This window comes from Somniosus microcephalus, chromosome 9 (genome assembly GCF_052327205.1).
Source record: "Somniosus microcephalus isolate GS21.2 chromosome 9, FLI_Smic_1.0, whole genome shotgun sequence".
In the NCBI taxonomy this organism is placed as follows: Eukaryota; Metazoa; Chordata; class Chondrichthyes; order Squaliformes; family Somniosidae; genus Somniosus; species Somniosus microcephalus.
This window is the reverse complement of record NC_140995.1, coordinates 215,131,371-215,203,459: the sequence shown is the minus strand read 5'-3', so window position 1 is coordinate 215,203,459 and position 72,089 is coordinate 215,131,371.

The window sequence follows — 72,089 nt, the reverse complement described above, 5'->3', positions numbered from 1 at the left end:
AAACTAACAGTACAGATCCCTACTCAGGGTTTATATACAGGTGTGGTCACTGCCGGTACTACAGTATACAGGAGCTGTAAAAAGTAGTTCTCCCCTTAAAGGTACATACACTACAGAAGCTATCCCTGGTGTCCTGGCCAATATTTATCCTTCAATCAACATAACAAAAACAGATTATCTGGTCATTATCACATTGCTGTTTGTGGGAGCTTGCTCGGCGCAAATTGGCTGCCGTGTTTCAACAGTGACTAAACTTCAAAAAGTACTTAATTGGTTGTAAAGCGCTTTGGGCCGTCTAGTGGGCATAAAAGGCGCTGTATAAATTCAAGTCTTTCTTTCTATATGGGCTTGGATAGAGTAGGCACGATGGGCTGAGTGAACTTTTGATGTCTTGGGCTTCTGTGCTTTTATATAAGGCGCTATATCAATGCAAGTCTTTTTCAGTCAAATGAGACATTGAGATTCTACCCGACCTGCCTTTGCTTCTCTACTTTGTGTCTCCTTAGGCTGTAGGATCTTCAGCTTGACAACCTCTGTATCTCTTGTCATTTTCTCTTTAGCGAGCATTAAGTGGGCTTGGGTCCTGTTGTAATCAAGCCTCAATTTCAGCCACTTGAAGATGTCTAATGTACACTGCTTCCCCAAATCTTGGTTTAATATCAACAAAAGGTCAGTAGAGCATTTATGAGGAGGCCAACTTTTGTCTTGAAAATACCTAAATTTGTTATGCTATTGTGTAGAACTCTATATCAACAATGGCGCAACCAGTATCTCTTATGTAATGTGGTGTTGTTAGAATTTTGCTGTTTAATCAAGTCGAGCAGATAAAGGAAGGAACTAAGAGCTGAATCGTATGAAGAAACGTATTAACAGTCACTGGAAGAATGTCTGATTTCAATAGGAAATGTCTGCTTTCTCTGATTTAATGTAATTAGAGCACTGAAAGACAGAGTACTGCGCTGCCCATTCATGTCTGTTAACTTCCAGCTCTCCGTTTCCTTCGCAGCTCTCTCACTACATGCTTGCTGTCATTACTGTTGCGAAATAACATTCAGTGCATTTTTTAAAATGAAAGCAAAGCCTGTTATTAGCTATGTACTTGGCATGTGTGTGGTTAGAAAGAATGCTTTCAGAAGTTTCCAGAATACATTCAAGGTTGTTTTCCAGGCTGCAATGATCAGAAATTATTGTCTAAATTAAAAGCATTTGTGTAAAATGAAGGCACAGCTGAAGGTTGAGATTAAGCTCTATCCTGTTGAAGACTACCAACCTGAGGCCTGAAAGAGGACTTCACTCAGACTATTCTGAAATGGATTGTGGGTTGGGTAAAGGAAAGCTCTAATTGGTTAAGCACCTGGGGGGAGAAATTCAGTATCGCCCTGTTTGGGGCGCCGTTGTCGGCCGTGCGCAAAATTTAGTGCCTGGCGCTAATTATCGCCTCCGACGGCAAACTTGGCTTTTATCGCCCCTGAAGGTGATTGGAGCGCTAAATCAGGTGCAACACACCTCTCTTGAAAGAAACTTGAAAGTACTGAAGTACAAAGGGATCTGGGGGTCCTGGTGCACGAAACTCAAAAGGTTAGTATGCAGGTGCAGCAAGTGATTAAGAAGGCCAATGGAATGTTGGCCTTCATTGCTAGGGGGATAGAATATAAAAATAGGGAGGTATTGCTTCAGTTGTACAAGGTATTGGTGAGACCGCATCTGGAATACTGCATACAGTTTTGGTGTCCATACTTAAGAAAGGACATACTTGCTCTCGAGTCAGTACAAAGAAGGTTCACTCGATTAATCCCGGGGATGAGGGGATGGACATATGAGGAGAGGTTGAGTAGATTGGGACTCTACTCATTGGAGTTCAGAAGAATGAGAGGCGATCTTATTGAAACATATAAGATTATGAAGGGGTTGGATCGGGTGGATGCGGGGAAGATGTTCCCGATGATGGGTGAAACTAGAACTAGGGGGCATAGTCTTAGAATAAGGGGCTGCTCTTTCAAAACTGAGATGAGGAGGAACTACTTCACTCAGAGGGTGGTAGGTCCATGGAATATGCTGCCCCAAAAAGCTGTTGAAGCTACATCATTACATAAATTTAAAACAGAAATAGACAGTTTCCTAGTAGAAAAGGGAATTAAGGGTTACGGGGAGCGGGCAGGAATTTGGACATGAGTCTAGGTTCGGATCGGTCATGGCCCTGTGGGTAGCGGAGCGGGCCCAGGGGCCGTGTAGCCTGATCCTGCTCCTGTTTTCGTGTGTCTAATGCTGTTAGATTCAGGAGATAGTCCTGTCATAGTGGATTGGCGGTTAGGATCAGATCAGCCATGATCTTATTGAATGGCGGAGCAGGCTCGAGGGGCCAATTGGCCTACTCCTGCTCCTATTTCTTATGTTCTTATGTTCTTAAGGCACTAAGGCCGAGGAGAGAGGTGCTACCTCCGAGGAGCGAGGCGCTACCTCAGAGCGCTGGTGAAGCAAGGAAGGGCAAATCAAAATAAACCTGCAAAGTGCTGCTCAGTACTCAAAACTCCTTCACACAGCGTTAAATCTCTCCAGAAGTCTCTCTCTCTCTCTCTCAGAATGCGTGGTGCAAAAATGTCACCGACAAAAAAAGGCAGGAAGCTCCCCTAGTCCCTTTCTGACAGCATAACGCTCCCCTCAACCTGTCGTTAACGGCAGGCAGTAAGGCAGGGGGCGCCACTCAATATCCGGTCCGGGGCGCTAACGGGGCGTTGCACACTCGACTGACGTCACAATTTGCCGGGGCAGGAGATCGTGGCGGTAGTGTTTAGCACCGCCGCAAAATGTCTAGTTAATTTTGCGAGCGGCGCAAACATCAGCACGCCCGGGCGCTAGTTGCTTTGTGCCCCATTAGCGCCCTCTTAAGGCACTAACGGGAGGCGCAAACAACTGAATTTTTCCCCCCTGATATACTGCAGGACAAGAGGACAAGGATAACAACTGGTGAAAGGCGAGTTCAGGACTGAGGTCAGGAAGCACTTCTTCATACAAAGTGATCAATTCCTGGGATGGTAACCAGGTAAGATAGCAAAGGCAGTTGGATGCTGTGATGAGGGAACAATTGGTTTCTCTAGAAGGATGTGCTTCCCTCATCTGCACTCAGAGTTTGTGATGTTGTGTAAAATAATGGAATCAATTATCAGGAGTAAACTTGAGGTGTGTCTATATAATAATAACCTAGCTAACAGTAACCAACATGGATTCAAGAGGGGAAGATAATGGCTGACCAACCTATTTGACTTATTTGAGGAGGTATCATCCCAAATGGACTCCGGAAAGCCCTATGCCATAGTGTATCTAGACCTGTAAAAGGCAAGTGGGAAGGAAGTGGCCTGCAGCTTGTGGCAGCTGAGCCTTGAGATCTCCTGTGCTGTTGCATGGGAAGGCTTGCCCTGCTGCACATCTGCAAGCTTCAGAAGGAGGCTGGTAGGAGGCCACACTTGTGCTGCCATCCTAAGAGACTGCACCATTATCTGTGCCTGTCCCGGCCATTCTACTAGTACCATTAAATTGGATCAGCATAGCCAATGATCTGTGGCTAGGTCGACTGAATGGTCTCACTGAGATCAGCATAGCCCCGTGTGATGTTTTTCTGCAACCCATCACTAATCCCTTGGAGGCTGGATGAGGCAGCCTTATTCAATTTGGCACCCCCCCCCCCCCCAACCGACCCTGGACACCTTTGGCAGCAGTATGAGCATCCATGGAGGAGTCATAGACTGCTCTTATGACCTCTGTCATGGGGGAGGGCTGTGCTTCAGATGTCCTTGCAGCAGCAACATGCTCCAGGTGTACTGCAGAGTTCCAAAGCCATCCATCCACCAATGTCCTGCACATGCTGCTAGCTCTTCCACCATCTGCAACACTCATATTTGGCATGGCTCCCAATGTCTGCACTGATGTTTAATGTCTGCGAGTATCATTCTTTTAAAAGCCACACCCTGGAGTTTTTCAGCCAAGGGGCTGCATAACCTGACCCTCATCTGCCACCAGCAGTTCTTCCTGCTCAGTCACACTCTGTTTGCGACCCATTCTTCTTCCCTGTTGCTCACTCTCTAACTGCCCCAGGGTGGATGTCTCTGAACTGGTACACAGGAGGAATGAGTGAGTGACAGCACATACTCAAAGGTGCTGGTACGACTGTAAGCAACCCGTAGAACAGGAAAAGCTGGAGAGAGATTACAAAAGTTCCTGGTGAGCAGATGTAACTTACAGTAGGAGTAACATAAGTGGTTCACAATATGGTTTGCTGATGGCTAGGCCAGAGTATGATAGAATTAGAAGGAAGAACAGATGTTCATCAGGATCTCACAGCTGTCATGTGTATTCTTAATTCCCTGTCTCCAATAGCCTTTATGGCCTCTCTCCCTCCCTCCCCAGGTTCTGCTGTGTCTGTTCCTCGTAGGGCTGAAAGGTCAGAAGTTTGGTGGGCTGCAGCTCTCTCTCTTTGGTGTCATGGGCTATCTTTTCCTGAATAAAGAATGCAAGAAGTGAGGATTAAATCTTCTGCCTATGACATACTGTAAATCCCAGCTATCAGAATTCGGCCATAATGGGTGCGATGGCAGTTGCATGCAACAAGCAACTGCATTCCATTAGAGGCTTTGGCTGCATGAATGCATATAAGGTGACTGAGGAAGCACACAGGCAACGGCTGGGGTGTCACGGGCATGGCGCACCCTTGCGGGCTTTGATGGTAAGCTGTTGAAGACAGTGGCTTTGATGGTAAGCTGTTGAAGACAGTGTAGTGAAGGGGAAGTTATTGTAAGCAACAGGCACGCTTAGTACTGTGCAATATTGGAAGGTGTAATTGGCTTTGCTTACCTTGGTTGATCTGGAAAGCTCCTTAACCTTCTTCTGGCACTGCCTGGCTGAGCAGGGCCTTGCCACTCGGCAGCTTTCCTTCAGGCTCTGATGCATGTGTGCCAAAGAGCATCACTCTTCTCTGGCTTACTTCCTTCAGCAGCATTTCTACTGCCTCATCAAAGAGCCTTGGGGGGGGGGGGGGCACCTCTCTGCCCTCCTGCAGATTGGCAACCATTCTGCAATCTCAAATCTTCTTCCCCTGACCAGAAAGGACAATCATGATGCCTGTCCCTTTAAGCAGTCTTAGCTTTTAAGTCCTGCAGCAATGAGCTATTACCAGCCCCAATCAGATGCATTTTTGACACCTGTTTCTTGCCCAAAATATTTTACACCACATTATCCAACTGTGCCATAAATGATTCCAAGGTTTTCATTCCCATATCCCCTACCGAGATTGCACATCACATTTTCCAATGTTACCGTATAGCAACACTGGGCACAAGTAAGGTCAGCCCATTACTGATGTCCAGCGTTGCATCATGGGTAATCCCAGTCTCCTGGAGTTGTTAAAAGTCAAGGAGGAATTTTTGAGAATTTTGCTCCTGAAATTGGCCACCGGTATTTTTTTGCCTCCCCTGGGAGTTAATATAACTCATGTTTGGGGAGGGTATTGTGCACTGCCCAATGGATAAAATGGCCACTGATTGGCCTGATGGCCTTTTCTCACATTTTCTTTTCATATATAAAAATGTGCAAGTAAGCAAAATGCAGATTATTTGAACAGAGAAAGCCAACATTTTTAGACAGCCCTTCTGAACATTTGAACAATACCTAATCCTACGCTTATCCATTTATCTTATTGACTAATGTGAAGTTAGGGCTGTGTTTTGGGTGTGTAAAGTAGGCTTCTTTGATCTCAATTTTTCTTGTTAACGTTCCAAGTCACTCTCGTATGCCATGACACAATAATCATTATTTCCTCTGCCAATTTGTTTCTGCAGATGTCAACACGTCAGAATAAAGCAAACTTTCAAAACTTGAATAGATTTTAAATGCTTGATTAAGAGCAAACAGGCGACTAAGGGGAGTCCGCATTGCTGAATGAAGACAGAATTCCTAGCTACAGCTGACCAATTCCTCCTCTCAGCACTCCTGCCCACCTTCCAGGATTGTCCTGGAGTCTCCAGGAATTAAAGATTCATCTCCAGGATACTGGAGAAAAGTCATAGAGGAATTAAAAAATAATTGTGTTTTTATCATTCTCTTTGAACAATTTTGTTTATTGGTTATAATAATATTGGAGACAGGAAAAAAGTTTCTTTGATTAACAGTCAGAAGCCATCCAATCGGGTAACGAAGATTCACTTACCAATGGGCGCGGTTAAGTGTTGCGTCATGAGGTTGGACATGTTGGGTGATTGGGCAGGTGCATGGCAGATGCAGTATAATGTGGATAAATGCGAGGTTATCCACTTTGGTGGCAAAAACAGGAAGCAGATTATTATCTGAATGGCAATAGATTGGGAGGAGGGGAAGTGCAACGAGACCTGTGTCCTTGTGCACCAGTCGCTGAAGGTAAGCATGCAGGTGCAGCAGGCGGTTATGAAGGCAAATGGTATGTTGGCCTTTGTAGCGAGAGGATTCGAGTACAGGAACAAGGATGTCTTGCTGCAGTTTTACAGGGCCTTGGTGAGACCACACCTTGAGTATTGCATGCAGTTTTGGTCGCCTTATCTGAGGAAGGATGTTCTTGCCATGGAGGGAGTGCAGCGAAGATTCACCAGACTGATACCTGGGATGGCAGGAATGACGTATGAGGGGAGATTGGGTCGATTGGGCTTATACTCGCTGGAGTTTAGAAGAATGAGAGGGGATCTCATTGAAACTTATAAAATTCTAACAGGACTAGACAGACTAGATGCAGGAAGGATGTTCCCAATGGTGGGGGAGTCCAGAACCAGGGGTCACAGTCTAAGGATAAGGGGTAAGCCATTTAGGACAGAGATGAGGAGGAATTTCTTCACCCAGAAAATGGTGAACCTGTGGAATTCTCTACCACAGAAGGCAGTTGAGGCCAATTCATTAAATATATTCAAGAAGGAGTTAGATATATTTCCTAAGGCTAAAGGGATCAAGGGATATGGGGAGAAGGCAGGGACAGGGTACAAGAAACTCTCTGGTATCCGGCACCGACGGGACCGGGATAGTGCCGGTTGATTAAAAATTCCAGATGATGGAGAGGGTTATCTACCAAGGCTATTTTTAACAAACAAAGAGTCTGTGAGGGAGCCGATGTCCTCGGGGTAATATTTTCTAGGGCGGTTCGGGAGGATTTAAACTAATTTGGCAGGGGGATGGGAACCTCGGTAGTGGAAAAGAGGGAAGTCATATGAAGTCAGAAATAGATGGTAGAAAGGTGAGAAGCAATAAGCAAAGGAGAGAAACACAAAGGGCCAAACTAATTCATAATGAGAGTGTGAAAAAAGCAAGCCTGAAGGCTTTGTATCTTAATGCTAGAAGCATTAGGAACAAGGTGGATGAATTAGTTGTGGAAATAGAGGTAAACAAGTATGATTTGATTGGGATTACAGAAACGTGGCTGCAGGGTGGGCAAGGCTGGGAACTTAACATCCAGGGATATACAATATTTAGGAAGGATCGGCAAAAAGGTAGGGGAGGTGGGGTAGCATTGCTGGTAAAGGAGGGGATTAATGCAATGGAAAGGAAGGATATTAACTCGGATGAAACGGAATCTGTATGGGTAGAAATGAGAAATAGCAAGGGGAGGAAAACATTAGTGGGTGTGATATATAGGCCTCCAAATAGTAATATGGAGGTGAGGGAAGGCATAAAAAGGGAAATTAGAGAAGCGTGCGATAAGAGCACAGCTGTCATCATGGGTGACTTTAATTTACATATTGATTGGACTACCCAAACTAGTAAAAATTCTGAGGAGGAGGAATTCCTGGAATGTTTTCGGGACGGTTATCTGGACCAATATGTCGAGGAGCCGACTCGAGATCAGGCCATTTTAGACTGGGTATTGTGCAATGAGAAGGGACTTATCAGCAATCTTCTTGTATGAGGCCCCTTGGGTCAGAGCGATCATAATATGATCGAGCTCTCAGTCGAGATGGAGAGTGAGGAAATTGAATCAGAGACTAAGGTCCAGAACTTAAATAAAGGGAATTACGAGGGTATGAGACGGGAATTGGGTAAGATTGATTGGGTGGTGTTTCTGGGGGGATTGACAGTGGATAGACAATGGCAAGCATTCAAAGATAGAATGGAAGAATTCCAGAACATGTTTATACCGGTTTGGCACAAAAATAAACCTAAAAAGGTGACTCAACCGTGGATAACGAGGGAAATTAGGGACAGCATAAAATCAAAAAAAGGGCATATCAACTGGCAAAAAAAAGCACCAGACCGGAAGATTGGGGGCAGTACAAGATACAGCAAAAGAGGACAAAGGGATTAATCAGGAAGGGGAAAATAGAATACGAAAGTAAACTTGCAGCATACATAAAGACAGACTGCAAAAGCTTTTATCGGTATATCAGGAGGAAAAGACTGGTAAAATCCCAAGTCGGTCCCTTGCAGTCCGATTCGGGAGAATATATAATGGAGAATAAGGAAATGGCAGACCAATTAAACTCATACTTTGGTTCTGTATTCACAAAGGAGGACACAAATAACCTCCCAGGAATATCGGCAAACATAGGGACTAATGAGAGGGAGGAGCTGACAGAAATTAGTATCTCTAGGGATATGGTGCTGGGTAAGTTGAGGGGACTGAAGGCCGACAAATCCCCAGGGCCTGATAAACTACATCCTAGGGTACTTAAGGAGGTGGCCCTGGAGATAGCAGATGCTCTAAGGATCATCTTCCGGAACTCCATTGACTCGGGAACAGTACCCGTGGATTGGAGGGTAGCTAATGTTACCCCAATATTTAAAAAGGGGGGTAGAGAGAAAGCAGGGAATTATAGACCAGTAAGCCTTACATCGGTTGTGGGCAGAATGCTAGAGTCCATTATTAAGGATAAAATAGCAGAGCACTTAACAAATGGGGAAAGGATCGGACAGAGTCAACATGGATTTACAAAGGGTAAATCGTGTTTGACTAATCTGCTGGAATTTTTTGAGGAAGTAACTGGTAAAATAGATGGGGGAGAGCCAGTGGATGTGGTGTACCTTGACTTCCAGAAAGCCTTCGATAAGGTTCCACACAAAAGATTATCATGCAAAATTAAGGCTCATGGGATTGGGGGCAAAGTATTAACGTGGATAGAGAACTGGCTGGCGGATAGAAAACAGAGAGTTGGAATAAACGGCTCGTTTTCGGAGTGGCAGGCAGTGACCAGCGGGGTGCCGCAAGGATCTGTCCTGGGACCCCAGCTGTTCACAATATATATAAATGATCTGGATCAGGGAATTGGATGCAATATTTCCAAATTCGCTGACGACACTAAACTAGGAGGAGGGGTGGGCTCTGATGAGGATGTCAGGAGGCTACAGTGCGATTTGGACAGGTTGGGGGAATGGGCGAATACGTGGCAGATGCACTATAATGTGGATAAATGCGAGGTTATCCACTTTGGGGGTAAAAACAGGAGGGTAGATTATTATCTAAATGGCAATAGATTGGGAGATGGGGAAGTGCAGAGGGACCTGGGTGTTCTTGTGCACCAGTCACTGAAGGAGAGCATGCAGGTGCAACAGGCGATTAAGAAGGCAAATGGTATGTTGGCCTTCATATCAAGGGGGTTCGAGTATAGGAATAGGGATACCTTACTACAGCTGTACAAGGTGCTGGTGAGACCGCATCTGGAGTATTGTGTACAGTTTTGGTCGCCCCATCTGCGGAAGGATGTTCTTGCCATGGAAAGAGTGCAACGGCGATTCACCAGGCTGATACCTGGAATGGCGGGAATGACCTACGAAGAGAGATTAAATAGTTTGGGCTTGTACTCACTGGAGTTTAGAAGATTGAGAGGGGATCTCATCGAAACATATAAAATTATGGCAGGCCTGGACAGGCTGAATTCAGAGAGAATGTTTCCAATGGCCGGGGAGCACAGAACCAGGGGCCACAGTCTAAAAATAGCGGGCAAATCATTTAAAACAGAGATGAGGAAGAATTTCTTCACTCAAAGAGTAGTGAGCCTGTGGAATTCCCTGCCACAGAGGGCTGCGAAGGCTAATTCAATAAATATTTTCAAGAGAGAATTGGATATATTTCTGAAGGCTAAGGGGATTAAGGGTTACGGAGAAAAGGCGGGGACGGGGTACTGAACTGGTAAGATCAGCTATGATCTCAGACGAAGATCAGCCATGATCTCATTGAATGGCGGAGCAGGCTCGAAGGGCCGAATGGCCTACTCCTGTTTCTATCTCTATGTTTCTATGTTTCTATGTGACTCCTGTTATTGAGGTGTTCAGACTTCTGACAGTGCCAAGAAGCCGAGTAGTGGCAGTTTGGAGAACTACCCACACTGACTAACTCGGCCACCGCGGGAGACTCGGACTCGGCAACATTTCCAGTTATTGAGGTGTTGTTTTCGGAGTATGAATTTTGCCGGTTAATAGAGAATTCAGGATATTTAGGTGCCGTGTAAACAAGAGTTTCCTGTACTGAGATTGGATGATCAGCCATGATCTCATTGAATGGCGGAGCAGGCTCGAGGGGCCGAATGGCCTACTCCTGCTCCTATCTTCTATGTTTCTATGTTGGGTGACCAATGGCGGGAGCGTGGGTGGAGGCAAGAGGTCATGTGATGAAACCTCCAGGGATCCGTCCAACCAGAGTTGGCAACTCTATGCCCACCTTTTCTGGAGGTCATGCCAGTTTCCCCATCCCATGGTCACAAGCCTGACCTGAACTGAAAACCCACCTGTATTTCTGGGTCCCATATACTCTGGCATGAGTATCTTTTAGTCCAAAACCAGGAGACCTTCCAGCTCCATTTTGCTGGCACTATATAAAGAAAAGACTTGTCTTTTAACTGGCTTTGCTGCCTGCTCCTTCTCAGAAACTCTGATCTGAGGGGGCTCGAGACAGGCAGTAAGGTTCAATAACTGAGGTCACCCCTATCTTTGGGCCTCTGCCAACCAGAGACCCATGAAAATGAGGCAGCGACGTGATGATGTCACACCTGCCTCATTACCATTTTATAACAATGATTTTGCCTGTTACAGGTTCCCCCTCAGGGAAACACCCAGAAGTACATGCATGGTGTAAAGAGGGGGGGGGGGCGGGAGAAGATGATGTCACGGGGCATTAAGGCTTCAATATTAAGGCAGAGGCAGGTTCTGAGTGGCGGTGGTTGGCCCCCCTGCTAAGTTTTCTTCCTGGGTTTCATGCACACAATTCCCCCCCACCCCGAATTGCGTGCACGAAGCCCGGGAAGAAAAGTTAGCAGATCGGAATCTCCAATTTCAAGTTGATTGCCCAGTTAAATTTTCCTTCCAGGTTTCGAGTCTCCAAGCTGAACAACAAGCGTGATTCGCTCCTGCATGATGTAATCTCAAGTCGAGTATCTAAAGGGCCAATGCAAAAATGGAACTTGGAGGAACTAGGAGGTTTTGGAAGGAGACAGTGAGAGGTATTTAACATGGATTCCGGACGAGCAAGGCCAGTACCCAGATTCAATGATACTTCCCCCTTGAATTACTGCTGGGTGCAGTCAGGAGTAGGAGGGAGATCATTTTCCCCAGCAATGGGAGGAAGAAACCTGCTGCTCTTACCAAGAAGGCATGGTTGGAGGTGGTTGAGGAGGTGAGCAGCAGGAGCATTGTGCCCTGGTCTTGGATGTAGTGCAGGAAGCGATTTAATGACCTAACCAGATCAGGAAAAGTGAGTACATTTGCTGATTCACTTACACCCTGTAGTGTACAACACCCGCCCCCCCCCACTCTGTTTGCCAAACGTACCCCATCACATCATTCCTCACACCCACTAAAGTTTCAACAGATCCCATCCTTCACTTTCAACAGCACCCATCCTTCACCTCCCCATTTATCCATCCATCGCTGCCACTCACCCCAATCCTTATGCAATGTGATGTATCTGTCTGATAGTCACCCTCACTGAATGGACTGCATCCATCGGGTGAACCTTCACTCGCTCACAGGTCTGTTCTTTTGCCCCTTGTAGGAGAAGAGAGTGCAAAACTCTGGGAGAGGGAGAAGACTGGAGTTGGACAGCCACAAATAGTCCAACTCACTGATGCAGAGGAGGATGCTGTGGAGATAAGTGGCACATTGCGTCCCTGTCAATCGGAAATGCAGAGACTAGGAACTCGCAAATGCCCGATGACAGAATTAAAAATATCTCTGACACACATGCTGCCTTTATTTCATCAATGACTGAACTATGAGGAGCCTGAGAATGGTGATTGTCACTTTGCCCAGACTAATTCATATCTGTTTCTTTTCTCTTCCAGGGCCTTCATACGTAGAGCAACAGTCTGTGGATACGCATGTTGACGATTCCTCAGGGGACCTCATTCCTTCTGAGGGTGCACCATCACAGGACCTACAGCCACGCACTGGCGCAAATACTCGCACTTCAGTGGGTCCAGTTAGACAGTTAGTTGGGTTTTCATCTGGTGTTTCACATCTCACAAGTGAGCACGAGCAGGCACTGGTTGCAGGGACAGCTTTGGAGAGTTTGCGTCGGGAGTGGGGGGGGAGGAATTGTGTGCACACTTTGCTTAGCTGGGCAGATGCTAAACCCCCTGGGTCATCATTGAGAAGGAGAATGTTGGAGGTACAGCAAGGTACTGGCAGAGGTGCCATGCACACTCTCCACAATAGTGGAGAGGATGGAGGAGTCCAGCTCCAACAGTAGTGGATTGGTGTCACAGGGAATTACGAGAAGATCTGCCATGGAAAGAGTGGCAGATCTGCAAGCACGGCTCTCAAATGAGTCTATGCAGGCCATGACCACGGCCATGTGGGAGGTATCTGCCGCTTTAAACAGGGTGATAGGTACCTTGTCCGTAGCCTTACAATGCATCACTGATCTGACCAGGCTTTTCTCAAGCAGAGTGGTTGTAGTGATGTGGCACTGACCAGGAGAGGGATGATGGCGAAAGGGGTCATGGAAGTGGGAATTCCATTCAAAGTGCTCCAACTTCTCAACTGTTGGCCCCTCCCCTCAGCCAGTAGCCACCAGGCTGCCTCGTCTCCCAGTGGCCGAGTCTGCCCCTGCACAAGTGCAGGTGGAGCAGTCTTTGGCAAGGTCCTCACAGGCTCCAAAATCCAGAGGTCGATAGCCAAAAGCATCTCAGCAGTCAGGTGCATCCCTTGTGGCTTCAGCAGAGGTACCACGTAGAAACAGTAGGAAGTGTAAGAAAAAGCTATTGAATTCACCAAGCGTATGCACATGGGTGTTTGATAAAATGTTACGTTGTTAAGTTTCCTTTTTTATAAAGGCACCTAAAATGTAATGATTTGCACCACTTCCACGTCTTGCCAATGATTGCGTTCGACTGCTGTTAATTTACCACCGTTCAATCTGATTGGTTAATGACATAGTTGCTTGCCCTGCTCACTCAGGTCCCATATCCCATTTCCCTTGCTGCGCCGTTATCAGCTCGCACATTCAACAATTTGCCACGCAGAAGATTTGAAAACCTAAACGTGCAAGGGCAAGTCTAACTAAGGGCAGCTGCCGTTAGATGCTGCTCCAGTAAAATCTGTCCCAATGCCTTCAGAAGAGAGAAGCAGGGGGGATAATGGAAGAGAAATTAAAGACATATAAATAAGCCAGCCACAGCTCAACAGTATATAAGGAGACGTTCCCTTCAGACAAACACCAGCAACACAGTACTGTACCGAGCAAAGAGGCATAAGTCATGTGTTCGATATTTAGTAAACTACTGCTTAAAACAGGAAGTCATTCACTCACACCTGGTGCTTGCTTTCAAGGGAAACTACTTGACAGCTCGCTACTTGAAGCAAAATTTTGAATGGCAGTGTACTAACCAAGATTTTGGTAATGGCATTCAAGTTCGTCGCTGTTAGTACAGGCATCTCGTGCTAACACTGGCTGACAGGCTATAAATCTTGTTTCTTTTCCCCCCTTTGATGATATTTCATGATACTATCAGTACTTTGCCCGCAGGAAATCCAGCACCTTGCCCACCCCAACTGTCTGGCAGCTGAAAGGTAGAATTTACTGCTTTTGCATGTTGTTATGACATTTTGCAATGGGAACTCGATATGAAGTCTTGATGCCAAAAGAAATTAAATCTGAAGTTCCCCTTTAATATTTTTTTATTGAGTGCTTTACGACTGTGCATCAAGTTAAACCAACACATTTCCTTTCATGGCCTTCCATGAACAATCCACAGATTGTAATATTCTATTCATGGTTAGGTTCAATCGGGGGAGGGTTGGGAGGAGACAATTGCGAACTTATAGTGACCAATTAATTAGATAAGGAGCACATAAAGCACACCTTGGCACAGAAGACTTCCTTCGAAGGCTATAAATATAGGTGCTTCACTGAACTTAGTTGTAATTGGCCCAGAACTTGGTGTCGGGGGCTTGCCGCGCGTGCAAGCCCCCGATCTGCACTCACCCTGCGCGCTGACATCTGAAGCCCGGGCCTGCTTGCAGTTCCTGTGACAGGCCCGGTTCAGATGTCAGCGCGCAGTGCTTACCTGATCCAGCGGCGTAGTTAGTGCGATGTGCCGGCTGGGATCAGGTGAGCACTGTACAACCAATCAGGTGTGGGGAAGGTTCATTCATGAGTTTGAGAGTAAGAACTGTCAAACTCATGAAAACTACGGGGGCCCAAAACACTATTTAAACTTTAAATAAAAATTTAAAAAACATCCCAATCATTAAATTAAGTATAAATAAGTTTAAAAAAATAATTTAAACAATAATTTTTTTTTTTGAAAAAAATAAATTTTTAATAAAAAGGGTCTAAAACTAAACTTACCTTATTGTAGGTTCTTTAAAATAATAAACCTGTGGAAAAAAAATTCTAAATTACACTAAAACACCACTTACCTGTAAAAATAAATACTTACGTGTGCTTTTTACAAGCGTAAAGACCGGAGGCCTTTACACATGCGCAAATCCCCCAAAACAGAGGAAATCCAAGACGCACGCACTGCCCGCGCTAGCCTCTTCAACTCTTGGGTTAGAGGAGAGGAAATGCCGGTTTTCAGCGCATGCGCTGTGCATGCTGAAAACCAGCATTTCCTCCGGCCAGACGCGTGAGTACCCCTTCCGTACTCACGCGTTTGGGGAGGAATTACTGCCCCATTATTTGAAATGCAGCCTCTCGGGGTTGCACCAAAAAAAGGGGGGGAAAGATGGCTGTTTAAATCACGAAGGCGATTTTTTTTAAAGAGCTGCTGGTTTGCATAGTCATCTGTTTCATTAACTCTTGCGGGGCTCAAGTACCAGCCTCCACATCTCCATATGGTTTCCTTCAAGATGGAGATAAGACGGTCGCTATCCATTTCTCTATCCTGTCTAGTTAGTCTCATTCTCCTAATTCAGACTGTGACATTATGGGGAGTTTCTGTGTTTTATTTTAATTAATTCTGAAATAGCCAGAGGTAAAATGGAAGCTGTCTATCTTTACCTAATTTCAAAATAGAGGCTTGGAGATGATTTTTTTTGTATGGCACTAGAACAGGCTGAATAACTTGGAAATCAGGCAGGATAGAAAGTTTTTTTTTTCTAAATTCTAATTAAATATAAATGGTCAAAAGCATTAGCAAAGATGTGAGACCTGGATGTGTGAATAGGAACAGGGGTAGGTCACTCATTCCCTCGAGTCTGTTCTGCCATTCAAATAGTTCATAGCTTATCCATATCACTTATTGCCTATTTCCAACTCCGTAACATCGCCCGATTCCGTCCTTGCCTCAGCTCATCTGTTGCTGAAATCCTCATCCATGCCTTTGCTACCTCTAGACTTGACTATTCCAACGCACTCCCGGCCGGCCTCCCATCTTCCATCCTACATAAACTTGAGCTCATCCAAAACTCTGTTGCCCAAATCCTAACTCGCGCCAAGTCCTGTTCACCCACCGCCCGTGTGCTCGCTGACCTACATTGGCTCCCAGTCCAGCAACATCTGAATGTTAAAATTCTCATTCTTGTTTTCAAATCCCTCTATGGCCTCGTCCCTCCCTACCTCTGTAACCTCTTCCAGCCCTACATCCCTCCAAGATATCTGCGCTCCTCCAAGTCTGGCCACTTGAGCATCCCTGATGTTAATAGCTCCACCATTGGAGGCCGTGCCTTCAGCTGCCAATGCCCTTAGCTCTGGAATTCCCTTCCTAAACCTCTCTGCGTCCCTACCACGCTTTCCTCCTCTCAGACGCTCCTTAAAACCTGCCTCTTTGACCAAGTTTTCAGTTGCCCTAATATTATGTGGCTCGGTGTAAAATTTGTTGTCTTACAACACTCCTGTGCAGTGCCTTGGGATGTTTTACTACGTTAAAGGCGCTATATAAATACAAGTTATTGTTGTTGGTGTTGTTGTTTGCTCCATAGCCCCTGATATCTCTATCTAATAAAAATCTATCAATCTCAGTCTCAAAAGTTTCAATTGCTTAGCACCCTCGGCCTTTTGGGGAGAGAATCCAGATTTGAAGTACTGTTTGTGTGAAAAAGTGCTTCCTGATTTCATTCTTAAATTGCCTAACTCTAATGTTAAGATTATGCCCTCATGTTCTGGATTTCCCCCACCAGAGGAAATAGTTTCTCTGTATCTACCCTTTCGAATTCCTTTATCATTTTGAAGTTCTGGATTAGAGCACCCCTCAACATTCTAAACTCAAGGGAATACAAGCAAAGTTTACGCAACCTGTCCTCATAATTTAATCCTTTAAACTGTGGTATCATTCTGGCGAATCGGGCGAATATCATCTAACACTGTGTCATTAATCAGGGGTAATTGGCAGGTCATCGACCTGAAGCGTTAACTCTGTTTCTCTCTCCACAGATGCTGCCTGACCTGCTGAGTATTTCCAGCATTTTCTGTTTTTATTTCAGATTTCCAGCATCCACAGTATTTTGCTTTTATAATTGGCAGGACAGATTACAGAGGTATTTGGGCTGTTTAAGTCTGCGGCATACTCCCATAGTCTTTAGCCAAACTCTATGGATGAACTGAGATCCACAGTGTCCATGTACAACATTATATCTGAGCCAGAAGGTTGTTGGTTCAAATTCCACTCCATTTAATTTTTGTTATGCAACCCTGCTGCCTGGATGACAGGAACATAGTGCTCAGCATTGCTAGGGTGCAAATGACAGAAAATACATTGACTGATGTATTGCTGTCATTAGCACACCATTACAGCAGTATGTCCCCCATCACGGCTAAGTGGAGGAGGACAGCTGGGAGTCAATGGAGCGGCTCCTGAAGAATTTCTTGTTGCATTCCTATGACTATCTCCAACAAGCTAGAGTCTAACCACCGCTCCTTGACATTCAATGGCATTACCATCGCCGAATCCCCCACCATCAGTATCCTGGGGGTAACCATTGACCAGAAACTTAACTGGACCAGCCACATAAATACTGTGGCAACAAGAGCAGGTCAGAGGCTGGGTATTCTGTGGCGAGTGTCTCACCTCCTGACTCCCCAAAGCCTTTCCACCATCTATAATGCATAAATCAGGAGTGTGATGGCATACTCCCCACTAGCCTGGATGAGTGCAGCTCCAACAACACCCAAGAAGCTCGACACCATCCAGGACAAAGCAGCCCGCTTGATTGGTACCCCATCCACCACCTTAAACATTCACTCCCTTCACCACGGGCGTACTGTGGCTGCAGTGTGTACCATCTACAAGATGCTCTGCAGCAGCTCACCAAGGCTTCTTCGGCAGCACCTCCCAACCCCGCGATCTCTACCACCTAGAAGGACAAGGGCAGCAGGCGCATGGGAACACCACCACCTCCAAGTTCCCCTCCAAGTCACACATCATCCCGACTTGGAAATATATCGCCGATCCTTCATTGTCGCTGGGTCAAAATCCTGCAACTCTCTACCTAACAGCACTGTGGGAGTACCTTCACCACACGAACTGCAGCGGTTCAAGAAGACGGCTCACCACCACCTTCTCAAGGGCAATTAGGGATGGGCAATAAATGCTGGCCTTGCCAGCGATGCCCACAACGAATAAAAATAAAATTCCGCTGGAGTTACGTTGACTCCACTGCCAGTGCAAGATGGCTCAATCTGCAGTGAAACCAGCACGAGTCCATTGTAATCAATTTTATATTTAAATTAATGGCACATTTACACACCAGCAAGTGAACTTTGAGTAAGTTGCTCCCAAGTTTGCTTCATGTTTGGCGGACCCATTCATACCGATACCTCCAAAAACTGATCTGAGTTTCTTGTTTGTGTTCGGTAGGCTGCTTGGATATTGTTAACTGAACACTAGATGGCCCCCCTGGTGGGAGTAAGCACATTGTAGCAATTACACGCCAAGGTATCTCTTGTGTTGCTTTTGTTATTCTTTGACGGAATATTCGAGAGGGTCTGGAAATAAAAGCAGTTAGTTATTACCACATCAATTGGAGTGTTTATTTGGATGTAACAGTTTGGTGGTGACTTTGTAACATCATGACATTTGCGTGCTCACATCATGGTGTCAAAACGCACGTTGACCAAACATTACCCCCAGCAGAAACAACTAAATGAGGAACGATTTCGGGCATTAGTAAAAAGACAATCCTCCCCAGCCCTGCTTTACTTTGCCCTTTGGGAGTTGACATGCAGAAGACCCTGTTTAAACAACAATCTGAGAGCTAAAACCACCAGCTGCTAGCGGTTCCGCAGTTGGGTCTGCAGATCAATTCAACCTGCCATGTGACCATCTTTAATGTTGCTGTTATGTGAAAGGTGGTGTGTGAATGATGCACCCTAAAATTTAGAGACGTCAGGCAGTTCACTTTAATGTGGATTAAACACTTAAACCAGAACAGTACCTGGAGTCGGCACAATTTATTAACTCAGCAATCATCACTTTGAGTTTATTCCCACCCTATGTTCCGAGGCAAATCTTTCTGAATCAAATCTCATCATCCAATCTTAGTGATTTTCTGTGGACACGCCCCTGTCTGCCAGTAACTCAAACCTTCATTTGCCCTGTGGGATGTTATGCTTTCTCTAAGATTAACAATAACAAAATGTACAGTACTGGCGATAATTAGCAAGATCAGAAGTGTAAACAAAGTTTGAAACTATTCTAGCCCAGGGCTGCACTGGTTATCCATAGACATGTAATTTCCACATATCCCCAACCCAGTGGCTCCCTGTCCCTCTGCGCACTGACTTCAAAAATCCTCACTCTCATCTATAAATCCCTATTTGGCCTCACTCCACTCTACCTCTGCAGCCTACTTCTGCCCTATGTCCCCAATGTCCCCTCCTCTATTCCACCTCTGCTCTGCTGCCGGGCCCATTATCCTCTGCTGCACCATTGGTTCGAGACCCCACAGCCGTATAACCTCACACTTGAACTCCATTCCTGATCTTTTCCCCCTTGCTACATCTGCTACTGCCTTGAATAGCCTCTTTAAAACTCTTCGACTATGCTTATGCCAACTCTCCTAATTTCAGCCTACTCCCACCCAGATTCGACCCCACCCCTGAAATGCCTGGGGACATTTCAATATGTTAAAGCTGCCGTATCAATCCAAGGTGTTGTTGTAACAGGTCTACAATGTTTCTGGTATACTAAGGATCTGCCAGACTCTGAAGATAGGGGAAATTGCGTCACACTCAACATGAAAAAAACTTGTAGTCAGAGGAAGACGTCAACATTAATTTCAAAGTTCCAAGAAGTACCTTATCCTGACAGTATTCATACTGTACTACTAGTACAGCTCTTAATATTCCATCTGGACTGTTAAGACTGCCATTTGTATGAAACAATTTCACTTTAACAGACCATGGACCATGTACAGCAGGCACCTCAAAGCACTGGAGAGGTACCACCAATGCTGCCTCCGCAAGATCCTGCAAATCTATTGGCAGGATAGGTGCACCAACGTCAGTGTTCTCGCTCAGGCCAACATCCCCAGCATCGAAACTTTAACCACGCTTGATCAGCTCCGATGGACGGGCCACATCGTCCTCATACCCAATACGAGACTCCTAAAACAAGCGCTCTACTCGGAGCTCCGGCACGGCAAGAGAGCCCCAGATGGGTGGAGGAAATGCTTCAAGGACACCCTCAAAGCCTCCTTGAAAAAGTGCAACATCCCCACCGACACCTGGGAATCTCTGGCCCAAGGCCGCACAAAGTGGAGGAGAAGAAGCATCCGGGAAGGCGCTGAACACCTCGAGTCTCTTCGCCGGGAGCAAGCGGAAGCCAAGCGCAAACAGCAGAAGGAGCGCCCGTCAACCCAACCACCCCACCCACCCGCCCCTTCAACCACCGTCTGTCCCACCTGTGACAGAGACTGTAGGTCCCGCATTGGACTCATCAGTCACCTGAGAACTCATTTTTAGTGTGGAAGCAAGTCATCCTCAGTTCCGAGGGACTGCCTAAGAAGAAATGTTTCTGTTTTCTTTTCTTGAGTGATATCATAGAATCACAAACTATACAGCACAGGACGCCATTTGGCCCATGAAAATGTTGAACATAATGTGGAACAAAACGAACATCAGTGAAGCAGCTGTATACACCTTACTCTATATTGAAGGAGGGAGGCTATTCATTTAAAGAGAGTACTTGCATTTCTATAGCACCTTTCACGTCCTCAGGATATCCCAAAGCGCTTCACAGCCAATGAACTACTTTTTAAGTGTAGACATTGTTGTAATATATGCAAATGCAGCAGCTAATTTGCACACAATAAGATCCTGCAAACAGCACTGAGATAAATGACCAGAAAATCGGTTTTAGTGATGTTTGGTAAACGATAGGTATTGGCCAGGACATAACCCTGTTCTTCTTCTTTTCTGACCACCTGCACAGACAGACAGGGCCTCGGTTTAACGACTCATCCAAAAGACAGCACCTCCTCTGACAGTGCAGCACTCCTTCAGTACTGTACTGAAAAGTCAGCCTAGATAATGTACTCAAGTCTCTGGAGTGGGCCTTGAACCCACAACCTTGTGGTGGAGCCTCAGATGCAGCCAATGCACATTGGAAAATCCCAGGTCACACAACCCTGCGTATAATGTATCTAAATAAATATACTCTCAAGTAAAGAAAATAACAAAATAAGGGTGAGGTTTATTGCATGCAGCCTGTTTCAGGGCCTGGAGCTAGTTGCTGCTGGAAAATTCCAGTCAGTCTCCAATATGTACAACCCTGCTGATCAGGGTGGGGGTGGGGAGGAAATCACATGACCACACCTCCTCTGGCTTAACCCTTGTAGGGCTATTGCAGGCACCACTGCCTAAATAAGACTTCTTAACTAGCATTTACCCTTATGCTGAAGATAGCTCTCAGGGAAGCTGGAGGCCTTCACTTGGTGCTGGTTCCTGTTGCGTTTGCAAAGATAATCCAGAGGCCGTAAGCAGAGTTCAGTTCACGTTGCTTTTTAATGGATGCTCCACACACACACTCCCAGGCAAAAGCAATCGAATACCTATACACAATACAACGATAACAGCACTATCAAACTCCATGTGCTCAGGCCAAGGCAATCGAGTACCTATCACCAATGTCAGACATAACATTTCCTTCCCCCTCACAGAATTTCAAACATGAAAGGTAGTGACAAAGTCCTGTAGGTGGCCAGGGCGAGAACGTGTACGAACAGGCCGAGGTGTGGACTGGTGAAGAGCAGGCCGAAGTGGGGACTGGTGAGGAGCCAGGCTGAGGCACAATATCTGCTTGAGGGTTGGCTGGCTGAGCCACATGTGCATCCCGCCACTCTGGGGGTAAGGCTTGGGGATTAGGTCCGTATAATCCCACATCAGGGGGTGCTGGCACCTTCCGAAGGCAGCTGGCATGCCACCGAGAGCTGTCAGTTAGGCAGAAAGTGGCTGGTCCAAGTTGGCGGCTGATTTGGAGAGGGGAGGACCAGAATGACGCCATCTTATTGTTGCGGTGAGGCCTGCGGACTCTGACCCAATTGGAGACTGAGATGTTGGACGCCTTGGCCCTCTTCGACTGGTCGAAGCGGAGTTTCATCTTCTCCTGCTGTCTAGTGACTGTGGCTTGAGCCGGTGGAGCAGGGCTCTGAGCTAGCAAGGGGCGGAGCCTGCCAAGGGGCAGCATGAGCTCACGGCCTAGCATGAGGGATGCGGGTGAGTCCCCTGTAGTGGAATGCTGGGAGGCTCTGTATTGCAGCAGTGTGTGGAGGAGGGTGTTGTGTATGTACCTTTAAGAGAATAACTGGTCTCAGACTGCAGTACCGGCAGTGACCACCCCTGTATAAAAGGCGCTAGTGAGCCTCTGTGTTTTTAGTTTCACTATGGACTTCCACCAGTAAAGACTTATTTTGTTCACTCCTGCTGTCCGTGTCTCAATTATTCACGGACGTAACACTGGCGACGAGTAAGAAACGAACTTACCTGCAACTCAGCAGCACCTCAGACGACGTTATTGAAGGTCGAAGCCAGAAGAAAGAAAAAAAAAATTTTTAAATAAATAATAAATAAAATCCAAAGAAACTCGAGAAACGGGCGTCGACCGTGGGCAACCGCCCTCCAAATCGTCGGATTGAAAACTTGCAGGAGAGACTGTCCAGAGCCAGGCTTGGTTCCTCGGTCTGTGGTTTCCCAGCTAATCGGGCTGGTGGCAGGTAGTGCACTGATCCTTCCTGGGCTGCGGCGGGCTAGAGCTCGATCGGGTGGCTTTTCAACAGGGCCGGGCAGCGAGTCGGGAAGCAAAGAGAGAGAGAGAGGGTGGAGCACACAGGGCGCGGCCGGTGCTTTGAAGCCGGGCAGCGTTCGGACCTAAGAAGAGGGAGGGACGTGTCCCAGAGGGTCCGCTCCATGACGGGAAAATAATAAAAGAAAAAAAATCAATATTAAACGCGCAAGAAACCGTGGAAAGCAGCGCTAACAACAGCGGGGAAGAAGGCAAAGCGCGGGAGGCGCCATTTTGTTAAATCGGGGAAGAAGGCAAAGCGCGGGAGGCGCCATTTTAGATTTGCAAGATGCCGAAGACTGGCTGTATCACTGCTTTTGATAATACAATAGAGGACTGGACCACGTATGTGGAAAGAGTCGAGGTATATTTCGAGGCAAACGAAATAGCGGAGGGGAAAAAGGCATCGATATTGCTAAACTTAATGGGCGCTAGAACGTACGGCCTATTGCGGGACCTGATTACTCCAGCCAAACCGAAGGCGAAGAGTTTTAACGAAATTATTGCTGTCCTACAGGAACACTTAAACCCTGCACCGCTGTTGATAGCAGAAAGATTTAAATTCCACAGGAGAACTCAGCACAAAGATGAGAGCAATGCTGAGTATTTTACGGAACTACGCAAGCTATCAAAGCACTGCCAGTTCGGAGCAGGACTGGCAGATACCCTACGGGACAAATTTGTCTGTGGACTCCTGAGTGAAGGAACACAGAAGAAGTTACTCTCAGAGAAAGAGCTGACGCTAGATAAGGCTTTCAGCGTGGCAGTATTGTATGAAGCAGCAGCCAGGGGAGCTGCAGAAATTCAACAAAAACCACAGGAATACGGCACCCACGAAATGACACGGGGATTTGCAAAATGTTATCGTTGCGGCAGAACTAACCATGACCAGAAGGACTGCTGGTCCAAAGACAAAATATGCAGGCAATGCGGGAAGATGGGACACATTGCACAAGTTTGCACGTCTGGGAAGAAGACCAGCGACAACAAAAAGGCTACTAAGGAACCGTACAAGAAACTACAAAAGATGACGGACAGTAGTTCCGAAGACCAGATGAGCGATAGTGAATCCGGGAACAGGAGACTAAGCTGTCTCAAACTTCACAATGTAATCGCAAAAGAGGATCACCGAACCATTTGGGTCACCCTCACGATAGCAGGGTCCCAAGTTAAAATGGAATTGGATACAGGATCAGCGCTAACCATCATGAATCGACAAGACTACGAGCGGCTATTTTCACACATACCCTTGAGAGAGACATCCATCGCCTTGACAACGTATACGGGGCAAAAAGTATACCCCAGAGGAAAAATAAGGGTGCCTGTCGAATACAATGGCAAGAAAATACGGAAATTTTATCTCTACATACTGCCAAATGGTGGACCACCGTTATTGGGACGGGAATGGATCAGGAAGATAAACTTAGATTGGCATTCCATTCATGCAATGACGGTGGACGGTAAAAAAAAGATGAAGATGTCACTCACGATTGTCAACAATCTTAGCTAACGCCAAAGAGGTATTTCAACAAGAACTGGGCACGCTTAAAGGCGTAGCCGCCTCGATAAAAATAGAAGAGAATGCAGTTCCCAAGTTTTTCAAAGCAAGACCGGTACCATATGCAATTCGCCCAGCCGTCGAGGCAGAGCTGGAGAATCTGGAGAAGGCGGGCGTGTTGTCTAAGGTCGACTGGAGCGAGTGGGCGACACCCATCGTTCCTGTCATGAAGAAAACGTTAAGCAATAAGTCCGGGGAGCCAAGGAAGATTCGCATCTGTGGGGATTTCAAGGTGACGGTGAACCCAGTCCTTCACACAGTACAATATCCTCTTCCAAGGATAGAAGACATCTTCGCCTCACTGTCTGGAGGGAAGCGTTTTACAAAAATTGGCCTAGCACAAGCATATTTGCAGATGGAGGTTGAAGAGTCCTCTTGGAAGTATCTCACGATAAACACTCACAAAGGTCTTTACCAGTATCATCGATCGGTATTCGGAGTAGCATCGGCTCCGGCGATATGGCAAAGAGCGATGGAACAAGTCCTGCAAGGGATTCCGGGGACTCAGTGTTACTTGGACGACATCCTTGTAACAGGTGAAGATGACAGTGAACACCTTAACAACCTAGAACAGGTGCTCACTAGACTACGGGAACATGGGCTGCGAGCCAACCGCCCCAAGTGCGAATTTTTTAAGAAACAGATATCGTATTGTGGCCACGTGATTGATGAAGAGGGGTTACATAAGTCCCCTGACAAAATTGAAGTGGTTGTTAAGGCCCCAGCGCCTGAAAATGTGTCGCAACTGAGGTCATTCCTCGGGTTGGTGAATTACTATCATAAGTTTTTGCCGAATTTGTCGACAATTCTGCACCCACTGAACGCCCTGCTACGAACGGGGGTAGCATGGAAATGGAGCGATGATTGTAAGCGTGCTTTTCAGAAGAGTAAGGACTTAATCACTTCAAGGGAAATTTTGGCTCACTACAACCCAGCACTGCCAATCAGGCTGGCGTGTGATGCGTCTACCTACGGCATTGGGGCGGTACTGTCACATAAATTCCTTGATGGTTTAGAGAGGCCGATAGCTTTTGCGTCACGCTCGTTAACTTCTGCCGAGCGTAACTACGCCCAGATTGACAGAGAGGCCCTCAGCCTAGTGTGGGGGGTGAAGAAGTTCAATCACTACCTGCACGGTCAAAAATGTACTCTACTAACCGATCATCAACCTCTTGTCTCCATTTTCAACCCTCAGAAGGGCGTACCGATAATGACAGCACAACGGCTGCAGAGATGGTCCCTTTTCCTAGGGGCACACCAATATGACATCGAGTACAAAGGAACTAAACAGCATGGAAATGCTGATGGATTGTCACGTCTACCGTTGCCGACGGTGGAAGAAGAAGACCTTGCAGTGGATCCAATGGAGTTATTCCACTCGACCATAGTCGAATGTCTCCCTGTGATGAATGCAAACATAGAAAAGGAAACACGGAATGACCCGACACTATCACGGGTCTATGATTTAACAGTGAAGGGATGGCCAGCACATGGCGAACCACTGCTGCCAGCATTCTCGCCAAGAAGAGAACAGCTGTCAGTGTGCAGAGGAACCTTGATGTGTGGATCCAGAGTAGTAATTCCACCTAAGTTGACGGATAGAGTGCTCAATGAGCTTCATGAGGGTCATCTGGGTGGGGTAAAAATGAAGAACTTAGCCAGGGCGTTTGTGTGGTGGCCGGGAATCGATAGAGAAATCGAAGAGATGACCAAGAGCTGCGCAGGATGCCAGAAGGTCCAAAATGCCCCACCACAAGCTCCTCTGCATCCATGGGAGTAGCCCTCATCTCCATGGCAAAGGGTGCACATTGATTTTGCTGGTCCCTTCATGGACTCGATGTTTTTAATTGCGGTGGATGCACATTCAAAGTGGCCAGAGGTAATAAAAATGTCCTTAACCACCACGGAAAAAACTATCACAATTTTACGAACATATTCGCCAGGAATGGGCTGCCTGAACAGATTTGCTCTGACAATGGACCACAGTTTGTGTCTGAAGAGTTCTGGAGGTTCTTAAAGAACAATGGTGTTAAGCATTACACATCTGCCCCATATCATCCAGCCACTAATGGATTGGCCGAGAGGTTTGTCCAAACATTCAAGAAGGCTATCAAGGCAATGTGTAATGAAGATATACCCCAACAACACAAGGTGGACAACTTCTTGTTTGCCTACCGGAATGCGACACATGCGGTTACCAACCAAACTCCAGCCATGATGTTCTTCAATCGAAGACTACGATGTCGCTTGGATTTGGTTAAGCCAAACGTCCGAAGAGATGTGGAGAACAGACAGTTTCAGAATATGAATGAAAGGCCGACCAGGAGTTTTAAGATAGGTCAACCAGTTTTGGCCCGGGACTACCGCACTGAGAAATGGCAGCCAGGAACGATTTGTACACGACAAGGACCTCTCATGTATACCGTGGACATTGGGGAGAGCATTGTAAGACGCCATGCTGACCAGATTCTAGAGTCACTGGAAAACGTCAACTCCACACCACGATCTGATACACCTGGTAATGAAATCGACATTCCAATTGCAGCTACCGCAGAACCGGTAATATTGGAAGCAGATGAACCAAACAATGACATTGATCCCGCCTCAACATTGCCAGAAGAACCTAATACCCCAAAGAGGCGTTATCCAGACAGAATCAGGAAGCCTCCTCAAAGACTGAACTTATAATTGCTTAAACTTAACCAATGTATCTAGCAACAGTAATTGTGATTGTAATTAGTTATCATTTAGTTGTTAAATGAATGTTATGTACTGTTTATCTAAAAGGGGAGGAATTGTTGTGTATGTACCTTTAAGAGAATAACTGGTCTCAGACTGCAGTACCGGCAGTGACCACCCCTGCATAAAAGGCGCTAGTGAGCCTCTGTGCTTTTAGTTTCGCTATGGACTTCCACCAGTAAAGACTTATTTTGTTCACTCCTGCTGTCCGTGTCTGAATTATTCACGGACGTAACAGAGGGCCTTGTCAAACGCACACCCCTGGGATAGGTGTGCTCTGATGCCATTTTTCAGTGTCTGGTTAAAACGCTCCACCCCCCCATTTGACTCGGGGTGGTAGTACGCTGTGCGTACGTGACGGATGCCCTTGCTCTCAAGGTAAGAGGAGAGTTCCGAAGAGACCATTTGGGGGCCATTGTCTGTGGTGATGGCCTTTGGATGCCCCCAGCGGGAGAAGAGGGACTCAAGGATATCAATGATGACCCGAGAGGTGACGGAGCCCACGGCAGTGACCTCTGGCCATTTTGAGTGCAGGTCATAGGTCACCACTAGGAACCGTTGATGGTGGGGGACACCATGGATCTCCCCACAGACGTCCAGCTGCAGGTGCTCCCAGGGCTGAGAGGGCCAGGCAAGGGGTTGCAGGGGTGGAGGAGCTTGGTGGCCAGTCTTGCCACTTACAAGGCAGGCTGCACAGTCCTTGACCAGGGCCTCGATTTCCCTGTCGATACCCGGCCACCACACTAGGTCTCGGCATCGTTGTTTGAGCTTCACTATGCCCAAGTGGCCCTCGTGCGCCATGGATAAAACACGCGCACAAAGGGCACTTGGGACCACAGTGCAGAGCCCACGTGCAACACAGGAATCATTCCAGCAGGAGAGCTCCTCTTTAACTCTGGAGTAGGCAGACAGTTCCTCAGGCACCTTGCGAGGCCAGCCATCTCTGATGAAGGTGCACAGCTGGGAGAGGGCCGGATCCTGTTCAGAGGCCTCTTTGAGCTCCTGGAGAGAGACTGGTTTGGAGAGGCGTGTGCAGCATCTGGACGATATCCTGTTCCACATGGTCAGACCCGACAAGTGGGGCTGGGGCAGAGACAGTGTGGGAGAGCAGATCTGCAACAACATTGTCACATCCTGGTGTGAACTGGAGACTGAAATTGTATTGGCGGAGGCGGTCAGACCAGCGGTGTAGACGCAGTGGTCTGTGGCCCGTGCCGGATGTCGACAGCAGGGCAGTGAGAGCCTGGTGATCGGTTCGCAGGGTGAAGACACGGCCATACGTGTACAGGTGCCACCGCTCACATGCCCAGACGCACGCCAGCACCTCACGCTCGCCCACTGAGTACTTCTGTTCGGTGGGGCTAAGGGCTCGGGAGGCAAAGGCGATTGGTTTCTCCACTCCATTCTGTATCTGTGATAACACCGCCCCCACAGCTGCAGCGGACGCGTCGCAGGTGAAGAGGGTGGGGCTGGCGACGTCAAAGTGAGCCAACACTGGAGGCGACGTGAGCTGCGATTTGAGGAGGCGAACAGCTTCCGTACAGGCTTGTGACCATACCCAGGGCTCATCCTTTCGCAGGAGCTGGCGCAGTGGGGCTGTGGTGGCTGAGTACTGGGGCAAAAACTTCAGGTAGTACCCAGTCATGCCAAGGAAGGAGGCAACCTGTGCTGCAGAGCTGGGGTCTGGGATGCTGTGAATGGCATCCACGTTTGACTGGAGTGGGGATATACCATCAGCCGACAACCGAAACCCCACAAATTCAATCTCTGAAACAGCAAAGACATACTTTTTGCCATTCAGTGTGAGCTTGTGTTTTGCTAGAGCCGTGAAAACTCTGTGAAGGCGTTCGTCATGAGTGGAGGTCGAGGGCCCATGCACAACGATGTCATCCAGGTAGATGGCCACCCCAGGAATGCCCGCGAGCACAGAGGACATCACCTTTTGGAAGCAGCTGGGTGCAGAGCTAAGTCAAAATGGCATCCTGGTGTACCGAAAGACGCCAGCATGTGTCACAAAAGCAGTGAGGTCCCTGCTGCTGGGGTGGAGGGGAACCTGTAGATAGCCCTGTCGAAGGTCCAGTTTCAAGAACAGGATGGAACCATAGAACTGCGCTGTGAGTTCCTCTGACGTGGGCAGTGGATATTTGTCAGGGATTACGGCCTTATTCACTGCTCAAAGATCGACACAGACGCATAGACCACCTGACTTTTTTGTTGCGACCACCAGGTTGGAGACCCATGGGGAGGCATCAACTGGTTCGATGATGCCAGCTTCCAGTAGCTGCTTTAGTTCAGCTGTGACCCCGTCACGGAGAGCAAGCGGGATGCGGCGCAGTGGCTGAATGATGGGGGTAACGGTGGAGTCAACCATGGGCTGGTGGGTGAAGGCAGTCAGGCAGCCCAGACCCTCGAAGAGTGCTGGCCATGTTTGGCGCCACGGTGAGGCGACGTGCAGAATCGCAGACCCGCTGGTGTCCAAGAGAGAAAAACCCAGGTCAGTGAAAAGATCCAGTCCCATCAGGTTAGCTCCTTGGCGTGCCACATGAAAACAAAAATCTGGCAAAACTTTTGTTCCATAGCGTACAATGAGGTTGACTGAGCCCACTAGTCCAATTTTTGAATTACCATACCCGCAAAGGGCAGTGGAGGATGCAGAGAGTGGCAGGGAGCTGAAAAAGCGTTTGAATGTGTCCACATTCAGCAGTGAGACGCTGGTACCGGTATCCAACAACAGCGGAATGCACACATCATTCAGGTTAATTGTGCATGAACTGAAAGCCACTACTGGCCCAGAGCTCACGTTGTGAATTATAGTGCTTGAGGACTGAGAGTGTTCATTTGTAGCAACCGGGGCAGAGCGGCAGACATTGGCAAAGTGATTTTGTTTTCCACAATTGCGACAGGCTTGGCCGCGCGCGGGGCAATTCTGCGCTCTGGTAGCATGTGAACGAGATCCGCAGTTTCCACACTGTTGCTGCGGTAGTGCGCTTTGCTGCCGTCGCATGAGCATTACCGTGTCAGAACTGTCGGGGCCGAGGGCGCTGTCACTGGGTGTGTGTGCTAGTTTCGCTGCACATTCGGCTGCAGACTCCACTTGAAAGGCAATGTTGACTGCCTGTGACAACGACAGATCGTTGGACTCGAGTAACAGTCTTTCACGCACTCTCACATTGTTGGTGTGCTCTATTAGTTGATCACGCACCATCTCGTCTTGTAGTGCACTGAACTTGCACGAGCTAGCTAACCCCCTCAAATTAGCCACGTATTGATGCACAGACTCGCCGGGGAGTTGGTGACGCTGTCTAAAAATGAATCGCCACAGGTGGGCACTTTGTGGGGCAGAGAAGTGTGTGCTTAACAGAGCCACAGCCTCATCATATGTTTGAATTGAGTCTGCTGTGCATAATGTCCCAAGAACACACTGGCCCTCCGCTCCCAAGCAATGGGATAGCAGTGCCTTTTTCCATGATGTACTCACATTTTCTAGTCCAAGAGCAATGAGATAGGTTTCAAAGGACTGTAACCAGCGAACCCATGGGATCAGCGGCTCACCGGGTAGTGCAGGGAAGGGAGGAGGTGGTGGAAGAGAGATTTCAGCCATCCTCGTCGCCAAATGTTGCGTTTGCAAAGATAATCCAGAGGCCGTAAGCAGAGTTCAGTTCATGTTGCTTTTTAATGGCTGCTCCACACACACACTCCCAGGCAAAAGCAATCGAATACCTATACACAATACAATGATAACAGCACTATCAAACTCCATGTGCTCAGGCCAAGGCAATCGAGTACCTATCACCAATGTCAGACATAACAGTTCCCATTCTCCAACTTATATTAAAAATGGCAGGGATGTATTTTTGCCAGTGACAGCAATTAAGCCAATTCTTGGATGGGTGGATCCAAAATTGAGCCACCCTACATTTTCTCAATAGTTGAATGGTATGCACATTTGGTCACACTAAGAGCAGGATAAACGGGATGCCTAAACCCAGCCGAAGGATAACTACATGGCATTTGCTCTTATAGTGGCAGCCATGGTCCTTTCAGAGGGGGAAACATGGATGAACAAGGAGGTTAGAAACAAGAGGAACAATGTCATACGCCTGCCTGACAAGAACACTTGCTCAACGGGGCCCATGTATTTGTCTCACCATCTGCCTCCATACCTACGGAGGTACTTGTCTAACCAAGTCTTCCAATACATTTAGAAGGAGAAATTACATATTGAAGGACTGGTGAAGCGATCAACTGCAAATAAGGGGGCATCCAGTCATGTAGGAAGGCTCATTGCCTACAGGTGGGGTTTCCAAAGATAGGAATCCTGTTCTCTCTCATACTGAGGACAGCAATGGTCTTCCTCTTCCAAAAAATATCGTGTGACCCTGCCTGAACCATCGCTCAGCTCCCCTGCTACTTGGGCAGCGAGTGATCAAAATCTGCTTCTGATTGTCAATAATCTACCTGAAGACATAAGGGCCGCAAAATTCGGGGGTGTAGCGCCAGCCCTTAAGGCCAGTTTTGTTGAAAAAATGGCGGCCGCCTCTCTACCGCCCACTTCCGGCGCGGAACATGGCAGCCACCATTTTGAAGAGGTCGTTAGCGCTGCGTTGCCTGCGCTCACCTCTCATATGTAAACATGTAGATTGTGATGTCAATCAGCGTGCAACGCCTGAATTGACGCACGACCACGATTTTGGATGTTGCCGCTCTCCATACCGCCCTCTCCTAACCACGCACGGAAAAACATGGGTCCAGCAGAACTTCAGAGATGCTGTCAGTGCTTCTTAAAGGGACACACACATCTTTCAGGTAAGTTTTGATTTCAGCGTTTGGACTTTTTTTATGACATTTTATTGGAGTAGTGACTTGGTCCAATACATTTAAGAAGTTGTTAAAGTGTGCAGGGAGTGCTGTTGGATGCTTGAAAGGCTTTGGATGTTAAAGGAAAGCTTCTGAGAACACGACTTGCTCACAGTCCTGGGGGCACTAGTTGCAGTCCCCCTTGGGCTGCAACATCACATAGAGATGAAGCAGAGGCAGCAAAGGGGACAAGCTGCTCGCAGAAGGAAGAGGAAAAAGCAGAGGAGGAAGAAGGGGAAGGAAGGAGGCAACCCAGACAGCCCCTTTCTGGCCGGGTTATCTGGGATTGAATCATCCACCTGTGGTACCAGTGAACACAACCCCAATTCCCCTTTCAACTTTAGTCCCATGCCTTACCTTCCCTCTGTTACTGACCATCACAGCGTCCTCTTGGCCACAATGCAAGCAAACTTTCCAATACAACTTTATCTGTATATGCATCCAATATTACATCAAAAAATCAACTAATCACCCTATGCATTTCCTTAGTGAATGTCTTGCGTCTGCCTTTGCCTATCCTAGTGATGTCACACTGTGCTACCCCAGTGGCTGCAGCATGGCTGGTGGAAGGCTGCTGACTTTCAGTGGGGTACACTGCAGATGGCCTTGCAGGACAACCTCCAGGAGCTGGTGGTTGGGAATGTCAAATCGAGTGACGGTGTTTCTTCTTCTTCTCCTTCACTCTCCTCTCCCTCTTCCTGGTCAACCACTGGCTGAGCAGGCTGGATTTCTTGGGAGTCTAAAATGAGGAAGGTTTAAGGGTGAAGTTGTGATGAGGGGAGGGCGGGAAAGCAAGAGGTGCATGCTTACACCAAGTACAGCTTGTACATCAGAAGAGATTGTGGGATGAGGGAGAGGTGAGATGTGAGATGGAGGATAACGTATGAGGATACCAGCATCTTGTATCCTTTCAGTCCCACCGCTGGCCAAGGGAGCAGCGATGCCCCTGCCAAGAATGGCCAGCACCGTCTCCTCCAAGGGGTGAGGTGAAGCTAGGAATGTGAGGTGTGCCTCATGTTTGGTAGAGATTGTTGGTAGGTGAGTGATGCGGGGGAGGGGGAGTAGTGCATTGAGCAGTGTGTGAGGCTAGTGGTGCAGTTGGTTGGAGACAGCTTTTGAAGATGCATTCACGGACCTTGACCACTCGTCTGAGGTCATGAAACTTCTTTGGGCACTGGAACCAGGTCCTGGGGGTGACACTGCTGGCAGTGACAACCTCAGCAATCTGGTCCCACATTCTTCTTTCTGGAGGGCCTCCTGGCCCCCCATGGGTAGAGGGACCTCTCTTCCAGTGTTGACCCTCCTGCACAAACCTCGACTGCTGAATTTGAGACCCTGGGTGCCCTTTCCCTGGCCTGTTGATCCATTTGTACTTTTACCATTTTTTTTGCACAGAAGACAGTTCAGCTTTAAGGGCTAGAGACTGCCTAGTTTTGAATGATTTTTAATTTTTTTTCAGAAGGTAGTTCACCTTTAAGGGCTTGAGACTGCCTTCAAATCTAACAGCCTTGATTTAAGAGAATGCAGCATCACTCCAGCGACATGACCTTGGGCCTCCTGCTGAGCACACAGCCTGTCAGCAGCGCGCTAGTCGCTGGGCTGTGCACTAAAATCGTTTAAAGTAGCAGGCAGCACCAAATTGATGTGCTGTTTGCACTTTCTAAATGGGCGCGAGCAAATCTCGCCCGCGGTGCCCCCGCCCGTTTTCGGGCCTTATCGAATTTCGCGGCCAAGTCCTCCATAGGGTTAGCGATACATTCCCTCATGGTTAACTGCAACTTGTACCTCATGTGAGACATAGTTGCAATCAAAGCATCTTAGAAAGGAAGACTCTTATCAGATTCACCATTAGGCAACCCCAATATCAGGCACTGTCGGCCCTATTGATACCGAAGAGTTGATTACTGCTTTTTCTGGACCCACTACAATCTTCAGTTATTGCGGCCCTCCTGACTTGGTGGTCAACCTTTGTAATTTTTTTTAGGCCATTGTCTCATTTTCTGATGTCCTGTCTAGTTTTTCTCTGGGTTGAGATAATGCTCCACCATCCTCCCAGGCCTACATCATGGAGTGTGGATGGGGAAAGGAGATGGGAGAGGGATGGGATGTGTTTCTAAAAGCTGCCACTCTCTTTGTTCACTTCCCTACAATGAGAGCCAACTTTATGTCATCAATGCTTGCTTTTTTTTGCACCGTTAGGTTGAAGTATCCTCACCAGATTACCGCCTGTCTAGTGTCTTAGGGGGAGAAATTGGCCTCCTTTGCGCCTCCGGTTAGCACCTGCAGGGGGCGATAATGGGGCACAAGTGGGTTTGTGACTGGGTGTGGCGAATTGAGTGACGCCCGCAAAATTCCCTGCCACTTTTGCGCTGGCTGTAAGACTTAGCGCCTCGGTCCCGAGCCCCCTAGTCATCGTGACGTCATCCGGTGCGCAACGCCCCGTTATCGCCCCGGATCCAAAATTTGCTTCCGTCCCCAACGGCAGCTGCAGGAGGCGTTGTCACCGCGGATGGCCGAGCAATAATTAAAGGCGGTGGTGGTCAGGTAGGCCAAAAGTTTATTATCACCCCAGTGTGCTGTTTTTTGAATTTTTTCCATCCCGCAATTGATCCCGCAAAGTATCTTAGAGTGCTTGGGGCTGCTCCTCGCGGATCGCAGGTGCCATTCCCAGCCATTTCTTGAAATGACTTCAGCATTAAGGGAGGGAAGGAGCCTGGGATTCAGCACTGCACGGGACATTGTGCTGTGCCGAAGTTCACATTGGATTCAATTGTGTAGCACCCGGCAATACTTTTGCACTCCCACAAAACTTATTGCCCCAAACAGGTGCTACGCAATTTCTCGCCCTTTTAGTTTACAGTCTCACGCCTTGTTTGCTAAGGTGCTGAACTGTAAAGCACTGATTGGATGTCATAACTTCCTGCCTGTGGTAGGTTACACTACTTATGAAAAAAATGCATTTTTGCGTGGGCAAAAATTGAAGGCAATTACCAACAAATAACTGTCTAAAAGGGCCTTAACATCTGTCAGGTAGAAAATCACGCCCAAGGCACTAAACCATTCCAGCCCAGTATAAAGCAAATATGTTAATTCCATGCAGAATTTTATTTTTTATCACTTCATTTCAGGTTGCCTCACTCTCATTGCCACACATTTCTCTGGCTGAAAGGGCAGAATCTACTTTTACATAATTCTGCTCAATGGTCTGTTTTGGGGAGCTTTTGAAGATACTTGGAACACAGGTTCTCCCTTCAGATGTGGAATCCAAAGTCAGTTTGTATCAAATGCAGCCAAGTAACGTAAATCCAATGTTAACATAAGAAGAAATAGGAGCAGGGGCAGGCCATTTGGCCCTTTGAGCCTGCTCCGCCAAGACGCTAACTTTTATTTTGAACTGTAATCCTATGTAAATAGTTGACTTAACAAAGGCCAAGGCCTAGAAATTCACTTGGGCGCGGGCAGCTCGCTCGCGCCCAAAAGTTAGCGCTGGGCGGGGAGGCATTAGCGCACGCCGTATATTCGTCTTCTGCGCCCCAATTCGGAAGCGGGCGCTATACCAGGGTGTGCCCGCCTCCGTTTGGGGCACTGCAACTGAATATCGGCGCGCTAGTTGCCGCAGCGCCACCCGATGCGGTGCGGCAGGCTGCGGTACTGCAGGCCTCCTCCTTCTCCTAAGGGGGAGGTGCCTGCAACGGCCGGAGCCCGGATCGCGAGTGCCGGCAACAGAGCCCGGCACAACGGAGAAGTGCCGGGCTCCACGGAAACCAGCCGGCAATGCCGCGGGGGGGGGGGTGGAGGAGGCCGGGGAAGGAGGTGCGGGCAGGCGGCCTCCGAAAAAGCGGCCGGCCGCACCTTCCGCTTTAAAGCGCCACACTATGGCAGCAGGACGGCCCCGTTTTCTGGTCGCTGTTTGCGCCCGCTTCGGAGGAGGCGGCCGCAAATAAATATGGGGATCGGCGCGGTTTCGGGGCGTTACGGGCCACCGCGCACACCGATGACGTCATCGGTCCCGGCGCAGCGCTAACAGCTACCGCCGCCAATACCGCTGCACTCAATTTCCGCGCTACCACCCCGCCGGCGCAAAAGACCTCTTTAGGCGCTAAGTGGGCGCAAGGCCCACTGAATTTCTAGGCCCAAGTGTTTTATAATTAAACCATAGCTTTTGGTTTAAAAAAAATACTAGAACAATGACTACAACTATCAGTGATTGGCTCCAGTAACTCACCATCCGTATGTTGGTCCCTCCCCTCTTCCCTGTGGAAAAGCACTCATTCCTTCGCTCAATAGTACACAATTTCTTTTTGGAAAGACAACTATCAAAATCAGTATAGTTACTTAGCACCCTAGTGCAAGAAATTATGGGCTAAAAATTGAGTAGCGCCCCATTTGGGGCGGTAACTTTGCCGGGGCGCTACTTCTAGCGCCACGGACAAATTAGCGGCCCCGCACCGGAACCTGAGTGGTTGCGCCCTCTTGGGGTGCTGCGAGTCAATATCGCGGCGCTACGTGCCGCAGCGTCATGGTATTGCAGGCCTTCCTCCCCTTCTTAAAGGGGAGGGGCCTTGTGCAGCACGACCCGGGGCCCAGCTGGGCCCCCGGAGATCGGGAGTGCCGGCAAAAGAGCCCGGCACTCAGGAGAAGTGGTGGGCTCTTGGAGCGTAGCCTGCACTCCGCGGGGCGGGGGGGGAGTGTTCAGGAGGCCGGAGACGGGAGCACAGGCAGGTGCTGGTAATGATTTTAAATGTATGCCTCCTAGTTCCTGACTCACTGACCAATAGAAATAGCTTTTCCTTATTAACCTTGTCAAAAGCTTCATAATTTTTGAACACCTCTGCTTCTTTGTTCTCATGTACCTGCAGGCAGGCGGCCAGCAACAAAAATGGCCGCCCCACACTTCACCTTTAACTTGCGCCTCCCTGGCTGCAGGTAGGCCCCCCTGACCCCGTCGGACATATGGCTCCCAAAGACCGTGGCCGGAGCGTGAGCAGGGATCTGCGCTCGGCGATGACGTCATCACCGGCAGCGCAGCACCGTGGAGCGCTACTGGTTAGCGCCGCCCCTAACCTCCCGCTCAATTTTGTGGGAGGCGTGGGCGGCACCGCGCCCGACTGCTATTTCTTTTCTGCAATAAAGGCTTCAGACTCCAGAATTTAAAAAAATAAGAATTTGACACCTTGATTATTATATTTATTTTTTTATAGCAAAATAAATAGTACCCGTTGTCTTTTATTCATCTGTTTATCGTTTATGGACACAAAGGATTGATGGGTGGGGACAGGATGTTTGGATGCATTTCTCTGGATCTTCTGAAAGAATCGTCATCAGTCAACATGCAGTCAGTCAGGGTTCCTTTCCATTCCCCCACATCCAGTCTGCATCCAGTCTATGTTCTCTCTTAATCATTCCACACAAATCACCGTTCCACAATGTCCTGCACATCAACAGCGCCTCCCAGACCCGCGACCTCCACCACCTAGAAGGACAAGGCCAGCAGGTACATAAGAACAAAGAAGGAGAGTGTAGTGTGATGTAAGAAAAAGGAGACTTACCATCAAGTAACTTTAAAGTAAGCTTTAAGTAACTTATAAACACACTATATACACAAGAGAGGTCTTTACCATGCCTCTGGTAGAAGCCTCTTACAATACTGAACAGACCAGTATTTATACCAGTCCAACAGGAAGTGACATATGACAGGAAGTGAGGTATGTACACAGTTCATAGTTCATAGTTCACAGTTCACAGGAAGTGATGACATAACTTCCCGGAAGTTATCATTTTTATCACATTCTTCCCTCCTGCAGGATTAGGAGGCTGTGGTCTACCTTTTGGTCCGCAGCCGCCGAACAAGGAAGAGTCGCACCCGTTTGGATTCCCGTCGTAGAGGGTCGCTGGTCCGCTTACATGCGGTTGGCCATTGGTCAGAGTCTGTGTGGCCTGGATTGCCCTGTGAAGGGTCGGGGAGATCATGGCTTCGAGTACGAGCCCCAATAGGTTCAAAGTCGGACTGCCTCTGTTCAGAGGGAGGTGCAGAGCTGGTCTGTGGCGGATCAGTACTTTCATGCGCGGTACTGGGAGGGTCGCAACCTTGAGCACGGGGTTCTACCGGCACCAAGCTAGTTGGTGTCCGATCAGGATCCTGGAGAGGGGTACCCGATAGGTCCCAAGAGTTTCCTGGTGAAATGCCATCACCCGATGTCCCACTAGGTCCTGGTGGGCAGGGAGCCAGATCCCGTAATGATACGGTAGATTCTCGGCCGTCGGAATATCGTATGTTTGCATAGGTGGGGTTGGCATCGGTTAGTTCGACCTCGTCTACAAGAGGGTCATTTTTAGATGTCCGAACGTATCTTCGGAGTAATACAGGTCCAGGAGTAGTTAGCCATGACGGGAGTGATGTCCCATGAGATGAGCGACGCTGGAATCCAAAGAACCGCTCATGAGGTGTAGTATTTGTGGCTGTAGAAAGCAGGGACCGTATAGAGTGCAATGCATCCGGAAGCTCTGTTTCCCATTGCTGGTCTGGTAGGCCCCGAGATCTTAAAGCGAGACGTACGGAATTCCAGATGATACCGTTATACCTCTCTACCTGCCCATTTCCGATGGTATGGTATGGTGTTGTTTTGCTTGTAGCCATTCCCCGTTCTGAGAGGTAGTCCTTGAGTTCCCTTGACATAAAGGATGGACCCCGATCTGAGTGAATATAAGCCGGCATGCCACAGAGAGAAAATACCTGCTCAAGGCAGCAGATTACTGTGGACGCCAGCATATTGGAGCAGGGCAAGGCAAACGGAAAACGTGAATATTCGTCGATCATGGTGAGCAAATATGTGTTCCGAGTTGAAGAGGGCACTGGGCCCTTAAAATCGATGCTAAGTCGTTGCATCGGTTGGGTTGCATGTATGAGTATACCATCTGAGGGGCGGAAGAACTGAGGTTTTAATTCCGCACAAAGCCGGCATCCTGAGCATATTTTCTTTACATCTCCAGTGGAAAAAGGGAGATTCCGTGATCGTACGAAATGTAGCATGCGCGTAACGCCAGGATGACACAAACCATTGTGGACATCCATGAGAGTGGAGGATGATATAGTGGAGCAGAATGCCCGTGTGAGGGTGTCCGGGGCCACATTCTCCTTGCCAGGCCGATAGAGAATGGTATAACCAAAAGAGGCCAGTTCCATCCTCCAAAGTTGTATTTTATTATTCTTAATTTTGGTTCGTTTTCGATTATCAAGCATGAAGGCGACTGATCGTTGGTCCGTGATCAATGTAAAGTGCTGGCGAGCTAGAAAATGGTTCCACTTCCGTACTGCCTCTATGATGGCTGTGGCTTCTTTCTCAACCGGAGGATAATGTAGCTCGGCACCTTGTAAGGTCCTGGACATAAATGCTACAGGACGACCTTCCTGATTCAGAGTAGCCGAGATCGCCACCTCCGAGGCATCACATTCAACCACGAAAGGGAGATTCTCATCAATGGAGTGAAGAGCCGCTTTCTCCAACTGTTTTTTGAGAAGGTTAAAGGCTGCAACAGCCGCTGTTCCCAGTGGAAATGATCTAGCATGCAGCAAGGGTTGGATTTTGTCCAAAAAATGAGGAATCCATTTAGCGTAGTATGCAAACAGACCGAGAGCCCGACGTAAAGAAGCCGGATTCTTAGGTGACGGGAGCTCTCGGAGCGGGCGAAGACTTTCTGGGTCTGGCTTAATGATACCATTGCCTACGCAGTAGCCAAGGATGTTGATGGTCGGTTGTGACTCAACAGATTTGGATTCATTCAGGGTCAAATTACGGCGATGGAGGGCATCCCGAAATTTTTGGAGGTTGGAGTCGTGTTCCTGTTGATCGTGACCTGCAATGGTAATGTTATCAAGATAGGGAAAAGTGTCCCTTAGGTTTTCCTGCTTAACCAGGCCATCCATTGCCCGTTGAAAGACAGCCACTCCATTAGTAACCCCGAATGGGAGGCGACGAAATTGGTACAGCCGTCCATTAGCCTCAAAGGCTGTGTACTGCTTATCTGAGACCTTCAAGGGTAACTGATGATAGGCACTTTTTAAATCGTAAGTTGAGAACACTTTGTATTCGGCCAGCTTATTAACCATATCATCAATGCGTGGCAATGGGTAGGCGTCCGAGTCGGTATATTGATTGATGGTTTGCGAATAATCGATGCATAGTCGCTGTTTGTGAGGTTTTAGAGGGTTCTTGACAATGACGACTTGAGCCCGCCAGGGCGACGAACATGGTTCAATGATATCCTCTGCTAGAAGTCGAGAGATTTCAGCCGCAATAAAAGATTGGTCTTCCTGATTAAAGCGCCGCGATTTCGTTATTATCGGTTGGCATTGAGGCGGAATACTGGCAAATAATGAGGGTTCATCAAGTGAAGCTGCTGATAATGCACAAAATGGTAATTTAGACGGTATATTAGAAATAGTAAGTCCGGGTTTGGATCCACCAAACTCAATGGTGAGTTTCTTATGCTGTTTTTGGAAGTCCAGCCCTAAGAGGAGATCACTACATAAGTCTTTGAGCACCGAAAGTCGGGTGGAGGGATACATACGACCATGAAGTGTCATATCAACAACACAAAAGCCGGAGATTCTGGTATTAAGTGATGACTGGGCCATCGCAATTGCCTGGTCCGATGGGAAGACATGTAGTTTCAATTTCGCAACAATCTGTTCCTTAATGAAACTATCAGTACTTCCTGAGTCAATTAAGGCATCTAAGGTATGCCCTTTAATTGAAATTTTTGTGGCTGCATGAGACAGGTTCTGTGGGCAAGCAGCTGTAATTGGTGTCGTTGCACAGAGAGTGGCTAAAACTCTCGGTGTGCTTCTTCGGGAGAGAGCTCGAGAGGAAGCTTGATAGGTCCTAGCTGGAGCATCTTGATAGGCCCTAATTGGGGCAGTTCGGTAGGCCTTAGCTGGATTGGCCCTCGTAGAGGCCCTTGATAGGCAAACTTTAGCAAAGTGTCCTTTTTTTCCGCAATAACTGCAGATTGCATTGCGAGCAGGGCAGGTTTTCCTAGGGTGAAAAGCATCTCCACAAAAGAAGCATTCCTTCCTAGATTGCCAAGAGGCTGCTAAAGTGGGGTCGTCCTCCTCTTCTTCATCAGAATTATCAGAATTAGATTCCCCCATGATAGGGTTCACCTGAGACCGCTTGAATTGTCTGGTTGCAGCTACAGCAGCAGATCGAGATCTGGGCAGCTGATAGAGGTCTGCATTTCTCTTTGCCAAATCCAGTGAACAAGCTAGGTCAAAAGCTTTTTGTAGCTCAAGTGTTTTACTCTCTAGTAGACGCTGGCGTATAAATGGAGAGGCAATCCCGCAGATGAAAGCATCACGAATCATTTCTTGGCGGTACAGCTCAGCTGAGGCTGCCTGAAAGTTACAATCTACGCTGAGCCTGCGAAGTTCTTGCAGGAATTCGTCAATTGATTCCCCTGGCCCTTGTCGGGCTGTGGCCAGTAGATGTCTAGCATAGACCTCATTTGGGGTCTTGGCATACAGTTTCTTAAGTGCCCGAATCACCTCTTCGTAATTATCCCATTCATCAACATATTCGAACACTTTTGGGGTCACATAATTGACAAGTATCTTCAATTTAGCAGGAGCATCCGCTTTACATTCATCCAGAAAATTCTCAAAAGTACGATACCAATGCTTCCATACCCTGCCAGCTGCTGGTGTATTCGGGTCCAAGTCCAGACGAATAGGTCTAAGGATTTTCTCCATGATGGGTGGTTCCCTGGATCCTTAACTTCCGAGTTTGTCTGAAGGTCTAGTATTTGTCAGTGTAAATACTAAGTTACTTAAATTGATGTAAGAAAAAGGAGACTTACCATCAAGTAACTTTAAAGTAAGCTTTAAGTAACTTATAAACACACTATATACACAAGAGACGTCTTTACCATGCCTCTGGTAGAAGCCTCTTACAATACTGAACAGACCAGTATTTATACCAGTCCAACAGGAAGTGACATATGACAGGAAGTGAGGTATGTACACAGTTCATAGTTCATAGTTCATAGTTCACAGTTCACAGGAAGTGATGACATAACTTCCCGGAAGTTATCATTTTTATCACATAGTGTATGTACCTTTAAGGGGAGAACTACTTTTTACAGCTCCTGTATACTGTAGTACCGGCAGTGACCACACCTGTATATAAACCCTGAGTAGGGATCTGTACAGTTAGTTTTAGAGTAACCCTCATCCAGTAAATACCTGTTGATTGTTCCCTGCAGTCTCTTGTCTAGTTATTGAAGGACACACAACATCAAGATACACGGATCTAACATTGGCGACGAGACAATTCGAACCTACCTGCAACTCTGCATCACCTCCCAGGGATTCGCTCCTGGAGAACAGTGAAAGAAGAAGGCCGAGTCCAGAAGTACGGGCGTCGACCATCCAGCGGAGACTTGAGCATCGCAAAGGTGGCTGTTGAGAGCCGGGCTTGGTTCTCCAGTCACGGTGGTCCAGCGAAACGGGCTGGCAACAGGTACGGCGCAGACCCTTCCCGGACAGCGGCGGCTAGAGCCGACCGACGGCACAGAAAAAGGCCGAGCAGCGTCGACGGGATAAGAGAGAGGGTAGAGCGCACAGGGCGCAGCCGGTGTTCAAGACCAAGTGGCGTCGACGGGAGAAGAGAGAGGGTGGAGCGCACAGAGCGCAGCCGGTGTTCAGGACCGAGCGTCGTCAACGAGAGAGACGCGCAGGAAAACGCGCAGAGCGCAGCCGGTGTTCAAGGGCCGAGCAGCGTCCGCGGGGAGGAAATGAAAGTGCGGGAGACACCATTTGAGCCGCAGCGGAGAAGAAGGGAGAGCGCGGGAGACGCCATTTTGAGCCGCAGCGGAGTAGAAGGGAGAGTGCGGGAGATGCCATTTTGAGCCACAGCAGAGAAGAAGGGAGAGCGCGGGAAGAAAGGAAAGCACGGGAGACGCCATTTTGAGCCACAGCGGAGAAGAAGGGAGAGCGCGGGAGATGCCATTTTGAGCCAGTCTAACCACACCCAGGGATGCCGAAGAGTGGCAGTGTCACAGCGCTCGACAATGAAGTCGAAGATTGGGCGACATATGTCGAACGCATAGAAGTGTACTGCAAGGCGAATGAAGCGCCAGATGACAGGAAAGCGCTGGTATTGTTGAATTCCATGGGTGCAAAAACGTATGGCTTACTGCGAAACCTAGTAACCCCAGAGAAGCCAGTGGAAAAGGATTTTGAAAACATAGTGTCAATCCTACAGGGCCACTTAAACCCCACACCGCTGCTGATAGCAGAAAGATTTAAGTTTCACAAAAGGAACCAGCATAAAGATGAAAGTAATGCTGAGTATTTAACGGAACTGCGCAAGCTATCGAAACACTGCCAGTTTGGAACGGGACTAGCAGATACTTTAAGGGACAAGTTTGTGTGTGGGCTTCAAAGTGAAGGAACCCAGAACCGGCTACTATCAGACAAGGATCTTACGCTGGACAAGGCTTTCAGCATGGCAGTATCACACGAAGCAGCCGCACGGGGCGCTGCAGAGATACAACGGAGACCGCAAGAATATGGCACAAATGAAATGTCATACGGAACAGTGAAGTGCTATCGCTGCGGCAGAACAACACACGACCATAAGGATTGTTGGTTCAAGGACCAAGTGTGCAGACAGTGTGGAAAAGTAGGACACATAGCAAGAGTCTGCAGGTCAGGAAAGAAAACCAGCAGCAAGAAATCTCCACAGGAGAAGTACCAGAAGGTACATAAGGTCACGGAGAGTAGTTCAGACAAACAGAAAAGTGATACAGACTCCGGAAGCAAGGAGCTGGGTTGTCTGAAACTATATAATGTGATCAAAACGGAGGATCGCCAAACTATCTGGGTCACGCTCAAGATAGCCGGAGTCCAAGTGAAAATGGAATTGGACACAGGATCAGCCCTAACAGTCATAAACCGAAGGGACTACAAGCGGCTATTCTCACATATACCCTTGAGAGATACAGAGATTGTCTTGAAGATGTACACGGGGCAAAAAGTCTAACCAAAGGAAAAATAAGGGTGAACGTTATATATAACGGCAAGGAAACACCAAAAATGGACCTATATGTATTGCCAGATGGAGGACCACCACTACTAGGACGTGAATGGATCCGGAAAATACAGCTAGATTGGCATTCCTTACAAGCACTGACTGTAGATGCCAAAAAGGATGATGACGTCACACCTGGATGACTGTCAAAAACGCTAACTGACGCAAAAGAAGTGTTCCAGGAGGGACTCGGAACACTAAAAGGCATAACAGCGACGATCAAAATAGAGGAAAATGCAAGCCCAAAGTTTTTTAAGGCCAGACCAGTGCCTTATGCGATCCGCCCAGCCGTCGAAGCAGAGCTGGAAGGTTTGGAACATTCAGGAGTACTGTCCAAAGTGGACTGGAGCGAGTGGGCTACACCCATCGTTCCTGTAATGAAGAGGTCGTTGAGTAATACGCCTGGGGAACCAAAGAAGGTTCGCATCTGTGGGAACTTTAAGGTGACAGTGAACCCAGTCCTTCACACGGTACAATATCCGCTTCCGCGGATTGAAGATATTTTCGCCTCGCTATCTGGAGGAAAACGCTTCACTAAGATTGATCTGGCCCAGGCGTACCTGCAAATGGAGGTAGAAGAAGCCTCGAAACAGTACCTCACGATCAACACTCATAAAGGTCTCTACCAATACAACCGGCTGGTGTTTGGGGTAGCATCAGCTCCGGCTATTTGGCAAAGGGCAATGGATCAAGTCCTGCAAGGGATTCCAGGGACCCAGTGTTATTTGGACGACATCCTGGTCACGGGCGAAAATGACACTGATCACCTCGCCAACCTGGAGCAGGTGCTCACTAGATTGAAGGAATATGGGCTCCGAGCTAATCGCCACAAATGTGAGTTTTTCCAGAAGCAGATCTCGTATTGTGGCCACGTTATTGATGAAGAGGGGTTACATAAGTCCCTTGAAAAGATTGAGGCAGTAGTCAAGGTTCCAGCACCGGAAAATGTGTCACAACTGAGGTCGTTCCTCGGGCTGGTGAACTACTACCATAAGTTCTTGCCGAATTTGTCTACAGTACTACACCCACTGAACACCCTACTGCAAACGGGGGTACCATGGAAGTGGAATGACGAATGTAAACAAGCTTTCCAGAAGTGCAAAGAATTGATCACATCAAAAGAGGTGTTGGCTCATTTCAACCCAGCACTACCAATTCGGTTGGCGTGTGATGCATCACCCTATGGTATTGGAGCGGTGCTGTCGCACAAATTCCCGGACGGCTCGGAGAGGCCAGTAGCCTTTGCGTCTCGGTCACTAACCTCAGCCGAGCGTAACTACGCCCAGATTGACAGGGAGGCCCTCAGCCTAGTGTGGGGAGTGAAAAATTTCAACCACCATCTTTAATCCAAAGAAGGGCGTTCCGGTGATGACTGCGCAACGGCTACAAAGATGGTCCCTTTTTCTAGGGGCGAACCAATATGAAATCGAGTATAAGGGCATGAAACAGCATGGAAACGCTGATGGGCTATCACGCCTGCCACTGCCTACTGCGGAGGAAGCACCAGCAGTGGACCCTGTCGAAATATTTTATTCGACTATAATTGAACGCTTGCCAGTAACTAACGCGGATATAGAGAAGGAGACCCGAAATGACCCGACACTGTCTCGGGTATATGACTTGACGGTGAAGGGATGGCCAACACATGGCGACTCACTGTTGTCAGCATTCTCATCCAGAAGAGAACAGCTGTCTGTGTGCCAGGGGACCTTGATGTGTGGATCCCGAGTGGTAATTCCACCCAAGTTAAGGGAGAGAGTGCTCAATGAGCTTCACGAAGGCCATCTGGGAGGGGTGAAAATGAAAAGCCTTGCTAGGGCTTATGTGTGGTGGCCGGGGATCGATCAGCAAATCGAGGACCTGACAAAGAGCTGCTCAGGATGCCAGAAGGTCCAAAATGCATCACCACATACCCCTCTACACCCATGGGAGTGGCCCTCCTCTCCATGGCAACGGGTGCATATTGATTTTGCTCGTCCATTCATGGACTCAATGTTTTTAATAGCCGTGGATGCGCACTCAAAATGGCCTGAGGTGATCAAAATTTCCTCCACCACCACGGAGAAAACTATTGCAGTCCTACGGACCATATTTGCCAGGAACGGCTTGCCAGAGCAGATTTGCTCTGATAACGGACCACAGTTTGTGTCCGAAGAGTTTCGGAAATTTATGAAAAGGAATGGGGTAAGGCATTACACATCCGCCCTGTATCATCCAGCCACAAATGGATTGGCTGAGAGGTTCGTACAAATCTTTAAAAAAGCAGTGAGGGCCATGTGCGATGACGACATTCCACTGCAGCATAAGGTGGACAATTTCCTGTTAGCCTACAGAAATGCGACACATGCAGTCACCAACCAGACCCCGGCCATGATGTTCTTTAACCGAAGGTTAAGATCTCGTCTGGATTTGCTCAGACCAAATGTACGAAGAGATGTTGAGAATAAGCAATTCCAGCACATCAATGAGAAGCCGACAAGGAGCTTCAATGTAGGGCAACCAGTCTTGGCCTGCGACTACCGAACAGAGAAATGGCAACCAGGAACGATATGCACACGGCAGGGGTCACTAATGTACACAGTGGATGTTGGGGAGAACATTGTGAGATGCCATGTTGACCAGATCCTAGAGTCACAGGAATGAGTCAACCTCATGTCTCGCGTACCTGGTGATGAACCCGACATACAGGTAGCATCTACCCCAGAAACAGTAGCATCGGAAGCTGATGAACCAACCGACGACAGGGGGCCAGAATCGCCTCCGCACCAAGAGCAAGACACTCAGGAAAGGCGCTATCCAGAAAGGATCAGGAAGCCGCCCCAAAGACTGAATTTATAAATGGACTATTTTCAGTTCATGTTGCATGTTAAAAGTGTTAATTGTTAAATGAATGTTATGGGACTGTTAATCTAAAAGGGGAGGAATTGTAGTGTATGTACCTTTAAGGGGAGAACTACTTTTTACAGCTCCTGTATACTGTTGTACCGGCAGTGACAACACCTGTATATAAACCCTGAGTAGGGATCTGTACAATTAGTTTTAGAGTAACCCTCATCCAGTAAACACCGTTGATTGTTCCTCTGCAGTCTCTGTCTATTTATTGAAGGACACACAACATCAAGATACACGGATCTAACAGAGAGGTGTTCAAAAATTATGAAGCTTTTGATAAGGTAAATAAGGAAAAGCTATTTCTATTGGTCAGTGAGTCAGGAACTAGGAGGCATAAATTTAAAATCATTACCAAAAGAACAAAGGGAGAGATTCTGAGATATTTTTTTTATGGAGAGGGTTGTAAGGACATGGAATGCCCAACTAGAAACCGTGATGCAAACATAATTCTGAATAGCTTTTGAAAAGTGAATCAATATTTGAAAAGGGACAAATTGAAAGGGAGTTGGCAAAGGACAGATATTGGGACTAAGTGATAGCTCTTTCAGAGAGTTGGTACAGGCACAGGGAGCCAAAGGCTTCCTTCTCTGCTGCAGACTTTTATCATTCAACAACTCAAGCTATTATTTTCTGCACTATCTCATCTGTCATTATTAATTTCTCCTGTAGCCTACCAATTCACTTTCCAATCAATGAATCATTAATTCTGCATTTGAAATTCAGTATGTAAGAAATCCAGATAACAACATGGGTTCCATCAGCATGACAAGCAGAGTCTTAAGGCTTGGCGATAATATTCTGTGCAGACTCTTTGGATTTTGAGATGCAGCTGGAGCAGCTTTTGTGGTGGTATTACAGTCATAATCTTGGACCTGAGGCTTTCTAAAGTGGACCTAAGCTTTTCTTAGAATGCCTACTGTAGCCAGTCCTGCAGCAAGAACACACTTAACTTAAAGTAAACCGACATTAAAGGGTTAAGCGGCTGTACTGTACAGGCAGTTTTGCAAATTGACCAATCATAAGAAATTGACCAAGCTTCATATCCCAGCATGCCTCGAGGAACCAACGGGACTTTTAAATGAACTTTTAAAACAAGCTGTGAGCTGAACGGAACGTAGGAGGAAATTATTCATACAGAGACACAGACACGATTGATTGACTTTATGAATATGCTAACCAAGGAAGTAGCTAGAGTAATCATGCCACACAATGACATGTGTTTGTTTAAATTTAACTGGCTGTCCTGTGGTCAGGTTGTTAACAAGACTTACAAATCAACACCGACAGGTAAGGACCATGGTTCCACTGAGTCTGGATCGGTTCCCTCATCCTTTGGAAATGTTAATACCAAATTTTTGCTGGAGTAAAACCCATTCGCCAACCTTTCAGAATGCTGAAAAGCCTGGAACTTTTCCCCATCTAAACACTTGTGTGATAATGGACTATTCACTGACTCAGGATGGAGAAGTGATCAAATCAAGTACTCTATAGATTTTCAGAAACAGACAAAGATTGTACAATCAAAGGGGGGGTTGCATCAATCAATTGTCATGGGTATGATCTTTGTATTATAAAAAGGGTGCGTTTAGGGACAAACTTCGACAACTTGCAAGGGAACTGCGGATGGATTTGATCACCCGTACAGATGGAAACATACTCCTCCGAGAGATCGCCGGGTGAGTGGTGTTTGAAATTAAAGAGAGTTAAAGGGAACAGTGTGTGTTAGCACTGTTTGAAGTTAAAGGGAACAGTGCATTGACGTTTGTTTGTTATCCGTAGTACAATAAACAGTTAAAAGGATACTGAGTTGTGAGCCTTGACCATTTTACCCCACCCGGACGGGTTCAGGTCGGATTCTGGAATTAGAGTATAAGAGGGAAGGTGCGGGTTCACCGACATACACTACTCCAATAGCACATTTTCCAAAGGCCACGGTTTCCCCTACCTCAGCGGGTTCGGTGCAGGCGGAGTTGGTGGCGGGTTGCGAACCCGCTGCTGGCTCCTGCCCGCTGTCCAAAGTGATTTTACGTTGATTGGGCTTGTTAAGCCCACTCAGCGCATTTACCGGCTGATGTAAGAAAAAGGAGTCTTACCATCAAGTAACTTTAAAGTAAGCTTTAAGTAACTTATAAACACACTATATACAAGAGAGGTCTTTACCATGCCTCTGGTAGAAGCCTCTTACAATACTGAACAGACCAGTATTTATACCAGTCCAACAGGAAGTGACATATGACAGGAAGTGAGGTATGTACACAGTTCATAGTTCATAGTTCACAGTTCACAGGAAGTGATGACATAACTTCCCGGAAGTTATTATTATTATCACATTCTTCCCTCCTGCAGGATTAGGAGGCTGTGGTCTACCTTTTGGTCCGCAGCCGCCGAACAAGGAAGAGTCGCACCCGTTTGGATTCCCGTCGTAGAGGGTCGCTGGTCCGCTTACATGCGGTTGGCCATTGGTCAGAGTCTGTGTGGCCTGGATTGCCCTGTGAAGGGTCGGGGAGATCATGGCTTCGAGTACGAGCCCCAATAGGTTCAAAGTCGGACTGCCTCTGTTCAGAGGGAGGTGCAGAGCTGGTCTGTGGCGGATCAGTACTTTCATGCGCGGTACTGGGAGGGTCGCAACCTTGAGTACGGGGTTCTACCGGCACCAAGCTAGTTGGTGTCCGATCAGGATCCTGGAGAGGGGTGCCCGATAGGTCCCAAGAGTTTCCTGGTGAAATGCCATCACCCGATGTCCCACTAGGTCCTGGTGGGCAGGGAGCCAGATCCCGTAATGATACGGTAGATTCTCGGCCGTCGGAATATCGTATGTTTGCATAGGTGGGGTTGGCATTGGTTAGTTCGACCTCGTCTACGAGAGGGTCATTTTTAGACGTCCGAACGTATCTTCGGAGTAATACAGGTCCAGGAGTAGTTAGCCATGACGGGAGTGATGTCCCATGAGATGAGCGACGCTGGAATCCAAAGAACCGCTCATGAGGTGTAGTATTTGTGGCTGCAGAAAGCAGGGACCGTATAGAGTGCAATGCATCCGGAAGCACTGTTTCCCATTGCTGGTCTGGTAGGCCCCGAGATCTTAAAGCGAGACGTACGGAATTCCAGATGATACCGTTATACCTCTCTACCTGCCCATTTCCGATGGGATGGTATGGTGTTGTTTTGCTTGTAGCAATTCCCCGTTCTGAGAGGTAGTCCTTGAGTTCCCTTGACATAAAGGATGGACCCCGATCTGAGTGAATATAAGCCGGCATGCCACAGAGAGAAAATACCTGCTCAAGGCAGCAGATTACTGTGGACGCCAGCATATTGGAGCAGGGGAAGGCAAACGGAAAATGTGAATATTCGTCGATCATGGTGAGCAAATAGGTGTTCCGAGTTGAAGAGGGCACTGGGCCCTTAAAATCGATGCTAAGTCGTTGCATCGGTTGGGTTGCATGTATGAGTATACCATCTGAGGGGCGGAAGAACTGAGGTTTTAATTCCGCACAAAGCCGGCATTCTGAGCATATTTTCTTTACATCTCCAGTGGAAAAAGGGAGATTCCGTGATCGTACAAAATGTAGCATGCGCGTAACGCCAGGATGACACAATCCATTGTGGACATCCATGAGAGTAGAGGATGACATAGTGGAGCAGAATGCCCGTGTGAGGGTGTCCGGGGCCACATTCTCCTTGCCAGGCCAATAGAGAATGGTATAACCAAAAGAGGCCAGTTCCATCCTCCAAAGTTGTATTTTATTATTCTTAATTTTGGTTCGTTTTCGATTATCGAGCATGAAGGCGACTGATCGTTGGTCCGTGATCAATGTAAAGTGCTGGCGAGCTAGAAAATGGTTCCACTTCTGTACTGCCTCTATGATGGCTGTGGCTTCTTTCTCAACCGGAGGATAATGTAGCTCGGCACCTTGTAAGGTCCTGGACATAAATGCTACAGGACGACCTTCCTGATTCAGAGTAGCCGAGATCGCCACCTCCGAGGCATCACATTCAACCACGAAAGGGAGATTCTCATCGATGGAGTGAAGAGCCGCTTTCTCCAACTGTTTTTTGAGAAGGTTAAAGGCTGCAACAGCCGCTGTTCCCAGTGGAAATGATCTAGCATGCAGCAAGGGTTGGATTTTGTCTGAAAAATGAGGAATCCATTTAGCGTAGTATGCAAACAGACCGAGAGCCCGACGTAAAGAAGCCGGATTCTTAGGTGACGGGAGCTCTTGGAGCGGGCGAAGTCTTTCTGGGTCTGGCTTAATGATACCATTGCCTACGCAGTAGCCAAGGATGTTGATGGTCGGTTGCGACTCAACAGATTTGGATTCATTCAGGGTCAAATTACGGCGATGGAGGGCATCCCGAAATTTTTGGAGGTTGGCGTCGTGTTCCTGTTGATCGTGACCTGCAATGGTAATGTTATCAAGATAGGGAAAAGTGTCCCTTAGGTTTTCCTGCTTAACCAGGCCATCCATTGCCCGTTGGAAGACAGCCACTCCATTAGTAACCCCGAATGGGAGGCGACGAAATTGGTACAGCCGTCCATTAGCCTCAAAGGCCGTGTACTGCTTATCTGAGACCTTCAAGGGTACCTGATGGTAGGCACTTTTAAAATCGTAAGTTGAGAACACTTTGTATTCGGCCAGTTTATTAACCATATCATCAATGCGTGGCAATGGGTAGGCGTCCAAGTCGGTATATTGATTGATGGTTTGCGAATAATCGATGCATAGTCGCTGTTTGTGAGGTTTTAGAGGGTTCTTGACAATGACGACTTGAGCCCGCCAGGGCGACGAACATGGTTCGATGATATCCTCTGCTAGAATCGAGAGATTTCAGCCGCAATAAAAGATTGGTCTTCCTGATTAAAGCGCCGCGATTTCGTTATTATTGGTTTGCATTGAGGCGGAATACTGGCAAATAATGAGGGTTCATCAAGTGAGGCTGCTGACAATGCACAAAATGGTAATTTAGACGGTATATTAGAAATAGTAAGTCCGGGTTTGGATCCACCAAACTCAATGGTGAGTTTCTTATGCTGTTTTTGGAAGTCCAGCCCTAAGAGGAGATCACTACATAAGTCTTTGAGCACCGAAAGTCAGGTGGAGGGATACATACGACCATGAAGTGTCATATCAACAACACAAAAGCCGGAGATTCTGGTATTAAGTGACGACTGAGCCATCGCAATTGCCTGGTCCGATGGGAAGACATGTAGTTTCAATTTCGCAACAATCTGTTCCTTAATGAAACTATCAGTACTTCCTGAGTCAATTAAGGCATCTAAGGTATGCCCTTTAATTGAAATTTTTGTGGCTGCATGAGACAGGTTCTGTGGGCAAGCAGCTGTAATTGGTGTCGTTGCACAGAGAGTGGCTAAAACTCTCAGTGTGCTTCTTCGGGAGAGAGCTCGAGAGGAAGCTTGATAGGTCCTAGCTGGAGCATCTTGATAGGCCCTAATTGGGGCAGTTCGGTAGGCCTTAGCTGGATTGGCCCTCGTAGAGGCCCTTGATAGGCAAACTTTAGCAAAGTGTCCTTTTTTTTTGCAATAACTGCAGATTGCATTGCGAGCAGGGCAGGTTTTCCTAGGGTGAAAAGCATCTCCACAAAAGAAGCACTCCTTCCTAGATTGCCAAGAGGCTGCTAAAGTGTGGTCATCCTCCTCTTCTTCATCAGAATTATCAGAATTAGATTCCCCCATGATAGGGTTCACCTGAGACCGCTTGAATTGTCTGGTTGCAGCTACAGCAGCAGATCGAGATCTGGGCAGCTGATAGAGGTCTGCATTTCTCTTTGCCAAATCCAGAGAACAAGCTAGGTCAAAAGCTTTTTGTAGCTCAAGTGTTTTACTTTCTAGTAGACGCTGGCGTATAAATGGAGAGGCAATCCCGCAGATGAAAGCATCACGAATCATTTCTTTGCGGTACAGTTCAGCTGAGGCTGCCTGAAAGTTACAATCTATGCTGAGCCTGCGAAGTTCTTGCAGGAATTCGTCAATTGATTCCCCTGGCCCTTGTTGGGCTGTGGCCAGTAGATGTCTAGCATAGACCTCATTTGGGGTCTTGGCATACAGTTTCTTAAGTGCCCGAATCACCTCATCGTAATTATCCCATTCATCAACATATTCGAACACTTTTGGGGTCACATAATTGATAAGTATCCTCAATCTAGCAGGAGCATCCGCTTTACATTCATCCAGAAAATTCTCAAAAGTACGGTACCAATGCTTCCATACCCTGCCAGCTGCTGGTGTATTCGAGTCCAAGTCCAGACGAATAGCTCTAAGGATTCTCTCCATGATGGGTGGTTCCCTGGATCCTTAACTCCGAGTTTGTCCGAAGGTCTAGTATTTGTGAGTGTAAATACTAAGTTACTTAAATTGATGTAAGAAAAAGGAGTCTTACCATCAAGTAACTTTAAAGTAAGCTTTAAGTAACTTATAAACACACTATATACAAGAGAGGTCTTTACCATGCCTCTGGTAGAAGCCTCTTACAATACTGAACAGACCAGTATTTATACCAGTCCAACAGGAAGTGACATATGACAGGAAGTGAGGTATGTACACAGTTCATAGTTCATAGTTCACAGTTCACAGGAAGTGATGACATAACTTCCCAGAAGTTATTATTATTATCACACCGGCCAATTGAAGGAAGCAGGTCTGATGACGCCACTTGATGACGTGTCATCAGCTGGTTTCCTGAAAGGGACCATGCGCAAATTGATTTTGACAGTTGTGCTGTCAGTGTTCTACAGCACTGAGGTGTTGCCAAAACTGACAAGCACTGCACAGAGGTGCAGGGCTGCACCCAGGCTCTCCCATGACTCCCTCCATATGCTTATGGTGGGAGTCACAGCACGCAGGGAGGTCTCTTCCCTTCCTATGGGCAGAAGAGACCTCACCAGGAGACCAACGCAGCCTGGTTGCACATTGCACAGGAGGGCACAAACAGGGATGTGGTCAGGAGGACCAGGCTACAGTGGCGCAAACCTTTCAATGATCTCAATAGATCACGAAACGTTACTGCAAAGCCACACTCAACCTCATCCTGCTGTGCCACTCATCACACCCCCATCACGCTGCCTTCCCTACCCTACTCCTGCACATCCTTACTCACACCAACTTATCTTGCACCTCCAGCCATCCCTCTCTCTCTATCTACATTATCACTTCCCCATCTCACTAGCCACCCCTCACACTCAACCTCATCCTAGTCCAATCATGCCAACTAACAACACACAAGGGTAGGCACTTGTATGCTTTATGCAATGTTCATGTGAAGTTTCTGTTAATGCACTGTCAAACATTGAAATCTTTATTTTCAACAATTTGCATTCTTGGACAGATTTGTGTGCACCTTTGGAAGTGGCTTAGCGAGTTGCAGTGAATGGTGAGACATAACAGTACCCCCCGCAATGGTGATGAGTGTAAAAGGAATGGCTTGGGCATTGTAGGGATGCTTTATGGTGTTGGTGTGGGGTGGTGCCAATCTGGCTCATCATGTGGCAGCCAGGGTGTACAGCATCAAGTAAGTAAATCTGGCCATGGCGAGGCCATCCCTGGCCTCCCGGGCAGCAATGTGTTCAGGTGCTGATGCCCTCTGTCCTGTGCAGCATCAGTTGATTGCGGAGAAGGTTGTTGGTGTTGGTGCTGCTGGTGTGCCTGGTGCTGCTGGTGTTGGGGCTGATCGTGGTGGGATTCTGAGGACCAAGGTGAGATAGTTTCAAGGGCTGATGCTGATGTAATAGATGTCAGGTTAACTTTAGATGACAGAAGCGATCGGTCAGTAGTGAGAGATATTGTTCCAATGAGGTGACACTGGATAGAGAGTTTGCTCCAAACACTTGCAACCTGCATAAAGCTCAATTTGTCTTCCATATGCAGTAAACAACAGCTTCCGAGCTTGGAAAGTGAACAGCTGTGAGATGGGAGCTTTTATACCACATTTGCAGCTTTCAAGTAATCAGATAATTCCATGCTGAATCAACTCCCGACCTGCTTGCCTAACGTGATCCCTGAGCAGCGTGGAATCTGTGGGCGACCTCGTAAAATGGTAAGGTAAGCTCAAAATTCTCTTTAACAGGCGGTTAACAAGGTGCTAATTACATAAATTGCCTCCCCCGCCGCTTAGTGTCGGGTCTGCTCAGAGCTGACAGACCCGACATCTGGGAACCTAGCATGGGTTGACAGCGGGTTCCCTACCCGCTGTCAAAAAAAAAATTCCCACCCGACCCGCCACCAAACGCGCCCACTGACCCCCCGAAAAAAATCCCCCCTCCCAGAGATCTAGAGAACTCGGTATCCTCATGGAATAGCGGTACGTGGGTCTGCTGTTCAGGGGAATCAGTCACTGCTGTAAATCATGGAGCATCTTATTTTAATGAGAGTTGACTCACACTGCCTTATATCTACTCATGCAATAGCATAATCCAGAGATGTAACAATGGCATTCCTTTGTGATCTGAATTGGATAGTCATGTCTTTTTCATGAATGCTTCTGCAATCCCTCTGAAGATGGACTGAGCAAAGGCTTGATGAGGCAAAGCTTGATTTGAATCGTAAACGGTTTTATTTCACACCAAGCAAACATACAGAGCAACAGCTATGACCTGATTCACGTTATTCAATCAGTACAACTTACCTTATAAAGAACAAGCCATGATTCCCCACATCATTGGATCCTCTTACTTGACTTCAACAAGATGTTTTCTAACTATCCTCCAGCATTTCTAACTTCTTAGCCCCATCACAACTTTCCCTTTTAAGAAGCTCAAATGGAAACGAAACTCATGAGAGGTGAATACTGGGCAGCTGATCTATTATCGCCAATTTTGCAGTATCACCAAAAGTGGATGATTGCATAAAGAAATTTCCCTTAACTTCACTGTTCACTTTCATTGACAATTTTAAATTGAAGACCCCTCATCACTGACTCCCAACTAGAAGGAGGAACTTTTCCCTGTTCACCCTATACAAAACCTTTCATAGTTTTAAAAACTTCTATTAAATCTCCTCTTAACCTTCTCTGTTCAAGTGGAAACAGTCCCAGTATCTCAAATGTCTCTTCATAACTACAGCTTCTCATCCCAGGTGTGTATCTGCAAGTGCAAAAGATTTTTAAATAACATAATTCACAAATAACTAATACATTCAGATTGTTAGAAGCTGTAACTCCAGCAATAGACAGGTTAATCGAAAGGGCATGGATGTTTGCACTTAATAGAATGAATGTTTATACACATGGATCATACAGTTAGACTATATTTTGCATGCCCTTGACATTTTCAATTGTTCCCATGGTGAATGCAATTCTAAATATTTAAATAAAAGCATATGAAGTTATTCAGTGCTTCATTTTCACCTTTAACTGTGTAAGACAAAAATAAACATATAGCAGGAAACTGAAAAGTACACAGCTTCTTCCATGTGAGGAAAACCATTAATATTCAGTAACCATAAGTTCTTCCTCGGTGATGAATCAAAACTGTGTATTCCAAAATTATGAATTGTGCATCCTCTATTTACTGGATGATGTCTGGCAATGGTGGATGGCTCAACCGAGTTCATTGCCTGCTCTGGGAGCACGGGAATCCTTACAGGAGACTTTGGTTTATCCGGAGGTTGTATGTCCGGAAACCTCGATCTACCGGCAGAAATCAGGAGCCGTTCTGTTAGGTTGTTTTTCTTCTCGTGGCTTTTTTTTCCAACAGTCAGGCTTTGGAAAGTCTCTCTGAAGCTGTTGCTAAGCTACAGAGACGCTTCCAAGGTACGGGCCGACTGTTTGAAGCTGTTGCTAAGCAACAGTGTTTGTTGTCAGATACGGAGATGAAAATCTCCGTATGCTTCAACATTAACTTTGTATGTCCGGCAGTTTTGATAGATCGGCAACAGCTCGGTCCCGTCGGTGCCGGATATAACAAAGTTTCCTGTAATATGAGCTGGGATACAATTAACACTAGTGCTGATAGACAGTTGTGCAATTTGGGCCTTGGGGCTGATTTTAACATTGACACTGCCTTTAAAATTATGAAGGGGTTTGATAAGAGTAGACGTAGATAAGATGTTCCCACTTGTGGGGAATCCAAAACTAGGGGTCATAAACGCAAGATAGTCACTAATAAACCCAATAGGGAATTCAGGAGAATCTTCTTTACCCAGAGAGTGGTGAGAATGTGGAACTCGCTACCACAAGGAGTGGTTGAGGCAAATAGGGAACCTAGATAGATACATGAGGGAGAAAGGAATAGAAGGATGTGCTAATAGGGTTCAATGAAGTAGGGTGGGAGGCTTGTGTGGAGCATAAACACCAGCATAGACCTGTTGGGACGAATGGCCTGTTTATTCTGTGCTGTAAATTCTATGTAATTTCAGATGCAAACAGAGCAGTAGTGGCTGGGAAATCGGTCGGAAATTAGCCTATCTTTTGGGCTGCCTCTTTTTTTCCCATAGTGGGAACTCCTGTACGAAACGGGGGGGGGGGGGGCGCTTCATAAAATATATTTAAATGGACCCCTCAGTGACATCATTAGAACACTTACGTGGTTTTGCAAACTGCACAACCCCTCAACACCACCTCTGCTACTGTACACAAATCCTAGGCGGTAGTAGAAGTCGGCCGGGAGTTACAAACGCAGCCTAAAGAGCCCAGCAGCTGATCCCGGGCATTGTTATAAAATGTTCTTTCCAATTGTCGCAAGTGACTTCCTGAACATTACAGGAGGATTATGCCAAGATAATTCTAGCAAGACGTCAAACACTTTTGGGGATGCCACTATATCTGGCTTACTGGAAGGAGGAGGAGGAGGAGGAGGACGGAAATCAGCATGCTGCTGTAGGGCCAAGATGTGGGGGGAAGGCCTGCTTGCACACGCCATGCCCATACCCTCCCAACCAAGTGTACGGGCCAAGGAGAATATACTTGAACCTAAATGAAGAGCTATGCATGAGGAGGCTACGCTTCTCCAGGGAGGCAATGACAGACTTGTGTCGCCTGCTCCAACAAGTCCTGCAGACGACTTAGAGGGCAAGCGCAGCCCTGTGCTGCAGTCAAAGTCACTGCAACCCTGAACTTTTTGCCTCTGGTTCCTTCCATACTGACACTGGGGAGATCAGTAATATCAGCCACACTGCAGTCCATGCAATCCATTCCTGTCAGGTTAACAACATCTTGGCCTAGAAATTCAGTTGCGTCCGCCAGCCGTTAACGCCATAAGAGGGGTAGATTTCCAGCGCTAGGCACTTAGCGCCCGGGCGCAGGCCGATCTGCGCCTACGCCCAACTTCAGTTGACATTTAGCGCTGGTGCAAAGTGTTTGCGCCCGCTCAGCTGCGCACGCAGCTTATGACGTCATTTCGTCGTGCAACGCTGTTTGTGCGCCCCAAACCGGAAATTCAGTGGCGCCCGCCCAATGTGGGCGTGGCGCTGTTAAGAACTGTGAAGTGGAATGCAGCAGAGGCCCTGCGGGCCTCGGGGAGCGCTAATTAAAGGGCACTTACACTGAACTATAAAGGCCAGCCATTTTGCTGCAATGACTTCAGTGCTTTGGATTTCTGTACAGAGACCAAGGAACAGACCTTACTGATTTGGGACAACATAGGAGAGGTATTTTTGGCTTCTGGCCAGAGCTTGGAAATTTGACTCTTGTGATTTCACTGTTTGCAAGTTTATTATGGGGGCTGCATGGGGTTCCAACCCTCAGTTCCAGCATTATGTGCGAAGGGCTCGCAGACGCTGTGTGAGAGGGGCAGCCATGCCTAGACGCAGAGGGGCCATCAGGCGTTGGCAACGTAGGCCTTACCCACTCAGGGAATACCGGCAGCAGGTGTCCTATCTCACCATGACTGCCGCGCATTGTGTTAAGAGGCTGCGCTTCAGAAGGGAGGTGGTTGCAGAGATCTGCCAGCTGCTTCACAGAGATCTGCGTCCACAGCTGATGTGCAGGACCTCTCTGTCGGTGGAAGTGAAGGTCACGGTGGCTCTGAACTTTTATGCAAGCGGCTCCTTCCAAGCCGCTGCTGGGGACATAGCGAACATCTCCCAGTTCGCCGTGCATCGCTGCATCCGGCAGGTCACCGATGCCCTTTTTGCAAGGAGACACCAATTCATCTCCTTCCCCATGACCCTAGAGAGGCAGGAGCAGCGTGCAGTCGGATTTGCCAGGATCGCCGACTTCCCCATGGTGCAGGGCGCCATTGACTGCACGCATGTGGCTATGCGGGCACCTATCGACAATGCCGAGGATTACCGCAACCGGAAGGGCTACCATTCCCTCAATGTACAGCTGGTGTGTGACCACAGGTAGCGCATCCTAGCTGTCAATGCCCGCTTTCCAGGAAGCAGCCACGATGCATTTATCCTGCGCCAGACTACTGTGGCTGACATGTTCGAGGCACAGCCTCCACCAAGGGGATGGCTTATTGGGGACAAGGGCTACCCTTTGTGTACATGGCTCATGACCCCGCTCCGCACGCCCAGGACCCCTGCGGAGGTGGCATACAACGAAAGCCATCAAGCCACAAGGAACATCATAGAGCAAACGATTGGCGTCCTCAAGCAACGGTTCCGCTGCCTGGATCGTTCCGGCGGATCTCTACAGTATTCGCCGGATAGAGTCTCCCAGTTCGTCGTCGTTTGCTGCATGCTGCACAACCTGGCTATCCGCAGGACTCAGGCACTGCCACCTCACATTGGACCACCACCTCAGGAGGACGAGCAGGAGGACCATGAGGAGGAGGAGGAGGAGGAGGAGTACCAGCCGAGGAGGGAGCCACAAGGTCCAAGGGCCGTCCACCGGCGGCTTATTGAACGGCACTTCTAGGCCCCCTGTCAGGGAATGGCTTGTGGCAATGAACGCACCTGAATGCAGCCGCTCCGCAAGCCCTCAGCCAGTTAACGCAACAATCACTTGAAACATGACACCTGGACAAGCTGAATAAATAAAAAGCTTTATTTAACAAATTCAGGGCCCTTCTCACATGAAACAGAGAAACAGACAAGACCCCCAAAAAACAGTCAAAAACATATCTCACTCCCACAACCTGGGGAGGAATAACAAAACTTGTCAATAACATTTGCCTTCATCCTCGGCCTTCCCAAAATAAGCCCCCCCCCTCCAGAACACAACCACCCCCATATAAAAAAACATTTGCCTTCATCTTCGGCCTTCCCAAAATAAGCCCCCCCCCCCCAGAACACAAACACCCCCATATAAAAAAAACAGTTGGCAACGCACTCTACTTGGTGTGCCGAGAGGGCGAGTCCTTGTGCAGGCTTCTCCGGCCCCTGCCCGACCTGTTGCTCCACCTCAACCTGGGCCCTGTGGGTGTGGCAAGGCTGGGGGAAGGCTCCTGAGGGGCACACTGTGTGACGGCAGATGCCCTTGGGGGTCGGCCTAGACGAGGTCCGGCCCTGGAGGGGCCGGCTGCTGACTGCTGCAGCTGTGGCTGGGCAGCATCAGTCTCTGCATCAGCTCATCGCACCTTGGCTGGGGGAGTGGCAGTGGCGGCTGCAGCAATGGGGGCAAGCTGGCTGATGCCAGGCGCTCGCTGGTCGCCAGAGACACTGGCACTCGGCTGGGCTGGCACTGCAGCAAGCGCAGCAATCTGGTGGAGGCCAGACCGCTGTGCTGCAGCAGGGCGGCGGGTGCCCTGGCGATGCTTCCGTGACACCGCGAGTGTGGCAGAAGTGAGTGCCCGAACTGCCCTGGTCTGTGCCCGCATCAGATCAGCCAGTGTCTGCAAGGCACCACTCATGAACTCGCGACTCGCGTCCTGTGCTGCCGCGAGTTGGTCGACACCCTTGGCCTGTGCTGCCGCGAGTTGGTCGACACCCCTGGCCTGTGAGTCCCCGAAAGCGGCCACACTATGAGCCAGGGACTCAATGGCCTGAGGCATCTGTCCCACAACCCCCATGAACTCGTTGTGGCGCCGCTCCGAGGCCGCGGACATTTCATCAAGGAGGCGCACCTCCTGGGCGAGGACCGTCTCCGGACTGGAGGGCGGACTCTCCCTCTGGGGAGAAGGCCGCCGAGCTGCCCGACCCTTCCCGCGTGCCTGGACGCCACTGGGCCCAGCAACTGCCCTCCCCTGCAACACTTCCCCCCTCTGGGGAGAAGGCAGCCGTGCTGCCCGACCCTTCCCGCGTGCCTGGACGCCACTGGGCCCAGCAACTGCCCTCCCCTGCAACACATCCCCCCTCTGGGGAGAAGGCAGCCGTGCTGCCCGACCCTTCCCGCGTGCCTGGACGCCACTGGGCCCAGGAGCTACACCCCCCTGCAACACTTCCCCCTGGCTCTCCTCCAGGCAAGACGTCTCCCCTCCATTGCCATCCCCTGGCGCGGATGAGGGTTCCCCCGATGTGCCGCCTTCCTCTTGGTCCTCGTCGTCCTCCTCTTCCGAGGGACTGGCACTCTCAGCTTCATGGACCTCCTCCTCACCAGCTGAAAGCAGGAAGGCACAAGAGTAGCTTTAGAGTGAGGACAGGGCGTCAGCGAGGGAGGCATGAGTGGTGGCATTATGCGCATTGGTCGGACAGTGGCAAAGGATGTAGATCTGAAGCGCAAGGGGAACGAGAGAGGTCCAAACGGTCATGTCCTTACCATTGGGGCCCAGCACAGGGTCCGCATCACCAATAGCAACGGGGCCAACCACCCGGCCACGCATGAGTCGAGCCACGCGCTCCTCCAGCTCACTGAGCTCCTGGAACTGGGCACGGCCTCCCCCGGTGACATTCCGGCTCTTCATATTCTGGGCCAGCTTGGCCTGCAAGAGAAAGGACGGCCTCTAAGTACAGTGTGGTGCCCTGTTGTTGTGTGCACTGCCTCCCATGGTGGAATAGCTTGGCCAGTGTGGTGCCCTGTTGTTGTTTGCACTGCCTCCCATGGTCGAATAGCTTGGCCAGTGTGTAAAGTGCAGAAAGTGCTAGATGATCATGCCAGTGCCATAGCTGCGGGAGGAGGGGTGGTCATTAGGCCTTTGAGGTCCCTTTGCCCATAATGTGAGGTGCACATGCAAGGATGAGGAGGACACTGGAAAGGCTACTCACCTTGACCAACCGAGTGAGGTCGTTGTACTTCTTGCGGCATTGGTCACCAGTCCTGGGGACATCGCTGGTGGCTGACACCCTGTGGGCGATTTCCCTCCAGGCTCTCCTGAACTGCCTCCTGGGAGCCTTCTTGCCACTGTCCGGGCACAAGATCTCTCTTCTCTTTTCCAAACCCTTAAGCAGCACCCACAAAGCAGGCTCTGAGAAGCGCTGCGCTCGTTCACAGGCCTTCTGCATGGCTTCAGGCGCTATTTGGGTCCACCAGCAGTGTTGAGGCCTAGCTGCAGGGCTCCACTATCCAGGGCGTGGCAGCAGACAAAGTCGACCCTTCCCCCTTTAAGAGCTGGCCGGCGTCAGGGTGTCTGCTGTCAATCAAAACATGACCACACCTGCGCTGCGCCCGGCCTCGGCGTTATCAGTCCGCACCGCCGGCTTAGCGCCTAAAGATAGGAGTGCAACGCTAGTTTCAGCGCTTGCCCAAACTCCTTGGCCAAATCTACTGAATTTCAGCGAAGTGGCCTACACTTTCCGGCGGGCGCTAACTTTAGCGACCGCCCGACTTTAGCGCCCCAAAAGTGGCGCGACTGAATTTCTAGGCCCTTGTTTTCAATAGCAGACTCTTCATCACTTTCCTCATAGACATTCAGAAACAGCAGGTTAGGACTATATAGTGTGCAGAGATTGCAGGATTCATCCACATCCAGGGTCCATAGGAACATAGGAACAGGAGTAGGCCATTCAGCCTTTCAAGCCTGTTCCGCCATTTAATTAGAAATGGCTGATCTGTACCTATATCCCTTAATACCCTTACCCAACAATTGCAAAAGATACCACTCAATCAATGTCCAGCTAGTCTGTGTCCATCAGCAAAAGCGTATGCAGGTTAATGCCCACTTTCCCAGCAGCTGCCATGGCACCTTCATCTTATGGCCGTCATCCATTCCCCCGTTGTTTGATCCTGCACAGCAAGTTAACGGTTGGCTTCTTGGGGACCAAGGCAGATCTGGATTATGATACTTGTGTGAAATGCACGTACACCTGCTGAACACAGGTCCATGGTTCCACAAGGGTCATCATCAAGCACACCATTGGGATCTTCAAACCATTCCAATGACTTGAAAGAATTGAAGCTTCCTCCAATATGGTCCAGAGCATCCCTGATTTTAATCGCTCCACGATTGGTGGCCGTGCCTTCAGCTACCAAGGCCCTAAGCACTGGAATTCCCTCCTTAAACCTCTCCACCTCCTCGCTACATCTCTTTCCTCCTTTAAGACACTCCTTAAAGCCTACCTCTTTGACCAAGCTTTTGTCCATCTGCCCTAATTTCTCCTTGTGTGGCTCGGTGTCAAATTTTGTTTGATAACACTCTTGTGAAATACCTTTACATAGAATTACATAGAATATACACCTCAGGAACAGGCCATTCGGCCCAACCAGTCCATGCTGCCGTTTATGCTCCACTCAAGCCTGCTCCCATCCTTCATCTAACTCTATCAGCATAACCCTCGATTCCCTTCTCCCTCATATGCTTATCTAGCCTTCCCTTAAATGCATCTATACTACTTGCTTCAACTACACCTTGGGATGTTTTACCACATTAAAGGTGCTATATAAATACAAGTTGTTGTTGTTGTTGGTTTGGCTTCTTAATGCTTCTTAATTTTCCTGTTTAATGAAGACTCCACATGGAGCTGCAACTGGTGTGGGACCTTCACCCTGATGAGGGGGCAGCCACTTATTACATGGAGGATGCTGAGGGCGGAAGGGTCCTAATAGTTGCCAGCCACCACAAACCATACATCAACAGCTCATTGAACAGTGCTTCAATTGATGAGTCCCTGCTAGCCATCTGCCAATCATCTGCCCAGTCCATCCACAGCATAAGTAACGTCTATGGCTTAATTTTCAAAAGACACATTCATCTCTTGCCACATATCAAAGTACCAATCCATTACAGAAACAGTCTCTGCACACAATTCAAATAAAGCGTGTATTGGTTTCATTGCTCTGCATAAAGATTTGCCAATTTAATCCAGCATAGCTCAGGAATTAAGTGAAATGAGGCATCACAAGGACATTCTTTTATTCTGTAGCAGCACATGTTGAGGCACCACCACACCACATTTATTATCATCCCAAATTATTTAGGATTTTCCATTGACCCTTATTTTATCACTTGGACATCTTGCAGTATTTGATCCAGGTGTTCATGTGGATGACATCCTCTTTATGATAACACATAAATGGCATAGACTGTGTTTCTTTTATCCTCTTATTCTCTCTGCCTATGCAATTATTCAGCTACTAAACCACTCATTGCCTACAGGTGGAAAAACTGTGCGTTATAAGGGCCATGAGCAACTCAGATTGTACTTTAAACTTTACTTCATCTCAGTTCCCATGCCAATCATATGAGAAGTTTAGTACATGCTTCCTTCAAAGGAAGCAATGAACATTGGAGTTCATAGAAGGTATGATAGTGCAGACATTATGGTCCTTGGCAATCAGCCCACAGCTCAAATTGCACTGTTTGCAAATTTTATTGCAAACTTTGGTTGTTACTTTGGTTGAGTGTCTCAATATCACCAAGGCCCAAATAATATATTTGACTTCATGTTTTATGGTGAAATGAATAATATTATTTATAAATCAAAGAACACAAAATAGAAAGATTTAAGGATAAGTAATGTTGAAATAAAGACTATTTCTGTGATGTTTCTACATATCGACCGCAATGAGAAACACCAAGTAAATACTCCCCCGTCTGTGTTTCTCTCCCTCTCCCTCCCCCAGTTTGTGTTTCTCTCTCTCTCCCTCCCCCAGTCTGTGTTTCTCTCTCTCTCCCTCCCCCAGTCAGTTTTCTCACTCTCTCCCTCCCCCGTCTGTGTTTCTCTCTCTCTCCCTCCCCCAGTCTGTGGTTCTCTCTCTCCCTCCCCCAGTCTGTGTTTCTCTCTCCCTCCCTCCCCCAGTCTGTGTTTCTCTCTCTCTCCCTCCCCCAGTTTGTGTTTCTCTCCCTCTCCCTCCCCCAGTCTGTGTTTCTCTCTCTCTCCCTCCCCCGTCTATGTTTCTCTCTCTCTCCCTCCCCCAGTCTGTGTTTCTCTCTCTCTCTCCCTCCCCCAGTCTGTGGTTCTCTCTCTCCCTCCCCCAGTCTGTGTTTCTCTCTCCCTCCCTCCCCCAGTCTGTGTTTCTCTCTCTCTCCCTCCCCCAGTTTGTGTTTCTCTCCCTCTCCCTCCCCCAGTCTGTGTTTCTCTCTCTCTCCCTCCCCAAGTTTGTGTTTCTCTCTCTCTCCCAGTTTGTGTTTCTCTCTCTCTCTCCCAGTTTGTGTATCTCTCTCTCTCCCAGTTTGTGTTTCTCTCTCTCTCCCTCCCCAGTCTGTGTTTCTCTCTCTCTCCCCCCCCGTCTGTGTTTCTCTCTCTCTCCCTCCCCCAGTTTGTGTTTCTCTCTCTCTCCCTCCCCTAGTTTGTGTTCCTCTCTCTCTCTCTCCCCCAGTCTGTGTTTCTCTCGCTCTCTCTCCCCCAGTTTGTGTTTCTCTCTCTCTCCCCGTTTGTGTTGTGATGAAATATTCCATTCATCACTGCCTGTGACTGTGGTTGGTTTCAGGTTTCAGTTCCCTTACCTCAGTTCCGTCTCCTCACCATTGTGTTGTATATTGTAATGTATTGTGTGTAGGGCTCCGCCCATACCTGGCCCCTATGTAAGCAAGCTCAGTCTGGCCTCATATCCAGTACTGCAGACCTCCAGATGGAAGATACCTCTCTCCACTGTGTGTTACCTTCTAAGTTAATAAAAGCCTTGTTTTGTTTTGCTAACATCGAGTCTCGGAATTATTGAGGCACATCAATTTTATTAACTTATTTTTCAACACAATGGATCAACTCCTAAAACCCGAACGTTTGGATTTGGACCAGCATGCTTCGGACGCATCGGCACGCTTCGGACACTGGTTTACGTGTATGGAATTCTTCCTGGACAGTTCCGCAGCCGTCAAAGATGCTACGGACGCTGCGAGTATGAAACTCGGAATTCTGCGGAATTGGGTAAGCCACCGGGTTTACCCCCTCATCCAAGACGCCGACACGTACCTGGCCGCCTGCGACATCTTAAAGGCGCATTACCAGCAGCCTACGAATGAGGTGTATGCTAGGCATCTACTCGCTACTCGCGCACAGCGACCTGGGGAATCGGTGGAGGAGTTCCTAGGCACCCTGAAAATGCTTGGCAAAGACTGCAAGTGCCAAGATGTAAAAGCCGCAGTGTACACTGACGAGCTTGTTCGTGATGCCTTTATCACAGGCCTCAGCTCCACTTACATCCGGCAGAGACTGCTGGAAAAAACGGGATTGGACCTGAAACAGGCTGCGGACACCGCGCGATCCCTGGATGTGGCCCAGAGAAACTCGGGCGCCTACTCTTCAGCCCACGCCGTCCACGCCGCCACGTGTGCACCAAGGGCGCCGCCATCTTGGAAGGCATCTTCCCCGCCCGGCAGCCCGACACCGTCGGGGCCCCGCTCTCCCCCCAGAAGCCCTACGACAGCCGCGACGCGTCGGGGACCCAACTGCTACTTCTGCGGGCAGCCAAAGCACACCAGAAACCTGTGCCCGGCGAAAGGCACCACCTGCTTTAAGTGCGGTAAGAAGGGGCGCTTCGGGAAGGTGTGCAGAGGGAACCCCGCCGGAAAACCCGCCACCGCCGCGTGTGCGCCGTGGGAGCGGCCATCTTGGACGCCATCTTGCCCGACCTCGTGGGGTCCGCCATCTCATGAGCAGACAGCGTGGACGCCATCTTGTCTCGATCAGGGCCCTACAGTGGCATCGGTCACAGTGGACCAGACCAGGCCGCACCCGCTATCCAAATCAATGGTGGACATCGAGGTAAACGGGTGCCGGGTTAAATGTTTAATTGACAGTGGAAGCACGGAGAGTTTTATCCACCCTGAACTGGCACAACAACTCTCCCTAAAGGTGGTCCCTACTCAGGGTACCATCTCTATGGCTGATAAAACCCAGACATCGACCATTCTGGGTTACTGCACAGTACAATTGTCCGTTAACGGAACTGTATACGATAATTTTAAAGTATTAATCATGAAGAATCTATGTGCGAGCGTGATCTTGGGCCTGGATTTCCAGTGCAACCACCAAAGTATCACGCTCAAGTACGGTGGGTCCCAGCCGCCCCTCACAGTGTGCGGTCTGGCTACCCTGAAGGTAAAGCCGCCTTCGCTATTCGCGAACCTTACCCCTAACTGCCGGCCAATAGCGACCAAAAGCAGGAGGTACAGCTGGGAGGACAGGCGGTTTATCGCGACCGAGGTAGACAGGCTCCTGAAAGAGCGCATTATTGAAAGCAGCAACAGCCCGTGGCGCGCCCAAGTGGTAGTGGTAAGGGGTAGCGAGGAGAAACGGATGGTGATCGACTATAGCCAAACGATCAACAGGTACACCCAACTAGACGCCTACCCGCTACCCCGCATATCAGAAATGGTGAACCAAATCGCCCAATACCGGGTGTTCTCCACCATCGACCTCAAGTCAGCATACCACCAGCTCCCTATCAGACCAGAGGACCGCCCGTACACCGCCTTCGAGGCGAACGGACGCCTCTACCAATTCCTCAGAGTCCCCTTTGGGGTGACGAATGGGGTCTCGGTCTTCCAGAGGGAGATGGACCGCATGGTCGATGACCACCACTTGCAGGCAACCTTCCCCTACCTCGACAACGTCACCATCTGCGGTCACAACCAGCAGGATCATGACTCGAACCTCGAGAGGTTCCTGAAAACCGCACAAAAACTCAACCTCACCTACAACGAGGACAAGTGCGTTTTCAACACCACGCGTCTCTGCATACTAGGCAGCGTGGTGGAGAATGGGGAAATCGGACCAGACCCCGACCGATTGCGCCCCCTACGGGAGCTGCCCCTGCCCAACACTCCCAAAGCCCTGAAAAGGTGCCTGGGGTTATTTTCTTATTATTCCCAATGGGTCCCCAACTACTCCGACAAAGCCCGCCCCCTCTTGAAAGCATCCTCTTTTCCGCTCTCTGCTGAGGCCCACGCCGCCTTCAAAAGCATTAAACATAGAAACATAGAGATAGGAACAGGAGTAGGCCATTCGGCCCTTCGAGCCTGCTCCGCCATTCAATGAGATCATGGCTGATCTTCGTCTGAGATCATAGCTGATCTTACCAGTTCAGTACCCCGTCCCCGCCTTTTCTCCGTAACCCTTAATCCCCTTAGCCTTCAGAAATATATCCAATTCTCTCTTGAAAATATTTATTGAATTAGCCTTCACAGCCCTCTGTGGCAGGGAATTCCACAGGCTCACCACTCTTTGAGTGAAGAAATTCTTCCTCATCTCTGTTTTAAATGATTTGCCCACTATTTTTAGACTGTGGCCCCTGGTTCTGTGCTCCCCGGCCATTGGAAACATTCTCTCTGAATTCAGCCTGTCCAGGCCTGCCATAATTTTATATGTTTCGATGAGATCCCCTCTCAATCTTCTAAACTCCAGTGAGTACAAGCCCAAACTATTTAATCTCTCTTCGTAGGTCATTCCCGCCATTCCAGGTATCAGCCTGGTGAATCGCCGTTGCACTCTTTCCATGGCAAGAACATCCTTCCGCAGATGGGGCGACCAAAACTGTACACAATACTCCAGATGCGGTCTCACCAGCACCTTGTACAGCTGTAGTAAGGTATCCCTATTCCTATACTCGAACCCCCTTGATATGAAGGCCAACATACCATTTGCCTTCTTAATCGCCTGTTGCACCTGCATGCTCTCCTTCAGTGACTGGTGCACAAGAACACCCAGGTCCCTCTGCACTTCCCCATCTCCCAATCTATTGCCATTTAGATAATAATCTACCCTCCTGTTTTTACCCCCAAAGTGGATAACCTCGCATTTATCCACATTATAGTGCATCTGCCACGTATCCGCCCATTCCCCCAACCTGTCCAAATCGCACTGTAGCCTCCTGACATCCTCATCAGAGCCCACCCCTCCTCCTAGTTTAGTGTCGTCAGCGAATTTGGAAATATTGCATCCAATTCCCTGATCCAGATCATTTATATATATTGTGAACAGCTGGGGTCCCAGGACAGATCCTTGCGGCACCCCGCTGGTCACTGCCTGCCACTCCGAAAACGAGCCGTTTATTCCAACTCTCTGTTTTCTATCCGCCAGCCAGTTCTCTATCCACGTTAATACTTTGCCCCCAATCCCATGAGCCTTAATTTTGCATGATAATCTTTTGTGTGGAACCTTATCGAAGGCTTTCTGGAAGTCAAGGTACACCACATCCACTGGCTCTCCCCCATCTATTTTACCAGTTACTTCCTCAAAAAATTCCAGCAGATTAGTCAAACACGATTTACCCTTTGTAAATCCATGTTGACTCTGTCCGATCCTTTCCCCATTTGTCAAGTGCTCCGCTATTTTATCCTTAATAATGGACTCTAGCATTTTGCCCACAACCGATGTAAGGCTTACTGGTCTATAATTCCCTGCTTTCTCTCTACCCCCCTTTTTAAATATTGGGGTAACATTAGCTACCCTCCAATCCACGGGTACTGTTCCCGAGTCAATGGAGTTCCGGAAGATGATCCTTAGAGCATCTGCTATCTCCAGGGCCACCTCCTTAAGTACCCTAGGATGTAGTTTATCAGGCCCTGGGATATTGAGCGGGCCACGCTACAGGCAGTGGACGAGAACACTCCCTTTCAAGTGGAAAGTGATGCGTCTGACTTTGCCTTGGCGGCCACCCTCAACCAGGCAGGGCGGCCCGTAGCTTTCTTCTCGAGGACCCTCCAAGGGCCCGAGATCAGACACTCCTCCGTAGAAAAGGAGGCCCAAGCCATCGTGGAGGCAGTGCGCCACTGGCGCCACTACCTAGCCGGCAAACGCTTCACCCTACTTACCGACCAGCGGTCGGTAGCGTTTATGTTCAATAATAAACAGAGAATCAGCTATGAAGAGAGACTGGGCAGATTGGGTTTGTTTTCCTTGGAGCAGAGGAGGCTGAGGGGGGACATGATTGAGGTGTACAAAATTGTGAGGGGCATAGATAGGATGGATGCTGAGGAGCTTTTCCCCTTAGTAGAGGGGTCAATAACTAGGGGGCATAGATTCAAGGTAAAGGGCGGAAGGTTTAGAGGGGATTTGAGAAAGAACTTTTTCACCCAGAGGGTGGTTGGAGTCTGGAACTCACTGCCTGAAAGGGTTGTGGAGGCAGAAACCCTCACAACATTTAAGAAGCATTTGGATGAGCATTTGAAATGCCATAGCATACAAGGCTACGGGCCAAATGCTGGAATATGGGATTAGATTAGACAGGGCTTGATGGCCGGCATGGACACGATGGGCCGAAGGGCCTCTATCCGTGCTGTATTACTCTATGACTCTATGACTCTATGAGAGGGGGAAGATTAAAAATGATAAGATTCTTAGGTGGCGGATCGAGCTCTCCACCTTCGAGTATGACATCATTTACCGGCCAGGGGCCCTTAACGAATCCCCTGACGCCCTCTCACGAGGGATGTGTGCCAGCGCCACCGGGTATCGGCTACAGACCCTCCACAACGACCTCTGCCACCCAGGGGTCACGCGGCTGTTCCACTTCATAAAGTCCCGTAACTTACCCTACTCGATTGAGGAAGTTCGGTCTCTGACCAGGAACTGCCGCACTTGCGCTGAGTGCAAGCCTCGGTTCTACCGCCCAGATAGAGCCCACTTAATCAAAGCTACACGGCACTTTGAGCGGCTCAGCTTAGATTTCAAGGGCCCCCTCCCGTCAGTCGACCGCAATGTTTACTTCCTGAACATTGTGGACGAATACTCCCGTTTCCCATTCGCCTTCCCCTACCCAGACATGACAAGCGCCACGGTCATTAAATGCCTCAACAGCCTGTTCTGCCTGTTCGGTATGCCGAGCTACATCCATACGGATAGGGGGGCGTCCTTCATGAGTGAAGAGCTACGCCAGTACATGCTGTCCAGGGGGATCGCCACGAGCCGTACCACCAGCTACAACCCCCGGTGTAACGGTCAAGTGGAGCGAGAGAACGGGAGAGTATGGAAAGCAGTCACTCTAGCTCTAAGGACCAAGGGCCTCCCTATCTCCCGCTGGCAGGAAGTCCTCTCAGATGTGTTCCATTCGATACGGTCGCTTTTGTGTACTGCCACTAATGCCACGCCTCATGAACGAATGTTTGTCTTTCCCCGGAAATCCACCTCAGGCGTATCCATGCCGTCATGGCTCTCCACCCCAGGTCCGGTATTCGTGCGAAGGCATGTGAGGGGCCACAAGACGGACCCTCTCATGGAGCCAGTGCACCTACTCCACGCCAACCCCCAATACGCGTATGTCCGGCACGCCGACGGAAGGGAGGACACCGTGTCCATAAAAGACATCGCCCCAGCCGGTAACGACAACAACCACGGCAATAGCAACAACAACGATCACAGCAACTCTTACCCACCCACTACTCTTTCATCACCCCCGGAAGAACATCGACCAATGGCACCCCCACCAACTACCCCTTCAACAACCCTGGCGGCACCCCCGGCAGAGACCCAGGAGGCCACCGGGGACACCCAGCCGACACCCGCGACACCACAACAGTCACATCGGTCGCAGAGGACTATCAAACCCCCGAGCAGACTAAATCTATAGAAGGGGTGAATGTGATGAAATATTCCATTCATCACTGCCTGTGACTGTGGTTGGTTTCAGGTTTCAGTTCCCTTACCTCAGTTTCGTCTCCTCACCATTGTATTGTATATTGTAATGTATTGTGTGTAGGGCTCCGCCCATACCTGGCCCCTATGTAAGCAAGCTCAGTCTGGCCTCATATCCAGTACTGCAGACCTCCAGATGGAAGATACCTCTCTCCACTGCGTGTTACCTTCTAAGTTAATAAAAGCCTTGTTTTGTTTCGCTAACATCGAGTCTCGGAATTATTGAGACACATCATGTGTTTCTCTCTCTCTCCCTCCCCAGTCTGTGTTTCTCTCTCTCTCTCCCTCCCCCAGTCTGTGTTTCCCTCTCTCTCTCTCTCCCTGAGTCTGTGTTTCTCTCTCTCTCTCTCCCCCAGTCTGTTTCTCTCTCTCTCCCTCCCCCAGTCTGTGTTTCTCTCTCTCTCCCTCCCCCAGTCTGTGTTTCTCTCTCTCTCCCTCGCCCAGTCTATGTTTCTCTCTCTCTCCCTCCCCCAGTCTGTGTTTCTCTCTCTCTCCCTCCCCCAGTCTGTGTTTCTCTT